The sequence below is a fragment of the Centruroides vittatus genome, unplaced genomic scaffold (assembly GCF_030686945.1).
Source record: "Centruroides vittatus isolate TY-2023 unplaced genomic scaffold, ASM3068694v2 contig_453, whole genome shotgun sequence".
In the NCBI taxonomy this organism is placed as follows: domain Eukaryota; kingdom Metazoa; phylum Arthropoda; class Arachnida; order Scorpiones; family Buthidae; genus Centruroides; species Centruroides vittatus.
The window spans coordinates 2,185,596-2,242,390 of record NW_027122249.1 but is presented as its reverse complement, the minus strand read 5'-3'; the positions used below and the strand labels follow the sequence as shown (position 1 = coordinate 2,242,390).

The 56,795-nt window shown below is 33.7% G+C and overlaps 4 protein-coding genes and 2 long non-coding RNA genes across 6 annotated transcripts; 1 reads left to right on the top strand and 5 right to left on the bottom strand.

Annotated features, from left to right (window-relative positions):
* Positions 1–5,170: 5,170 nt before the first annotated feature.
* Positions 5,171–6,262, bottom strand: LOC136977304 (uncharacterized). The gene is made up of 2 exons (XR_010881066.1): positions 6,139–6,262; positions 5,171–5,339 (listed from the first exon to the last, which is right to left on the bottom strand). It is a non-coding gene; the product is annotated as an uncharacterized lncRNA (long non-coding RNA).
* Positions 6,263–17,592: 11,330 nt separating this feature from the next.
* Positions 17,593–18,276, top strand: LOC136977317 (uncharacterized). The gene is made up of 2 exons (XR_010881070.1): positions 17,593–18,105; positions 18,200–18,276. It is a non-coding gene; the product is annotated as an uncharacterized lncRNA (long non-coding RNA).
* Positions 18,277–29,537: 11,261 nt separating this feature from the next.
* LOC136977338 (uncharacterized) lies at positions 29,538–29,879 on the bottom strand. Its single transcript, XM_067272804.1, has one exon. The coding sequence runs from the start codon at positions 29,877–29,879 to the stop codon at positions 29,538–29,540; it is 342 nt and encodes a 113-aa protein (XP_067128905.1).
* A 9,295-nt stretch (positions 29,880–39,174) lies between these two features.
* On the bottom strand, positions 39,175–40,579 carry LOC136977315 (uncharacterized). Its single transcript, XM_067272786.1, has 4 exons — positions 39,783–40,579; positions 39,617–39,685; positions 39,439–39,528; positions 39,175–39,333 (listed from the first exon to the last, which is right to left on the bottom strand). Exons 1-4 carry the CDS (start codon positions 40,293–40,295, stop codon positions 39,238–39,240), a joined length of 768 nt encoding a protein of 255 aa, XP_067128887.1. The 5' UTR covers positions 40,296–40,579; the 3' UTR covers positions 39,175–39,237.
* A 3,605-nt stretch (positions 40,580–44,184) lies between these two features.
* On the bottom strand, positions 44,185–44,865 carry LOC136977337 (uncharacterized). The gene has a single exon (XM_067272803.1). The coding sequence runs from the start codon at positions 44,863–44,865 to the stop codon at positions 44,185–44,187; it is 681 nt and encodes a 226-aa protein (XP_067128904.1).
* A 1,558-nt stretch (positions 44,866–46,423) lies between these two features.
* LOC136977336 (cholinesterase-like) lies at positions 46,424–47,875 on the bottom strand. Its single transcript, XM_067272802.1, has 3 exons — positions 47,429–47,875; positions 46,756–46,963; positions 46,424–46,707 (listed from the first exon to the last, which is right to left on the bottom strand). Exons 1-3 carry the CDS (start codon positions 47,873–47,875, stop codon positions 46,424–46,426), a joined length of 939 nt encoding a protein of 312 aa, XP_067128903.1.
* Positions 47,876–56,795: the final 8,920 nt, after the last annotated feature.

The following is a 56,795-nucleotide window of genomic DNA, read 5'->3' as shown; positions in this document are numbered from 1 at the left end:
TTAATGTCTGTCTGTTTTTATTAAGTTACGACAACGCAACACTTGGAGCGTCCAAGAGCTCTCTTTAAGGGTATGTGGCCCCTAATCAGGCGTTACAAACGTGGAGAAAACCCGAGAAAGTCCACCTGGCCAGCCCATCCTGGCTATGCGCGAACTCACGACCGAACTCCCAGTGTTCACGAAATAGAACCAGTTGGCAATTGGTAGGCCTTAATGTCTGTAAATAAAATGAATACGTATTGACTCAGTTTACGATTATGCCGATATAAGCAACGTCGAATACAATGAAAATACAGACACCTGGTCTGAATCGTATCAACAGTAATTATTTATTGACTTTTAGCAGAAATCTTTCATTACCCTTAATATATAAATTGATTTTTAGTAATAAAATAAACGTTTAACTGTTTTATGCATAAAATAATAAATCAAAGAAAGTTTCAAATAATAAAATATCTGAATTTAGTGTGGTCACACAAGTACATTTATTGAAAACGGATTAATTAAATTTGAATAATATTTCATATAAGAAGAGTTTAACGAAAAAGTGTTTAGTAACCGAGTGAAATAATACAGTAACTAAAAATGGTAAATGCTTGAATTTGTTTTTATTCTGTATGCATAAAAAAATCTTTTTTAGCACACCCATTGTGGATTCTCCACATACAATGGAGCAAATGGATAATGATGAACAAAGCACGACATATTCGAATTAACCTAGCCCTAAAAAGTCGACAACTTTAGCAACCTCTCCTGATCCGATTCCGGATCTTCATAGCAGTAGATTGCCACCTTAACCGCTCAGCAATCCTGACCGCAGAAAGATGGCGCAGTAACCGTTTGAAATTCTGTATTTTGATACTGCCATCAGATATATATTAAATTTCATATTCTAATTTTAAATTATGAATATCGTTAAACAAATTAAGGTAAAACTAACTACCTTATAGGGCTATAATGAAACTAATTTTAACATCGAATTATAAAGTTATTCGTCTAGAAGTAAATGATTAAGCTGTAATCTTTTAAGAAATTTAACATAATAAATAAACAAATTTTTATTATACTGTGGGAGCGCCGAGAGGTAGGACGGAGTCGTACCTCTTTTTTTCCGGCGAACAGGTCGGCAAGACCTACCCACTGTCGAGGATGGCTAAATTTTTTTTTAATATCCCGACTTGTCGGGATTGGGTAATTATTTGTCAGGTCGAGTGGAGGAAGCGTGTGGGCTCGTCGATAAGGTTAAGGCGATATTCGAATAAACGGAACCATGGTGAAAACAAACAACGATTTATTTAGACAGACAAAGAAAATACTGAGAATCGCTCTACTCTAGCGCGTCCGGTTCCTAACCGCGGGGGGAGAGAGAGAGTTTACAAATTTCGGGGTCATACTTCTTCCTAGGATGTATAGGCTGGAGTAATCGTATGGATAAGCAGGAGGATCGGTCGTTCTCCGGTCGTTGAAGTTGGCAGGAGGATCGGTCGTGGCGGCTCGTCGTCGGCGGGCTTCGGAGTCCTCGGGTTTCGGCCCTCGATTCTCGATTCGGATCAGACAGGACGTGCGTCTTATTCGGACCTTCAGCGACCCCGTTATCAGCCTTTTTCCCCCTTATATACTACACGTCACGTTATCTTGATCACCAATCGCGATAGATGGTGAATCGCTGATGATTCGATCTCCGTGACTAAGAGTTTGGATCCGGAGAGAAAGGAAGTGCTTTCCGGCGGCGGAAGGCTAAACATCCTTTTACTTTCGACCTTTTCTGGAATTTTCCACGAACAAAAAAAAAAAAATTTGGGCCGGGTTAAACCCGGTCCTCACAATACTAAGTTCTAAAAGAAAAGATTTTGTCTGGTGCAAGACTCTATCCTCCTTCAATACTGTGACAACGAAATCAATATTATAATCTCAAATAAACAAATTCACATATATTTATAATATCTCGTTGAACAGAATTAATGTTATAATTAAATATAGAGTATTTCATCTTATTTATAATTCCATTCATCTAACACGAAAAACATAATGCCAAACTGTGCATTCGAGATTTAGCGAGTTTTCTGTAAATGCAATGACAATAAAAGACAAGTGATTTGGTTATAATCAACAATAAATATCGTTGTGTCTTAATTTAAAATTAACAACGCTTTCCTTGATAAAATAGATATTAATTGTACAAACAAACCAGGAAGTTCGTAACATTTAATTAATGCCCATGAAACATCGTGAATTACTCGGAACATATGTGAAAATTGACCAATGAGGGACGACAGCAGTGTATTCAATTAATATAAATATGAACTAAATTGAGAGAATTTCAATTCAAACTGCTCATCTTTAGTCGAAACTTCAAGAGACAATTACAGATAAGAATGAAATTCTTTATCTTGATCGTCGCTTCCTTGATGATAATAGGTGAGAATTGTTTACATAGTACTTTTGAACGTTGATTTTATAATTGAAAAATAATCAATGAATCACCCCTCTTTGAATGATTGATGCAAGTTTAGACAATCTTTCAGAATTAAAGAAATATTTTATATTAAAGTAGATATTAATTGATAGTATAACAAATCTGTTTGGATAACATGTAAAATCTCTTAATATAATATAAGTAAAGATTATAGAAAACTGCTGCAAGAATAACAATAGCTTTAAATTTGAGATTCGAAGTCATTATTAACTTAGTTCTTGTATTAACGCTGAACGAAATATGAAGACGGGTGACATGTACTGTACACCATAACTAAAAGTGACAAAGAATCCACGAATGATTAATACGAAATTAAACTGCTTATTCACATAACAGAAATTATTTAAAATAAAAAATAATTAATGTTTCTTCTTTTACACAGGAGTTCAGAGCAAAGATGGTTATCCGATAAAGTCTACAGGATGTAAAATCAGTTGTTTATTGGATAATGATTATTGTAATAGGAAGTGCGTTGAAGTGAAGGGAAAGTCGGGTTACTGCTATTTTTGGGGTCTGTCTTGTTATTGCGAGGGACTTCCCGACGACGCCAAAATTTGGGAAAAAGCAACAAATACATGCAAAGTTTGAAATGATATCGTAATTGTTTTTCAGTGTGATGTAATTGTAGTCTTATAAAATAAAATTACATATCATTGCAGATATTAAATTCTACATTTTCTTTTTTAATCGCGGTAAATTAATTTCAATTTCAACATTAGGAAACATCTCTCTCACTGTCTTAAATTTAATTAATAAAACTTTGACTCTGATAGCATTCAAATGGCAATTCTTTAAAATTCGTTGATACCATTTAATAAGTAAAAGTAACTAAGTTATATGCACACAGATTCCAGTGTAGTTTGTTTGGAAATGCAACTACTCATCTACTTGACGATTGGATTTTTTTTGGACGTTTTATTTTTTTTTGGACGTTTACTGGACGTTTTATTGAATATAAATAATTATATTCGGAGGACTATGTTATATGTTTGATCGGATACAGCAATGTAATACACGGGAGATCTCCAAAGGAAATGGATCACGAAAGTATTTTCCGTGTAAAATGAACCGCGTTTAGATAATATATACCGTAAAAATTCAATATATACCATTGGTTAGGCGCGAACCCACGACCAACTGGCATTATGCAGTGGTTTTATTTGCTTGGCTACTGGTGGACTTTCGAAAGGTCAAATTCCGCATTCCATCATTTTGGCCATTCATAATTAAAGTAAAATCAATTCTTATATATTAAACGTTATTTTAGTACTACAGTAATATTAGTTTTATTCTGGTTTCTATATGCTGTCCGCTACATGAAGAGAAAGATTGCTCAAGTCGTGCCCCATAACAAAAGTCAAGTATACATTGTAACATTGTACGAATTAACAAGAAATGTTTATTCAAAATATTTGTGAACATTGTCGTTATTTATTATCATAAAGTTCGAAACGTCTGTACCTTTTTATATAAAATTTACAACAGTAATTAAACTGAAATCGGTACGACACAGAAAACCAGTTACCTAAGTGATACCGCCTTTAGCTCAAGTCGTACCCAAGAAGAATAATGTGATATTCTGGCCCCCCCTTTTATTTGTTGTTTCACTATCGTTCTCCCCACAACACCAGTAATTAGTAAGGAAAAAGGGAGATAGTATACAGCGACAAACGAGTCGATGAATATTACGTGGTTTTGAGTAAGCGTGCAGGTGTCTGCAGACACGTGCCATCTGCAGCAAAAAGAGGTGACAAAGGGTCATGCATTGATGTCCTTTTTGCGTCCGTTATTGCGTAGTTGAAGCTAACGGAGATCGAATTTATCGTTTTTGTCTATGAGATTTGACCCGAAGAGAGAATTTCGGCCGTCGATTATAGACTGTCTGTCGATTAAAACGATGTTAATGTAAACAACCGAGAGTAAGTCGGCGAAATTAAGAAATTATTGTCAAACCTTACGATAATTAATAGGAAAGAACTGTCAAATTCACAGGAATTTGTCATAATATTTCACCTTCAAGACACCAACGTCAACAATTCGACCAAAGAATATGTCTGTAACAATCCGTGACGGCTGGATATGGACCCGGCACAGCTGACAGGTGTCCATATTAATTTTCAACTATTTGACAGTTCTTGCCCCTCGAAATTAGTATAGAAAGGGCGCACACCCGATTTCCCGAGCGGCGTCCAAGCAACTGACAAGAACTGGTCAACCCCATCTACTTCCGTCCAACCATCGCCCCAAGCGAAGACAAGCAACGAGGTAAATTTAGCTTTAGTTACTTAAGATCTCTCTCTCTCTCTCTCTCTCTCTCCCTCAATTGACCGCGAGTTAACTTTATATATTCGGAAATTGAAAGGGGATTAGATCTCTGGAATGTCGCGGACGTCGACACCCCTCTTCCAACGTTTTGCCTTGTATCACTCGTTTATGTAACCACTTAGTTAATGTTGTTATTAAATTTATTTGATTAATTATGCGAGAGTGATTACTCGTGTATCGCCGACGCCTCATCGACTTATCCGCGACCTCCCACTCGATTTTTGCCCTCCTATACTGCCATCCACTGACCACATGAGCGGGACTCACCTCCCCGTTGTCGGATAACGGGTTAAGCCTTGATTCTTAACCCCCGATTCTCACAATAATATTAAACAAAACAACTAAAGCCCATATTTTATAAGTAATGTATTTAGATAGGAATATTTTTATTATGTCGCTGTCACATATTCAATTATTACAAAATCATAAACATATTTCTATATTTTTTCCTAAACTCCAACACATAGAACATTCAACCAGTGGCGTGCCGTCATTGGAAGCACCGCTTCCATCTTCCAATGACCTTTTCTTGTAGTTTCTAAAATATAAATTTTCATATTTTTACGTACTTTGAATTAATTAAAATTAATATTTCATTATAACTGCATTATGTATCTTATTACAAATTTAAACTACATGTGAAAAAACGATAAGATTGCTATTGTATATTCGAATACCAGTGGCGGAATGGAAGCGCTTACGAGACAGCTTCCACAGCGAGAATTACAGAATGGTGTAAAGCAGCTAGAGGGCATTTGCGCCTGCGCTTTACAGAGCACCAACCTCAGCCGGTTTAGCTGGTGGAAGCTACACGCGTGTAACGCTTCCAACGATTCTATCCCTTGCCACTGGGTAGGAAGCTATGGGCGCGTTTTTTTATGCAGCGAAAGTGTAGCGAAATGACATCACGAGCAGCGTTGGCCACGGTAACATCGACGATGACAATTATCTGTTAACTTTCGCACCTGGGAACATATCCTCTTTTAAGTCCCGGCCTGCTGTCCTGATTTCGCCGTGACAATATAACAACAAGCTACCAACTGTCGGCAGTCGTCGCCAGCTCTTGAACCGGGCCACTCGTTTTCCCTGTGTTTCAAATTTTGGATAAATCGTTTTAATAATCTTTACGGGTACATCATCCTCCTCTTCTGCAGCCGTACTATCAACTGTTGACCCCTGAACTAAGAACTATCATATAGAAGTTTCTTCTTTTCGACCGGCAAGTATCCAATCTTCAATTCCTTTACGAGGTATATATCACCCCGCTCGCTCAAATCTAAACTCTCTCTCTTGCAATCGTATCTGTATAGTTGTTCTAATATAATATGTATCATAACCTTTTTCCCCCTTTTTTCAACTAAACGGTTATTTGTTAGTTTAACAGTTAGTTTAAATAACGGTTAGTTTAAATAGAATCCGAGTGAGTCACTTCCAACCCACTGTCTCACAGTCTCCATCTCGAATCCGATCGTCCTCTCGCGTGATCTACTTTTAAAACAAACATCGCCGTCCCGGCTTCCGTTTCAAATGACACTGGGTGGTGTCAGCCCTGACGATGCATCAAAATAATGCCGACCCTCCGGTCACAAATTAAAATAATGTTCAATATATAAAAATTGATTCAACTTTAATCATGAATGGTCGAAATGATGCAATGCGCAATCTCATCTTCGGAAAGAAGCGGCCGAGCAAATGAAACTACTGTATAATGGCAGATAGTCGTGGGTTCGGCGCCTAACCAATGAGACATATTGAATTTTTACGGATTTTCTTAACGTGTCTATTAAATACGGTTCATTTTTCTACAGAAAATCCTTTCGAGGAGCATTTATATCCAACAAACATTGTCAAGTAGATGAGTACTCGCACCTCCAAACACGCTTTACTGAAATCTGTGTTCATATAACTTTATTATTTTTACTTATAACCTAGTATTAAACAATTTTAAGAAATTATCATTTGAATGTTATCAGAGTCAAAGTTTTATTAATTAAAACTAAGACAGTGAGTGAGATGTTCTGTAATGTTTAAATTGAAATTAATTTCTCGCGATTAAAAAAGAAAACGTACAGTACAATATAATTTTATATTTCGGTGATATGTAATTTTATTTTATAAGACTACAATTGCATCATGCTGAAAAACAATTACGACATCATTTCAAGCTCTGCATTTATTGGTTGCTCTGTCCCAAACTTTGGCCCAGTTGGGAAGTCCCTCGCAATACAAGCCAGTTTCCAAAAGTAGCAGTAACCCTTCTTTGCCTTCAAAAATTTAACGCAATGTATTTCACAAAATCTATTATTGATTACACAAGAGATTTTACATCCTTCATGTTCCATTGGATATCCATCCTTACTCTGTACTCCGGTGTAAAAGAAAAAATATTAATTATTTCTTATTTCAGATCATTCATGTAGGAATTTTTTGAAAAAGCACGCTAATTTCGTATAATTATACGTTGATTCTTCATCACTTTTGGTTATGATGTACTGTAACTGTTACCTCTCTTCCTATTTCGTTCAACGTTAATACACGAACTAAGTTAATGTCTTCGAATATCGAATTTAAAGCTATTCTTTATACTCGCACCATTTTTCTATTCTCGCACCATCTTGAATTATATTATGTCTGCATATTAAGAGATTTTACATCTTATCCATTCAGATTTGTTATACTATCAATCACTGACCTCCTTTGTATAAAATAAAATATTCCTATAACTCTTAAAGTTTGTCTAAACTTTAATCAATCGTTCAAGGAGGAGTGATTCACTGATGAATTTTCAATTATAAAATCAATGTGTAAAAGTACTATGTAAACAATTCTCACCTATTATCATCAGAGAAGCGAGGATCAAAATCAAAAATTTCATTCTTGTCTTCAATTGTCTCTTGAAATTTCGACTAAAGATGGGCAATTTGAATTGAAATTTTCTCGATTTTTTTCATAAATTTATAGAATCAATACAGTGCTCTCGTCCCTCATAGGTAAATTTTCATACATGTTCCGTCTAATTCACGATGTTTTATGGGCTTTATTAAGAGATGACGGCTTAATCACTTACTTCTAGACAAATTACTTTATAATTCGGTATTAAAATTAGCTCTAATATAGCCCGATAAAAAGTTAGTTCGTTTGGCCTTAATTAGTATAACGATCTTGATCATTCAATATTAGAATATAAAATTCAATATACCTCTGTTGACAGTATCAAAATATAAAATTTGAAACAGTTATTGCATCACCATTCTGTGGTTCGGATTGCTAAGCGTTTAATGCGGCAGTCTACTGCCAGGATCGGATCAGGAGAAGTTAAGAAACTTCCCGTCTTTTAGAGGTTGGTCTATTCGGTTATGTCGTGCTTGTCCGTCACTATTCATACTTTATTGCACACAATGGGCATGCTGAGAAAGTTCTGATAATGCCTACAAGTTAAAAACAAATTTAAAAATTTTCCATGTTTACAGTTGCTGCATTATTTAAATCAGTTACTAAATACTTTTTTCATTGAATTCTTTTTACATGGAATAATATTAAAATTTAATTAATCCGTTTTCAATAAGTGTAGTTTTATTATTTTATTATTTGAAACTTTCTTCGATTTATTACTTTATGCATAAAACAGTCAAATGTTTATTTTATTACTAAAAATCAATTTATATATTAAAGGTAATGAAAGATTTCTGCTAAACTTCAATAAATAATTACTGTAGATACGATTTTGAACCATATGTTTGGATTTTTATTGTATTCGATATTGCATATATCTGCATGATCATAAACTCAGTCGATACGTATTCATTTTATTAACAGACATTAAATATATTTCTCTGTAATAAATTAATTTTGTTGTTATATAAACTCTTTTGTAATTATGGCCATAGGAGGACGTATCTGTAAAGATAATTAAAATTATGTCTCCCATGATATAATAAAATGATTTATCCAAAATTATCCGAAAATCGAGGCGCAAGGGAAATGGAACGGCCTAGTCGAAAAACTAACGACGACCATCCTTAGGGACCGGGTGACGGCTTCTTATCTAGGGAAGAATTATGCAACGACTCCCTGATTCTCCGTTTGGTATCATTTTAAAATATTGAAATCTGGACAGCAGTTCGGAAGGTTGCGTGAAAGCGTCTTTATCGACGCTGACAACTTAACAAACTATTTGCTCCCAGGTTTGAAAGTTGATAGTTATTTGACAAAATTTTATTGTCACGATGTTGAATTGTTTATATTGAAGTCTGGATTCTCAGTCCTGAATGTATAATAATTTGCAAGAAGGAATTGCAACACATGGGCGATCTTCCAAGAGTAACGCGGCACCAGAGTGGACTAAAACCACAATTTTGATATTAGACGTGTGAAGAAAGCTCGGCAAACTTGACTGGTTACAACCCCTTTGATGAGACACGAATCTTTCACCAGTTATCAGTACTTGACGGTTTTATCCACTCGGCCAGTGACATACCAAAGTTTCCATTTTGAAACATATCTTCAGTCAAATTACTTCTGAAACTATACAGTAGCGAAACCATAGACTTCCATACATTGGGGCACTTTCCTTTTTTCGTCTCGGTTGCCCCTTTCCTAATTTTGGAGAGGGCCCCAAACAACATAAAATTTGTCACTACTAGACTATTACTCAAATATAAAGGAAACTAATGAATTGTGCTTGTCTATTGACCCGTGTAACTTTGCAAAGTTTGAAATGATATGTTGATCAAATACCCGTTCCTTGTTTTCGAAGCCAAGAAAACCCGTATGCAATCATTGCCACCTTGTGGGAACGCTAATTATAGTAGAGATTTGACTTCGTAGTAGAGTTTGAAGCTCCTTGTTGTAATATAGGGTGCCTCTTTTCATAGCTAGTGCATTTCATTTGCATCTCTTGCGGGCGTCACTGAGTGTAAGATTAGTAAGAGTATAAACTTTAAAATCTTGTGCGATTGAGCAATCCTCGTAATGAGCGAAACAGATTGAAACTTTTATTCGAGTTGCCAAAATAATGCCTATAGCAACGCTAAAATCAAAATACAGAAGACCATTCGAACAGAATCATTCATTGATTTTATAGTTACAAGTTTTCGAGAGTTCATTCATTCCACGGGAGGTTTATGTATTGATTCGCTAATTGTATTTGCATATGTACTGTTGTTACTTGAAACCCATATTAATTCATCCTCCACCGTTTGTAACCTTGAAAAATTACTTTTTTGGCTTTGCATATTCATAACGCTTATTCGTATCGAGCATATCTTCCTACGTTAAGCATGAAAATCTACAACTCTAATCGGAAAACATGTATAATCCAATTTGTGTCGTAGACTTCAGTGATATATTTCTTAAATACATTTTGGTTATTCATCTCTTGCCACTAAACTGCTTTTGCGCTGGTGGACGATTCATTTACAGTAGAGAATCGTTAATCCGAACCCCGGTTATCCGAATCGCCGGTTATACGAACGCTTTTCAGTCGGACTGTGTCGTGCTGAATCGAACGCTTTTAATACTAGATTTACTTCTAAAGTATAAGTTTTTATGATTTTATATTCTTCAATATATTTCTTTTGTTTGTACAAAATAAAGAAATAATTTTTAACGATACAATAGCCTCGATTATTATTATAAAAATTTTCGTTAGGCTTAAAATCGACGAAAATTCAACACGAAGCGACACGCAACGGAGAAAAATTTGAACATCGGACAGGTTAATATATTTTTTCGTACATAACCGGTTATCCGAACAAACCACTTATTTGAACAACCTCAGTCCCCAATTGATTTGGATGAACGACTCTACTGTACTTGTATTATTTTCACCAATTCAACGTATTCTCCACGTTTTGGTGAACATGTTACCATATATTAAAAATTTTACTAAATATGATTGAATTGTTAAAAAAAAGTACAGGTAATTTAAATTCTTTCTTCCTCGCATGAATGAACAGATCCTTTTCTTGTGCCTAAAATGACTTCGAACATAATCACAGTATGAGGAGTTATAACGGACTGAGTTTGATATGTTTGTGTCAATCCACTCTTGAAAATTTCTGTATCATGCCGGACTCGAACTAGAATCATGTTTCTCATTCACCTTTAAAAGATTGGATCGTATTGCTGCGATAAAGAAGGATAAGACTTAAAAGGGGATATTTTTTAATTCATTAAATAAAGTTAAATTAAATAGAATCTATAAAATTGTTAACACTGATTTTCCGGCATTGACAGCACCCTCGAATGTTTTCATCTACTGATCAAATATGTTTTTCTGTGTCATTATCAGTTGACTCCACGTTGTCAAATTTGTTTCTGATCTTCCAATAATTTAGCAACTTACTAATCCGACACTGTACCGGTTTCATATATGTTGAATTACCGAGATTGTATCGTATTTTATGAGTATAAAAGTATATACAATATAATAAACTAAGTTAATTATATATATTGATGCGCTTTTCATTCATGGTTAAAAGAGTAAGAGATGAGTAGTTCGATACGAAATTGAACGTGGTAATTTATACTTTCTTCTAGAAAGGATAGCACGACTCAAACAACTAGAACAGAACTAACAACTGGACGACCCGTTTCAATGTTTTCGAAACATCTTCAGACGTTGCGCAAAGATTTTTTTCCTTGGAAAAATTAGCTGAATCAATCTACTGTACTTTCAAGATGCCCCGTAACATGACAGTTAGCATGCACTTCAATGCTATTCTCCAGTAAAAATTTATAATGCACAGACACCCATGTTCCATCGTTATGAGTGGATTTAAAATTCGCGACTTGACAACTAATGAAAACATGACTTAAGCAACATTGTCTTCAAACTGTAATTTTAAAAGAACCTTGCCAGCAAATATATCACTTAATAATAGGTCTTATTTACCTCAATGTTATTACTATAGCTACTATTTAATGTAAATAATGTTTACTGTACAAACCTCTGTAATTATGCAATCGATATTACACTATATAACGGTGCATCTAAGTGACCAGCATTCCATTATGCAAACTAACAGCCAAAATCTATCGTTTTCTTACCTAACTTAGTTACTTTCTGGAAGCACTCTATTTCAATTAAAATATTTGTAATATTATTTACTTATTTTACGTATATTTTATATTAAAGCGGAGATATTACAGATGCGTTACAAAGGCTTGAGAATTTTAAATATAAATGCAAATTTCCCAGATTTTTCCATGCTTCAATTATATGGAAGTCTTCATATCTTCATCGTGCCACTGTTAGGAAAGCGTTGAATTCAATGGAAATGCTTTGTTGTAAATAAAATTAGCTATTCCCGTTAACTACGGGAATAATAATAGCTAATTTTATTTAATTTGTCAATGACACTATATTGTGTTCCACATTAATAGATTTTTAAAGAATTTTTACAATAAACACATCACTTGCACGTTTCCATTTATTAAAATTTAAAAACACTACTACATGGATATACAGAATGCAATATTTATAAACAATATTATTAATATACATGATAAATCCGTATAGAATTTTATAGGTGATAGTGACAATCCGTTTTAGACAGTTAATAATTGCAGTTGCGGGATCATCACAGAAGAAAATATAATCTAACTCTATTCTATCAAGCGGAGTTGTGCAGCAGAAGAATGATTTATACTATTGAAATGTTCATTCAGTGGTGCTAACTTCTTGGCCTTTGCAGTCAAGAAGTTAGCACAACTGTATTAGCTACAGGCAGAGCCGTAGCTATGCCTGTAACTATTAAAAGTGTATTTATATTATTTTTGTATAGCTTGAGAAGTGTGAAAGTAATATCTTATTAATAATTAAAACTGACAGTTATATGTGCTCCCATCTAGATAATTGTCTCGAATATTCTAAACTAGATTTCACATCTTTATCTCCTCTCACCACAGCATTGCTTATTAAATTAAGGCCTTATTTTATCAATTACTAGCTGACCCGGCCACGCGTTGTTGTGGCTCAAAATGTATCTATTATAAATGTATAACATTTCCTCCGTGGGGGAAATTTCAAAAAATCCGTTCTTAGTGTACATTCTCTTGACGGAACCTATTAAAACGCAATTAAAAACGCAAAAAACCGCATGCAAAATAGTATAAATAGAAGCCGAGTTCTTCACAGTAAGCCTTAATCCTGTCCCTCTCTCCGCTGGAAATATCGAAAAACCCTTTTTAGTGTATATTCTGTTGACATAGCCTATTAAAACGCAATTAAAAACGCAAAAAACCGCATGCTAAAATAGTATAAATAGAAGCCGAGTTCTTCACGGTAATCCATAATCCTGTCCATCTCCCCCCCCAGTGAAGGGAATTTCGACATGTATATTATATAAAAACACGTGCGTATTCGAATGCAACGTTGTGTCAAAATTTCAAAGGAATCGGTAGGAACAAACGAACGTTATATTTTATTTATATAGATAGATAGAAAATGATCTGCTTTAGTCCATTCTCACAGAAAAGCAGAATGCCTGACAGAAAAGCAAACTTAGGTCGTCGGAAGTTAGCGCCATCTGTTGGACATAAAAGCCTTAATCCATATATAAATATATTTTTGAAAGGGGGGAAATGGTGTAGGGGTATGAAAAATAGATAGTTGCCGATTCTCAGACCTACTGAATATGCATATAAAATTTGGTAAAAATCGGTAAAGCCGTTTCAGAGGAGTAAGGTAACTAACATTGTGACATGAGAATTTTATATATAAGATTTAAATGAAAAATATTTTTAAATACTAACGATTTTAGAACGTCTCGAATTTTAGACTGCGCACATAGTGAAATTGTGAGTTCGAAGCGTAAAATGAGCTTCTGAACAAACAATATAATTTCAGATTAGCAATAATCTGTTCAAATTCGCAACTGTTATAATTAAATCAAACATCTATGTTAAGTAACGACAGCTAAAAATACCCAAATGCTTTTTGTTAAACTTAATATAACCTTTACTCATTAATTATGGTATCCGAGAAGTGTGTAGAAACAATAAAAGATAGAAAAAATTGCGTTTTAAAATCGTCATAAACATTAGGAGAAATGTGAGTCCTAAGATCGGCTATTTCTGTTTGGATGATTAGATTCTGTTTACGTTTTACCTCTCCCGCGATCCAAGTTGCAATTTTGTTACATTAGTAACAAAATTGCAACTTGGATCGCGGGAGAGGCATTTGAAAAGCGAGGATAAGGGAGGGCAACCGATCAAAGTGAAAGATCGAAAGCGAAATATTATTTAATCCTAGTCATCAAGGACACGACAAGCTTTCTCGCTCCGTAAGCATGGACACACTATCTCTCCTTAAGAGTCAATATGCTTAACCTGTGTCAAGACACGCAGCAGATTAAACAGCGACATCGCTGGCTTATTTGTGTGGTCATTCTTCTTCCTGTGTCGCCTTTTTCGCCCAGTGTTGCCGCCTTCTTTTAAAGAATCCTCGAAGTTAACCAGATAAGACCAACAAGTCACCACTGCCCTAGTACTGCCCATCCGTAATATCAAGACTAAAACTCTAAATTGAGAGAACTTTGAGACATTTTCCTGTTGCTAGGATTTTTGATACCTGATGTAAGCAATTTTTAATTAATAAACGGTTTTGTAAAAGGCACTTAGTATTCTCTGCTTCCTACATCCCTATCCACATCCGCGTGTGCCCCTAAGTCAACCCTGACTGAAACCTAAAGGATTCCTCCCCCCGTAAATCGGCCTACTCACATTATTTTATAAAGTATAAAATTATTATCAGAAGTTTCATCTTTGGATATTTTATTTCTTATGAACGATTCAATTAAAATAAATACGATGATATTTATTTTAAGCTGAAGTCACCACATCTGGCATAAAATACAATTAGTCCACATAAAGTGTAATTGTTTGTTCATAAAATAAAGCTGATAACAGATACCTGTAATAATATACAAAGTAAATGATTTTTACTAATAAAATAATCATTTCGTTGTTTTTATTCATTCAACTGTTTCAAGTAAAAACTAGTAAACCTAAGAAACTTTTTACTCGAGTGTAATCGGTTTCTCAGAATAAATTAATTGTAATTTAATAATAATCTACGTTTAAATAGTTAAAATAAAAATAAGCAAATAAGTTGCATTGTATTATACAAAAATAAATAATAGTGATTATTCTTTAATTGAGATAAAATAATTCCATTTTTCCATAAATCCATTGCTATTGTATAAATGTGTAATTAAGTAAGCATTGTCTAATATCTAAATAGTGACAGATTTCCCTTAGTGTTTCCGGATGTCTCCTTACTCTTTGTAGATCCTTCTTGCAAATTACATTGAGGAGCTTTCAAACTTTGCGTCACATGCAAACAATCTTGTTAAGCTGAAAAGTCATATAAATAATTAGAAGAGATTTTAAAAAGCATCAAAATGAATTTATTACCAAAAGATGTATTTAATGTCTGTCAGTAAAATAAATATGTATCGATTGAGTTTACGATTATTTCGATACAATCAATGTCGAATACAATAAAGATCCCTACATCTGGACCAAGTCGTATCGACAGTAATTATTTATTGACGTTTAGCAAAAATCTTTTATTGCCCTTAATATATAAATTGATTTTTAGTAATAAAATAAACGTTTAACTGTTTTATCCATAAAGTAATAAATCGAAGAAAGTTTCAAATAATAAAATGATATTTCTGAATTTAGCGTGGTCACACAAGTACGCTTATTGAAAATAAATTATTCAATTTTTAATAACATTCAACGAGAAAAGTATTCAGTAAACGAGTTAAATAATACAGTAACTGTATAAATGGTAAATGTTTAAATTTGCTTTCATCCTGTAGGCATAAAAAAGTTTTTTTACCATACACATTGCGAGTTTGCCACATACAATGGAGCGAATGAATAGAGATGAACGGAGCACAACATATTCGCATGGACAAAGCCCTAAAAAGTCGGGGAGTTTTTCAATCTGTCCTGATCTGATCCCCGATCTTCATAGAAGTAGACTGCCACCTTAAACGCTCGGAAATCAGAATGGTGATGCAGTCACTGTTTCAAATTCTGTATTTTGAAACTGCCAACAGAGGAATATCGAATTTTATATTCTTATCGGGCTATATTAGGGCTAATTTTAATACTGAATTATAAAGTTATTCGTCTAGAAGTAAGTGATTAATCCGTCATCTCTTAATAAAATTAACATAATAAATAAATAAATGTTTAATTTACAAACTTCTGAAAGAAAAGATTCCGTCTGGAGCGAGACTCTATCCCGCAATACTGTGACAACTAAACCAATATTACAATTTCAAATAAACTAATTCACATATATTTATCATATCTCGTTGAACAGAATTAATGCAATAAGTAAGTATAGAGTATTTCATATTATTTATGATTTCATCCATCTAACACGAATAAAATAATGCCACACCATGCATTCGAGTTTTAGCAAGTTTACTATAAATGCAATGACAATAAAAGATAAGTGATTTGAATACAATAAATAATAAATATCGTTGTCTTAATTTAAAATTAAAAACTCTTTCCTTGCTAAAAGAGATATTAATTGCACAAACAAACCAGGAAGTTCGTAACATTTAATTAATGCCCATAAAACATCGTGAATTACTCGGAACATATGTGAAAATTGAACAATGAGGGACGACAGCAGTGTATTCAATTAATATAAATATGAACTAAATTCAGATAATTTCAATTCAAACTGCTCATCTTTAGTCGAAATTTCAAGAGACAATTGCAGACAAGAATGAAATTCTTTATCTTGATCGTCGCTTCCCTGATGATAATAGGTGAGAATTGTTTACATAGTACTTTTGCACGTTGATTTTATAATTGAAAATTGATCAATGAACCACTTCTCTTTGAATGACTGATGCAAGTTTAGACAATCTTTCAGAATTAAAGAAATATTTTATACTAAAATGAATATTAATTGATAGTATAACAAATCTGATTAGATAATATGTAAAATCTCTTAATATGTAAACGTAATACAAGCCAAGGTTATAGAAAAATGCTGCGAGAATGAAGAATAGCTTCAAATTCGAGATTCGAAGATATTTTTAAGTTAGTTCGTGTATTAACGCTGCACGAAGTAGGAAGACGGGTGACAGGTACACCATAACTAAAAGTGATGAAAATCAACGAATAATTGATACGAAATTAGCTTCCTATTCACATAAATCCAACAGAAATTATCTGAAATAAAAGATAATTAATGTTTTTTTTTTCTTTTACACAGGAGTTCAGAGCAAAGACGGATATCCGATAGATTTTACAGGATGTAAAATCACTTGTTTATTCAGTAATGATTATTGTAAAAGGAAGTGCGTTGAAGTGAAGGGAAAGTAGGGTTACTGCTATTTTTGGGCTCTGTCTTGTTATTGCGAAGGACTTCCCGACAACTCCAAAATTTGGGAAAAAGCAACAAATAAATGCAGAGTTTGAAATGATGTTGTAATTGTTTTTCAGTGTGGTGTAATTGTAGTCTTATAAAATTAAATTGCATATCACTGCAGACATTAAATTCAATTGTACATTTTCTTTTTTGATCTCGGGAAATTAATTTCAATTTCAACATTAGGAAACACCTCACACACTGTCTTAGATTTCATTAATAAAACTTTGACTCTGATAGCATTTAAATGGCAATTCTTTAAAATTCTTTGATACTAGTTAATAAGTAAAAATAAGATAGTTGTTATGTATATAAATCCAGGTGTATTTAATAATATATTATTGTTAACTTAATTTATGCCGAAATTTCAAATGTAATATTGATGTATGCCGATATATATGTAAATTAGTTAATCGGATAGCCGTGTCGGGATGACAGTTTAAAGAATGTGTCTGGAAGAATTGTAACACTCAATGTAATTTTATACTGTGTTTTACCTTATTTAATTTAATTTTATAACTTGTTACTTTCAAACGCTGTTATTAGGCGTAACCTTTGTAAAACCAATCCTTGTTTCATTTACCCTGCAAAAAATATTTTATCTATATGCTAGTGCTTGGGATTTTGAGGTATGTTCCTTTTGTTTGTGTATGATGCGTGTTGGTTCTCGTATTAAGTGCAACAAATTGTGCATACGTTGATGTATCTTAAATGATGTTTTAGTGTGCATATAAAGTTGTTCACTAATTTTTTAAAATTAAAGGAAACCAACCGTGTTACTATGACTGTCGTACGAGAACTGTATTTATAGAAACCGCAATAATTGTCATACACGTTTTTGTCGCCTGCCAGTCCGTTAAGTGTTGTTCGCAGGTGTGTGTTTTAAACTGAAGTATGTTTTACTAGTTGCGAAATAATTTTTATGTTCGGTTTATAGTTAAATTTGTAGTTTCTTATGTTGCTTTATACCTTTTTTTCATGTTTAGTTAGCTGAAGAGGGGCGAAAGCACGAAATGCATATGTAAATAGCGTACTAACTAAATAAATATGGAAAACTTGCCCAGTGTTGATTAAGCGTCACTTCATTGTGCCAGTATACCAAGTAAAAATAACTAAGTTATATGCACACAGATTCCAGTGTAGTCTGTTTGAAAATGCGACTACTAATCTACTTGATGACAAGTTTTATTGGATATAAATAATTACATTCCGAGGACTGTATTTTATGTTTGATCGGATACAGCAACATAATACATGGGAGATCTGCAAAGGGGATGCCTCACGAACAGATTATCTGTGAAAAAGTGAGTCGTATTTAGGTTTAAAAAACCCGTAAAAATTCAATATATCCAATTGGTTAGGCGCCGAACCCACGACCGTCTGCAATTATGCAGTGGTTTTATTTGCCCGACCATTGTTGTTCCTTTAACATTTAATATTTCCTAGCTACAGTCATAATTTTTTTCAGAAATTGGAAGCCAACATCAAGGAAGAAAATGAAACCTTTTTTAAAGGAAACCAGAAATTTAGTTCCGGTCGATCCTTTGGGCTCATAATTAAAAAAACCAGAAATCATACATTCTTCCTCAGAAGAACAGGGTATGATTTTATGAAGAGTTATTTAAATAATTGTATTTTATCTGTTAAAATGGTAGTTTGAAAATGTATATATCTTATTTTTTAATAAAATATTTTAAAAAACAAACCAATGGCGTCATCTGACCAATATTTTGATAAAACAATAGACACTATAGCAGATATAAAACTGGCAATATCTAGAAGCAATTACAATAATAATTACAATAAATGCAAAAGAAGAACTAAAGATAAAAATTGCGGATGATTTTAAAAAATTTAATACAAAAAAGGATACATAATGGATCGTAAGGCTAACCAGCATATAGGTAAATATAATAGATTAAGAAAATTCCTTCAAAAATCTAATTTATGTACTATTAAAGCAGATAAATCACAACAAGTCATAATATTGAATTTACAAAATCTAGATGAGAAAAAACAAGAAATCATAAGGGAAGGAAACTTTGAAGAAATAAAACAGGATCCAACAAACGATATACAAAAATTATTGAAGGAAACTCTGAAAAAAATTATTAAAAGAAGGTGCTATTTCGATATCCGAAAGTAAAGAATTATTTCCAGGAGAAAATGTGAGTGCGCCTAAATTGAATGTTTGTATTAAGACACACAAGCAAAACAAATGCAGACCTATAGTAGGTTTTACATATATAATTTGGAAATTTTTTTAAAGAAATCTTTACAGGCTATATCGTACTCGGAATTCAGTGTAAAAAATGCTGACAGTTTAATTTCAAAATTAGAAGCAGGAAGAGTCTTGCCGGAATATAGATTAATGAGTTTGGATATCGTATCGATGTATCCTTCAATCAAAAAAGAAATGATCAGAGTTTATGTGAGTACAATATCCCTACATATTTAATAGAATTAGTGACTTTTGCATTAGATAATAATTTCTTTACAGTCAATGGAAGGTATTCCGCCAAAGAGACGGAATTTCTATGGGTTCAGTTATAGGCTTAAAATCGGCAGAAATAGTTATGATAAACATAGATAAAATCTTGTCATGATTAGGAGGAATAGTATTCCTTGTACGGTATGTAGACGACATAATTATTATATACAATTGTAAAGTAACATCCTCTGAGGAAATAGAGAAACCCAATGAAATTAATGAATATATCACGTTTACTTATGAGAAAAAAATATTTGGTGAACTTAATTACTTAGATATAACAATAGTCAAGTTTAAAGATCATTTAGAGTATAATAAGTATGAAAAGCCTTGTAATGCAAATGAAGTTATAAACTTTAAATCTTATTGCCCAATTAGCCAAAAAAGGAATATTTATCTGATGGAAATACGTAAGATCCTTTCTAGAACAACTAGATTTAATAAAAGGGAAGAAGAAATTACAAAGGTGAACAAGAAGTACTTGTTAAACGGTTACCCAAGAAGATTGTTAAAGAACTGGTACGACAAATATTTAGAGAACAGATATCAAGTAAAGAAAAAGCAAGAAATCAATACGTATGTCTCTTTTCCGTACATTAAGGGTATTTTTGAAAAATATCAAAAAGTTTTTGTGAAAATACAATTAAATTGGCTCCGTTCCAAAAAAAATAGGTTATTTGGACTGATAAGGACTGAACCTTATAAGGATAAAGAACTACTGGAAGGAGTGATCTGTAGACTTCAGTATACAAGTGGAATACCGAATTATTATGTTGGAGAAACGAAGAGGAAACTGAAAGTGAGGATGTCGGAACATCTGGCTGCAGTGCGGTTTAAAGTTGATACATCTCCAGTGTTTTAAATGTAAAACACTGGAGATGTATCACGCGAATAATTGCCATGTTGATATTAATAATATAAAAATCTTAAATAGAAAAAAAATGTAGTAAAAAGAAAATTCAAAGAACATTTCGCAATTGTTATGCAAAATAACGTTATGAATTTAAATAACGGCGTGATACCCGCGGAATGCTGGGAAGACTTGATCATACATAATAGTCGTAAACGCGATGGTACTTGTGTTAATGATGGTTATTTGGACTGATTATGTGTCTTCTACTGATGGATAACCTGTATTACATTCTGTTTGTAAGAAACCCTATTGAGGAGGCCGATAAAGGCGAAATGCATTTAGGGTTAAGTATGGTGTAAAATAATTAAAAAATTATTTTTTTCTCTCAACGTAACCTGTTTGTCCTTTTGCTTTTTTATACCAGTCCACGCTCCGTTTTGAGTAAATGGATTAGTGACTTGGAATTTTTTAGCCTCCAGAAGTCAGAGAGGATAAGAGAATTATTTTTCCGTGTGCTAGTTAATAGTACAACTGGGTATAGATCTTATCTTTTTTCATAAATACTATTTCCAGGTATAGGCTTATCGGGATGCGCAACCTGACTCTCGATAATGCCTGGTGGTATGTCTGTGGGTTTTTCGGTGGGCTATATCTCGCGAAGGGTTACATATAGAGGTATCGTTCCTTTAATCTTTCACTTCTATATGCAGAGTTTACAGCTCAGTTATAATCTCTATAGTATTATTCATATCTGTAATCTTACCCTTTTAAAACATTAATGATATATTCTAAAAATTTAAATTTTTTTAGTCTTTCTTCACATCTTTCTTCTTCTTGACTCTTGTCATTTCCTGTATTCCACAACAACGTTCACTACCCATCTTCCCTTCATAAAATCAAGAAACTCAATCCTGTTGCTGGTGTCTATTTGAATCTCTCTACAACTTTGTTTTAACTTAAATTCTTAGTTTCAATGATATGAGATACCTTTGTATTTCCTACAAAACTTATCTTTATCGATTTTAGTTTAATTAGTTTTGTTAATTTCATATAAAAAGGTACAGATATTTCGAACTTTATCATAATAAATAACAACAATGTTCACAAAAGTTTTGAATAAAACAAATAATGCTTGCTTGTTCAATAGATCCTACAATTTACACTTGATTTTTCTTATGGCGCAAAACTTGAGCAATCTTCCCTTTCATATAGCAGATAGCATATAGAAGCCACAATAAAACAAAGACTATTGTAGAATTTGTGAGAATCCGGACTTCAACATAAATAATTTAACGTGGTAACATCGACGTTCTCAATTCTCTCTCAACTTTCACACCTGGGAGTATATCTTCTAAGTCCCGGCCAGCTGTCCTGATTTCGCCGTGACAATATAACAACAAGCTACCAACTGTCGGCAGTCGTCGCCAGCTCTTGAACTGGGCCACTCGTTTTCCGTGCCTCAAATTTTGGATACATTTGGATACATCGTTTTAATTATCTCTACGGGTACATCATCCTTCTCTCCTGCAGCCATACTATCAACTGTTGACCCCTGAACTAAGAACTATCGTATAAAACTTTCTTCTTTTCGACCGGCAAGTATCCAATCTTCAATTCCTCTACGAGGTATTTATCACCCCGCGCGCTCAAATCTAAACTCTCTGTCTTGCAATCGTATCTGTATAGTTGTTCTAATATAATATGTATCATATCCTTTTTTCCCTTTTTTCAAATAAACGGTTATTTGTTAGTTTAACTAGAATCCGAGTGAGTCACTTCCAACCCACTGTCTCGCGGTCTCCATGTCGAATCCGATCGTCCTCTCGCGTGATCTACTTTTAAAACAAACATCGCCGTCGCGGCTTCCGTTTCAAATGACACTCGGTGGTGTCAGCCCTAACGATGCACTAAAGTGATGCCGACCCTCCGGTCACAAATTAAAATAATGTTCAATATATAAAAATTGATTCAACTTTAATCATGAATGGTCGAAATGATGCAATGCGCAATCTCATCTTCGGAAAGAAGCGGCCGAGCAAATGAAACCACTGCATAATGGCAGATAATCGTGGGTTCGGCGCTTAACCAATGGAATATATTGAATTTTTACTGATTTTCTTAATGTGTCTATTAAATACGGTTCACTTTTCTACAAAAAATCCTTTCGAGGAGCATTCCCTTTGCTAATCCTCCGTGTCTTACGTTGTTATATTCGATCAAGCAAATAACATAGTACTACAAATATAATTATTTATGTGGGTGCCGGGAGGTGGACGGAGTCACACCTCCTTTTTTCTCGGCTAACAGGTCAGTGAGACCTGCCCACGTCAAGATGGCGGTTCGGATTCGTTACGCGTCACGCGTTACGCGAGTGGAAGAAGTAGATGGGTCCGACGAGTAGAGCGCGGCGGCAATACTCGAATAAAGGACATTAACAACGTATAATAACAACAACAACGATTTATTAATGCTAACGCTACAGTTACAATAGAGGCGAGCTACTGTCTCCTAAGTTCGGATACGCGGAGGAAGAGTTTACATGAATTTGGGTCATACCTCGTGATCCGGGTCGGTCTTTCCTCTAGGTCAAAGTATTCCTTTGTTCGCCGTCGGGTTTCCTCAGGACTTCGGGCGCGCACACACTGTCTAAGTGACATTACGTAACCGGCCCCCTTTCCTCTCTCGTCCGTCCTTCTATCGTCTCGGTCACGTTTCTCGGTTTCACCAACCAGCATTATTCGAATGTTGTTCCTCATGATTTATGTTTTCTCCGTGGGAACCAAACAATAAAATATTTTATTATTAGCGTTTTGGTTCCGGCGGGTTTGAATTTTCACATTTATATCCAACAAACATCGTCAAGTAGATGAGTACTCGCACCTCCAAACACGCTTTACTGAAATCTGTGTTCATATAACTTTATTATTTTTACTTATAACCTAGTATTAAACAATTTTAAGAAATTATCATTTGAATGTTATCAGAGTCAAAGTTTTATTAATTAAAACTAAGACAGTGAGTGAGATGTTCCGTAATGTTTAAATTGAAATTAATTTCTCGCGAATAAAAAAGAAAACGTACAGTACAATATAATTTTATATTTCGGTGATATGTAATTTTATTTTATAAGACTACAATTGCATCATGCTGAAAAACAATTACGACATCATTTCAAGCTCTGCATTTATTGGTTGCTCTGTCCCAAACTTTGGCCCAGTTGGGAAGTCCCTCGCAATAACAAGCCAGTTTCCAAAAGTAGCAGTAACCCGCCTTTCCCTTCCGAAACTCAACGCATTCTATTTCACAAGCTCTATTATTGATTACACAAGGAATTTTACATCCGTCGTTATACATCGGATATCCATCCTTACTCTGGACTTCTGTGTAAAAGAAAAAATATTAATTATTTCTTATTTCAGATCATTCATGTAGGAATTTTTTGAAAAAGCACGCTAATTTCGTATAATTATACGTTGATTCTTCATCACTTTTAGTAATGAAAACGAAATAAAAAGAAGGGTGTACCTGTCACCCCTTTTCCTATTTCGTTCAGTGTTAATACGCGAACTAAATTAATAATATCTTCGAATCTCGAATTTAAAGCCATTCTTTATTCTCGCACCATTTTTCTATAATCTTGAATTGTATTGTGTGTACATATTAAGAGATTTTACATCTTATCCAATCAGATTTATTATACTATCAATCACTAACTTCCTTTGTATAAAATAAAATATTCCTATAATTCTTAAAGTCTGTCTAAACTTAAATCAATCGTTCAAAAAGGGGTGATTCATTGATTAATTTTCAATTATAAAATCAATGTGCAAAAGTACTATGTAAACAATTCTCACCTATTATCATCAGAGAAGCGAGGATCAAAATCAAAAATTTCATTCTTGTCTTCAATTGTCTCTTGAAATTTCGACTAAAGATGAGCAGTTTGAATTGAAATTCTCTCGATTTTGTTCATATTTATATAGAATCAATACAGTGCTCTCGTTCCTCATTGGTCAATTTTCCTATATGCTCCGTGTAATTCACGAGTTTTATGGGCGTTATTAAGAGATGACGGCTTAATCACTTACTTCTAGACAAATTACTTTATAATTCGGTATTAAAATTAGCTTTAATATAGCCCGATAAAAGGGTAGTTCGTTTGGCTTTAATTAGTATAACGATCTTGATCATTTAATATTAAAATATAAAATTCAATATACCTCTGTTGACAGTATTAAAATAGAAAATTTGAAACAGTTATTGCATTACCATTCTGTGGTTCGGATTGCTGAGCGTTTAATGCGGCAGTGTACTGCCAGGATCGGATCAGGAGAGGTTAAGAAACTTCCCGTCTTTTAGAGGTTGGTCTATTCGGTTATGTCGTGCCTGTCCGTCACTATTCATACTTTATTGCACACAATGGGCATGCTGAGAAAGTTCTGATAATGCCTACAAGTTAAAAACAAATTTAAAAATTTTCCATGTTTACAGTTGCTGCATTATTTAAATCAGTTACTAAATACTTTTTTCATTGAATTCTTTTTACATGGAATATTATTAAAATTTAATTAATCCGTTTTCAATAAGTGTACTTATGTGACTACACTAAATTCAGAAATATTATTTTATTATTTGAAACTTTCTTCGATTTATTACTTTGTGCATAAAACAGTCAAATGTTTATTTTATTACTAAAAATCAATTTATATATTAAAGGTAATGAAAGATTTCTGCTAAACTTCAATAAATAATTACTGTAGATACGATTTTCAACCATATGTTTGGATTTTTATTGTATTCGACATTGCATATATCTGCATGATCATAAACTCAGTCGATACGTATTCATTTTATTGACAGACATTAAACATATTTTTCTGTAATAAATTCATTTTGTTGTTATATAAACTCTTTTGTAATTATGGCCGTAGGAGGACGTATCTGTAAAGATAATTAAAATTATGTCTCCCATGATATAATAAAATGATTTATCCAAAATTATCCGAAAATCGAGGCGCAAGGGAAATGGAATGGCCTAGTCGAGAAACTAGCGACGACCATCCTTAGGGACCGGGTGACGGCTTCTTATCTAGGGAAGAATTATGCAACGACTCCCTGATTCTCCGTTTGGTATCATTTTAAAATATTGAAATCTGGACAGCAGTTCGGAAGGTTGCGTGAAAGCGTCTTTATCGACGCTGACAACTTAACAAACGATTTGCTCCCAGGTTTGAAAGTTGATAGTTATTTAACAAAATTTTATTGTCACAATGTTGAATTGTTTATATTAAAGTCTGGATTCTCAGTCCTGAATGTATAATAATTTGCAAGAAGGAATTGCAACACATGGGCGATCTACCAAGAGTAACGCGGCACCAGAGTGGACTAAAACCACAATTTTGATATTAGACGTGTGAATAAAGCTCGGCAAACTTTACTGGTTACAGCCCCTTTGATGAGACACGAACCTTTCACCAGCTATCAGTACTTGACGGTTTTATCCACTCGGCCAGTGACATACCAAAGTTTTCATTTTGAAACTTATCTCCATTCAAATTACTTTTGAAACTATACAGTAGCGAAACCATAGACTTCCATACATTGGGGCACTTTCCTTTTTTCGTCTCGGTTGCCTTTTTTTTTAATTTTGGAAATGGCCTCAAACAACATAAAATTTGTCTTTACTAGACTATTATTTATATACTAGCAGGTAGGCCCGGCGTTGCTCGGGCAAAAGTAACGATAGCGAAGATTATGATTATTACGTTATAGTCACAAAAGAAAAAGAGTAATTTCATCAATGAAGTAGTATTTCTAAAGAAAGGTCGAATTTGAAAATCGAATGTTCTAATATTGTTCGATTTTCATCGAATGTTCTAAAGAAGAAAGGTCGAAAACACCGAACTCTGTTTAAATTTGAAAATCGAATGTGTTATAACATATTACTCTTTTCCTTTTTTCCTTTTTTTCCAGAGTCCGTAAATCTTGCACGTCGCTTTCTCTTGTTCTCCATTGTTACTTAACACTTTGGTACTTAAATCTGGTATCCTAACTGTGCACCAAATTTCAACTTTCAATTCCTAACCGTTTTAACGAATATTAAGAGTATCTGTTTTCACCCCTTTATTGCATTAGATGCACTTTAAGTGCAAGTAGTTCCTCTTCTCCTCCCTTTTCCTCTTCTTAAAAGGTTTCCAGATGAGCATTGTGTACTAGTCTCAACAGTCGTATTGGGTAACTCTGGATTAACTGATGAATGATGTCTATCTGATAATTGCTGCGTGTCTGAAGATTACTGTATGTCTTGAGATTGCTGCATATTATGCTTGACTGGATCTGGTGTGTTGACCACAAAGATAGTATTATCAAGCACTCTACTGAGTATGAGGGATGTGTGTATGGCTGCCTGTTTCTGAAGAATGCTGATGTCAATGTTGGATTCTAATTGATCTATGTATTTCTTTATGGTTTTTGCTACTATTCCTGTTGCTCCTATTACTATTGGGATGACAGTTGTCTGTGTATTCCATAGACGGCTAACTTCAGATTTCAAAAGATGATATTTACTTAATTTTTCAATTTCTTTAGCACCAATGTTGTAATCTGATGGTACAGTTATATCTATTAAGAATGTTTTATTGCGATTTTTATCAACATAAATTAAATCCGGTTATTGTGAGATACAGTGACATCAGTTTGTACAGGCATTTCCCATAAGATCTTGGCCGTACAATTTTCTTTAACTTGTGGCTGGATTAATGTTTCCTTCCACCATTGGTTAGGAACTTCTATTTTATGTTTTCGGGCACGGCACCAGTAGACGTACTGGACGAAGTTATTATGACGTTTTACATAACAAGTCCCCGCCAATTGTTCGCATCCTGATATAATGTGCTGCGTGGTCTCGTCTTTGGTCGTACAAAGGCAACATTTTCCATCCAGTGGCTCCTTTAATATGTCACGTTGATATTGTCGTGTCATTACAGCTTGGTCCTGAATAGCAAATATTAATGATTCAACTCTTGGGGCTATTTGTTGCTTTTTAATCCATTCAAATGCAAGCTCTCTGTCTATATTGCCCTGATCCAATATCCTTTTTGGAAATTGACCATGTAATTGTTTGCTTCTCCATACATCATTATGCCGTTTTATTATTGATTTTTTAATTTCTTCATCTGTATGTGTATTTCCTCGTGGTAGATGTAATTCACCTTTTACCTCTTCTGCTTCTTTTATTATTGTGTATTTATCTTCGCCTATATCATGCTTTACTATTACTTCAATCAGATGATCACTTTCCTCGTTTCGGTATTGGTTGTATTTAACTACTTGTGCTTTATACATGTACTCTATATTTAATAGTCCTCTTCCTCCCTGCTTTACTGGCAAATACAACCTTTCTACTTCTGCTTTTTGCTCATGTGCTTTTTTTACTGCTAGTAGCTTTCGTGTTTTAACATCTATTTTCTTTAGGTCACTATTTTTATAGTTGATTATACTGAATGAGTAAAGTAAGACCGGGATAGCATACGTATTTATACCCTTTATTAGACAACGTGAGTTAAAGTGTGTGTTTAAAAGTTCTTTAATCCTTCTAAAATATTCTTTTGTTATCTGTTCCCTAATAATACTATGGTCTATTTTTCCTGATTCATGCACTCCTAAATATTTGTATCTGTCACCTATTGCAAGTTGGTCGAAAAAGTTTTTCCATTCAGTAGTATATGTCCTTCTCCTACTGCACTGCTTCTGCATCCTGCAGTTATATGTATTACTTTGCATTTATTCAGTCCAAACGCCATCCCTATATCACTTGTAAAAATCTCGACGCTTTCCAATAATACTTTTAGGTTATTTCTACTATTTGCATAAACCTTAAGGTCATCTATATATAAAAGATGATTAACCCAGATACTATCTTTCAGTTTATAGCCTTTCCTTTCATACTTATTTAGTATGAATGAAAGCGGGTTTATAGCCAAGCAGAACAACAGTGGAGAGAGAGCCACGTGCAGTCATGATCACTCTCCATGTAGGCATAGTCATTTGGAAGAATCTTTTAACAACAGATGGGCATTTATAGATATCAAGAATTTTAAGGAACCATTCGTGCAATACACTATCGTAGGCTTTTTGGTAGTCTATCCACGCCATACTCAGATTTCTTTGAGATTGGTGTGCATCCTCCAATGTTGCTTTATTGACCATTAAGTGATCTTTACAACCCCTGGCTCTACGGCGACACCCTCTTTGTTCCTCTACTATTATGCCATTCTCATGGCAGTGGCCATAAAGTACATTAGCTAGTATGGCGGTAAGTAATTTCTACATACTTGGCAGACACGCTATAGGCCTCCAGTTTTCTGGATCTTCGGAGTTTTCATTTTTGGGTATTAGTATGACTTTTCCTGTAGTGAACCAATCTTCTAACATCTCTTTTGCTGAGATTATATGTGTAAATAATACGGCAAAGTATTTGTGAACGCTAGTCAAATACTTAATGTAGTAACTTTGAATTTTGTCTATTCCCGGTGATTTCCAGTTCATTAATTTTCGTACAGCAAAGTTTTACTTGATCTTCTGTAATCTCTTCTACTTCTACTTCATTAATTTCACTTGAAGCTTTTTCTATTTCTTTAACCCATTTATTATTATTTTTATTTTTGCACGATTTACATCGGAGTAAAAAATACCTCGTCCCGTAACCCACAGAAAAGAAGGTATCTGTTTCCACCCTTTTATTGTATTAGATGCACTTTAAGTACAAGTAGTTCCTCTTCTCCCCCCTTTTCCTCTTCTTAAAAGGTTTCCAGATGACCTTTGTGTACTAGTCTCAACAGTCGTATTGGGTAACTTTGGATTAACTGATGAATGATGTCTATCTGATAATTGCTGCGTGTCTGAAGATTGCTGTATGTCTTGAGATTGCTGCATATTATGCTTGACTGGATCTGGTGTGTTGACCACAAAGATAGTATTATCAAGCACTACTGAGTATGAGAAATGTGTGTATAGCTGCCTGTTTCTGAAGAATGCTGATGTCAATGTTGGATTCTAATTGATCTATGTATTTCTTTATGGTTTTTGCTACTATTCCTGTTGCTCCTATTACTATTGGGATGACAGTTGTCTGTGTATTCCATAGACGGCTAACTTCAGATTTCAAAAGATGAAATTTACTTAATTTTTCAATTTCTTTAGCACCAATGTTGTAATCTGATGGTACAGTTATATCTATTAAGAATGTTTTATTGCGATTTTTATCAACATAAATTAAATCCGGTCTATTGTGAGATAGAGTGACATCAGTTTGTATAGGCATTTCCCTTATTATTATTATGTTGGGTTAAGTGAGATATACTCGGTTAACACCGGGGGCTGTGCACTATGCCGGACCAAAGTCAAGGCATAGTAACCAAAACAGAAATTAAAGAAGTGTATCAGTGTGTGTGTCTGTATTCAGGAATTTTCTCACAATATGACATGTATTCAATATAGTGGCCTTCTGTAGTGTGATGTATGTGTTTCTATTCAATTGTAATGTGCCCAGGCTTTTGTGTAGTGTGTGTGATATGACACCTGTAGCGGAGAGAACAACAGGTACAATAAGCACCCTATCCATCCTCCACAGATGCCTTATTTCCTGGGCGAGTTCTGTGTACTTGCTAATTTTTTCAGTGCATGCGTTTTGTATATTGTGAGTGTTTGGAATGGATATGTCTATAATGTATGTAATTTTATTGTGTTTGTCAATGAGTGTGATGTCTAGTCTGTTGTGGTAAATTGTTTTATCTGTTATTATGGCTCTGTCGTAGTACATTTTGTGCATGTTGTTTTCCAATACTGTCTGCGGAATGTATTTGTAGTATGGTTTGTGGATGTCTACTAATTTGTGTTTCTTTGCAAGCTCTTGGTGTATTATATTTGCTACTTGATTATGTCTGTGTAAATAATCTGTCTGTGCCAAGAGCTTGCAACCAGAGGTGATGTGTTGTATAGTTTCTGGCAAAATGTGACATTTTCTGCATGTGTCATTTGTGAGTGTTGTATCTTTGAGTATGTGTTTTCTGTAGTTTTTAGTATTTATGACCTGCCTGTATGGCGATTATGAATCCTTCCGTCTCCCCAAAGAGGCATCCCCGAGCTAACCAGCTGTTTGACGCAGTTTTGTCAACAAAATCCTGGGCCAAATCATAAGGATGCCTGCCATGGAGTGCCTTTCGAGCCCACGATTGCTTAATGGTGTCTATGCTTTTTATATGTTGTGTTGTGTCCATATGATGTGAGTGTAAGTTTAATGGTGTGTTATTCGAGTCTGCTAGAGTTACTGCTTTATGTAATTGTGATGTTTCTTGTTTTTTGTAGAAAAACTCTCGCAGTGACTGTATTTGTTTGTAGTGAAGGTTAACTATGTCAATCAGGCCACGTCCGCCAACTTTACGTGGAAGGGTTAATCTTTCTGTGGCGGATTTAGAATGATGTTGTTTATGCTTAGTAAGTGTTGTTCTAGTTTTCCTTTGGAGTTGCTCAAGATCTGTGTGAGTCCAATGTATAACTCCAAAAGAATATGTAAGTACTGGAATAACATATATGTTTATTGCTTTAACTGTATGTTTTGCATTTAACTGTGTTCTGAGAATAGCATTTAACCTACTTTGGTATTCTTTAATTAATCTTTGCTTTATTTGTGTATGTTCTGTTAGTTTGGCCTGTTGGAATCCTAAATACTTGTAGAACTTGCCCTTTTCCATGGATTCAATAACGTCTCCATTTCCAAGTGCAAAATCTTCTTTCTTCAGGATTCCTTTTTCTATGTGAAGTGTTTTGCATTTATCTAGGCCAAATTCCATTTGTATGTCCTTGGTGTATGAATGTGTGATTTGTAGGAGTTGATGAAGTTGTTTTTGTGTGGATGCATAAAGTTTTATGTCATCCATGTACATGAGATGTGACAGTGTAAACTGTGTTTTTATTATTATGTTGGGTTAAGTTAGATATACTCGGTTAACACCGGTGGCTAAGTACTATGCCGGACCAAAGTCAAGGCATAGTAACCAAAACAGAAATTAAAGAAGTGTATCAGTGTGTGTGTCTGTATTCAGGAATTTTCTCACAATATGACATGTATTCAATATAGTGGCCTTCTGTAGAGTGATGTATGTGTTTCTATTCAATTCTAATGTGCCCAGGCTTTTGTGTAGTGTGTGTGGTATGACACCTGTAGAGGAGAGAACTACAGGTACAATAAGCACCCTATCCATCCTCCACAGATGCCTTATTTCCTGGGCGAGTTCTGTGTACTTGCTAATTTTTTCAGTGCATGCGTTTTGTATATTGTGAGTGTTTGGAATGGATATGTCTATAATGTATGTGATTTTATTGTGTTTGTCAATGAGTGTGATGTCTGGTCTGTTGTGGTAAATTGTTTTATCTGTGATTATGGCTCTGTCGTAGTACATTTTGTGCGTGTCGTTTTCCAATACTGTCTGTGGAATGTATTTGTAGTATGGTTCGTGGATGTCTGCTAATTTGTGTTTCTTTGCAAGCTCTTGGTGTATTATATTTGCTACTTGGTTATGTCTGTGTAAATAATCTGTCTGTGCCAAGAGCTTGCAACCAGAGGTGATGTGTTGTATAGTTTCTGGCATGATGTGACATTTTCTGCATGTGTCATTTGTGAGTGTTGCATCTTTGAGTATGTGTTTTCTGTAGTTTTTAGTATTTATGACCTGATCCTGTATGGCAATCATGAATCCTTCCGTCTCCCCAAAGAGGCATCCCCGAGCTAACCAGCTGTTTGACGCAGTTTTGTCAACAAAATCCTGGGCCAGATCGTAAGGATGCCTGCCATGGAGTGCCTTTCGAGCCCACGATTGCTTAATGGTGTCTATGCTTTTTATATGTTGTGTTGTGTCCATATGATGTGAGTGTAAGTTTAATGGTGTGTTATTCGAGTCTGCTAGAGTTACTGCTTTATGTAATTGTGATGTTTCTTGTTTTTTGTAGAAAAACTCTCGCAGTGACTGTATTTGTTTGTAGTGAAGATTAACTATGTCAATCAGGCCACGTCCGCCATCTTTACGTGGAAGGGTTAATCTTTCTGTGGCGGATTTAGGATGATGTTGTTTATGCTTAGTAAGTGTTGTTCTTGTTTTCCTTTGGAGTTGCTCAAGATCTGTGTGAGTCCAATGTATAACTCCAAAAGAATATGTGAGTACTGGGATGACATATGTGTTTATTGCTTTAACTGTGTGTTTTGCATTTAATTGTGTTCTGAGAATAGCATTTAACCTACTTTGGTATTCTTTAATTAATCTTTGCTTTATTTGTGTATGTTCTGTTAGTTTGGCCTGTTGGAATCCTAAATACTTGTAGAACTCGCCCTCTTCCATGGATTCAATAATGTCTCCATTTCCAAGTGCAAAATCTTCTTTCTTCAGGATTCCTTTTTCTATGTGAACTGTTTTGCATTTATCTAGGCCAAATTCCATTTGTATGTCCTTGGTGTATGAATGTGTGATTTGTAGGAGTTGATGAAGTTGTTTTTGTGTGGATGCATAAAGTTTTATGTCATCCATGTACATGAGATGTGACAGTGTAAACTGTGTTGTTTTTTTGTGTCTGATATTGTAACCATATTGCGTGTTGTTTAACATGTTGGATAATGGGTTCAGGGCTAAGCAGAACCAGAGAGGACTCAAGGAATCTCCTTGAAAAATTCCTCGCCTAATAAAAATTTGGTTTGTTTGTATGGAAGTGTTATTAACCCTGAGATGTAGTGTTGTTCTCCAGTGCTGCATAGTGTTTTGAAAGAATGCAATGAGTGATGGATGTATTTTGTACATGTGTAGGATATGTAGCAGCCAACTGTGTGGAACACTGTCGAATGCTTTTCTGTAGTCTATATATGCCATGTGTATGTTTCTGTGTTGTCTGTGTGCTTGCCGTAGAATGACTGAATCTATGAGTAACTGTTCTTTGCATCCCCTGTGGTTTCTACGACAACCTTTTTGTTGTTCTGTTAGAATGTCGTGTTCTTCAACATGTTTGTATATTTTGTTTGCAATACAGGATGTCAATAATTTGTAGAGTGTTGGAAGACATGTAATTGGTCTGTATTGTGTGGGGTCTGTGGTATTGTTGTTTTTAGGTTTCATGTAGGTGATGCCCTGAGTAAGAAAATTTGGCATGTCTTGTGGATTGATGATGATGATGTGTGTTAGGTGTTTAGCTAGTTCCTGGTGCAGTGATGTAAACTTTTTGTACCAGAAATTGTGAATGTTGTCTACACCAGGTGTCTTCCAGTTGTGTGTTCTGTTAACAGTGTATTGGAAATCATGTATGTTTATTTCAACACAGGGCATAGTTGGTATGTTGTGCAAGTTTCTGTTCTCCTCCTCGATCCAGCCTGCATCAGCATTGTGCATGACAGCACTGGACCAAAGAGAAGACCAATATGTTGTGAGTTCTTCTTCTGTTGGTGTGCCACTGTGCTGTGTATCAGTGTTTGCTTTGTTATTAATTTGTCTGTAAAAGAGTTTTTCATTGTTTGTAAATAATTTATTTTGTTGTTTTCGTAGTGTACATGTTTTGTATCGATTGAGTCTACGTGCTTTGGCAGCAAGTTTTTGTTTTAGTGTATCAATGTATTCTGTAATGTGTGTGTTGTGATGTTCATGTTTTGTGCGTGTTTTTATTTTCTTGAAAATGTTTTTGAGCTGTTTCCTTAATTTGGGTGTTATGTTGTTTTTAGTGTATTGTGTTAGCCTGCCTAATTGCTGTCTAATGTCATTTATTTGTGTTTCTATTCTTCTCTGCCAGGCAGGCTTGTGATAGAATTGTGTTTTCTGTGTATTTGTCTGTGATTGTACTTTCAGTCCATGGTGTGTCACTACTGTGACTGCCCCAGCATAAACTAATGTATGAATGTCTGCGAGTGTAGAAATTGAATGAATGTAGTGTGGTAGTAAGTGAGTGTTTACATAATTTAGTGTTTTTCCTACTTCCTTTGACGTGTTGATTTTTGGTATTCGTGGTCGTTGTGTGGGATCTGTACCTGTATATTTAGTGAGTGTTTCCTGAAATATAAGTGAGAGCGTATTAACTAAATCCAAGTCTATGTTATCAGTGATGGATGAGGAAGTGTCTGTAGTATCATTAGTGGTAATTGTTGTATGTGTGTTATTATCAATGCTTGTTGCTGGATTATCCTGACAGGTTACATGATCTTCATTAATGTTAGATGTTTCTGTCTGTTGATGTATTTGATCAGCAACCTGTTGTTTGATAAGTTCAAGTGTTGTTTGTGCAATAAGGTTGTTGTGTATAATTGTTCTTTTTTGATCAACAACCCTTTGTTCCGTGACAGTGAGGTGAGGATATTGTTGTGTGAATTTATGGTGTAGTTGTTGTCTGTATGCTGTCATGTTTGTTTCAAGTTTTGTGATTGTGTAGTAAGTACGGATGATAAACTCGTTCATTTCTACTGTCCATTTCATCCGTTGGCGTGGTTTTCCAGCCTTTGTGGTCTGTGGATGCATTGCCACAGAAACACCAAGGCTGGGTTGGTTCCTCACATCTGTTGAGGGCATTGCAGTAGCCATGCTTGGGCCGGTGCTGCTTTCGCCACCGGTAACCAGGGGAGACTGTGGCCTATTTTTCGAACGTGAGCCTCTGCCTAACTCACGAACGCGGACCTTGTTAACCCGGGCGACGTCCGAGCCGGTATCACACTTTGATCTAGTTATCACCATAATAAATATCTCCACAGAATGTGGGTGTGGTCACTCTTAGCTTCATTTCTCCCGATAGACCTTACTGGCATGGGTGTCCCTACCAGGAGCTTATGCTCCAGCCTGCATTGCCCTATGGATCAGTAAAATTACTGGGCTCTCCCACCACGACCAGGTGGTGACCATGGGAGAGTTATTATTATTATTATTATTATTATTATCATCATCATCATCATCATCATCATCATCATCATCATCATCAACTCGTTTCGATTATATATATAGATAAAGGAAACTAATGAATTATGCTTGTTTATTGACCCATGTAATTTGTAATATGTTGCTCCTTGTTTTCCCAGTCTTTGTTTTCGTAGCCAAGCAAGCCCGAATGCAACCATTGCCACCTTGTGGGAACGCTAATTATAGTAGAGATTTGACTTCGTAGTAGAGTTTGAAGCTCCTTGTTGTAATATAGGGTGCCCCTTTTCATAGCCGAGTGCGTTTCATTTGCATCTCTGGCGGGCGTCACTGAGTGTAAGATTAGTAAGAGTATAAACTTTAAAATCTTGTGCGATTGAACAATCCTCGTAATGAGCGAAACAGATTAAAACTTTTATTCGAGTTGCCAAAATAATGCCTGTAGCAACGCTAAAATCAAAATACAGAAGAACCATTCCAACAGAATCATTCGTTGATTTCATAGTTACAAGTTTTCGAGAGTTCATTCATTCCACTGGATGTTTATGTTTTGATTCGCTAATTGTATTTGCATATATACCGTTGTTACTTGAAATCCGTATTAATTCATCCTTCACCGTTTGTAACGTTGAAAAATTACTTTTTTGACTTTGCATATTCATAACGCTTATTCGTATCGAGCATCTCTTCCTACGTTAAGCATGAAAATCTACAACTCTAATAGGAAAACATGTATAATCCAATTTGTGTCGTAGACTTCAGTGATATATTTCTTAAATACATTTTGGTTATTCATCTCTTGCCACTAAACTGCTTTTGCGTTAGTGGGCGATTAATTTACTGTAGAGTATTTTCACAAATTTAACGTATTCTCCACGTTTTGGTAAGCATGTTACCATATATTAAAAATTTTACTAAATATGGTTGAATTGTTAAGAAAAGTACAGGTAATTTAAATTCTTTCTGCTTCGCATGAATGAAGAGATCCTTTTCTTGTGCCTAAAATGACTTCGAACATAATCACAGTATGACGAGTTATAACGGACTGAGTTTGATATGTTCGTGTCAATCCATTCTTCAAAATTTCTGTACCAAGCCAGACTCGAACTCGAATCACGTTTTTCATTCACCTTTAAAAGATTGGATCGTATTGCTGCGATAAAGAAGGATAAGACTTAAAAGGGGATATTTTTTAATTCATTAAATAAAGTTAAATTAAATAGAATCTATAAAATTGTTAACACTGATTTTCCGGCATTGACAGCACCCTCGAATGTTTTCATCTACTGATCAAATATGTTTTTCTGTGTCATTATCAGTTGACTCCACGTTGTGAATTTTGTTTGTGATCTTCCAATAATTTAGCAACTTACTAATCCGACACTGTACCGGTTTCATATATGTTGACTTACCGAGATTGTATCGTATTTTATGAGTATAAAAGTATATACAATATAATAAACTAAGTTAATTATATATATTGATGCGCTTTTCATTCATGGTTAAAAGAGTAAGAGATAAGTAATTCGATGCGAAATTAAACATGGTAATTTATACTTTCTTCTAGAAAGGATAGCACGACTCAAACAACTAGAACAGAACTAACAACTGGACGACCCGTTTCAATGTTTTCGAAACATCTTCAGACGTTGCGCAAAGATTTTTTTCCTTGGAAAAATTAGCTGAAGCCAATCTACTGTACTGTACTTTCAAGATGCCCCGTAACGTGATAGTTAGCATGCACTTCAACGCTATTCTCCAGTAAAAATTTATAATGCACAGACACCCATGTTCCATCGTTATGAGTGGGTTTAAAATTCGCGACTTGACAACTAATGAAAACATGACTTAAGCAACATTGTCTTCAAACTGTAATTTTAAAAGAACCTTGCCAGCAAATATATCACTTAATAATAGGTCTTATTTACCTCAATGTTATTACTATAGCTACTATTTAATGTAAATAATGTTTACTGTACAAACCTCTGTAATTATGCAATCGATATTACACTATATAACGGTGCATCTAAGTGACCAGCATTCCATTATACAAACTAACAGCCAAAATCTATCGTTTTCTTACCTAACTTAGTTACTTTCTGGAAGCACTCTATTTCAATTAAAATATTTGTAATATTATTTACTTATTTTACGTATATTTTATATTAAAGCGGAGATATTACAGATGCGTTACAAAGGCTTGAGAATTTTAAATATAAATGCAAATTTCCCAGATTTTTCCATGCTTCAATTATATGGAAGTCTTCATATCTTCATCGTGCCACTGTTAGGAAAGCGTTGAATTCAATGGAAATGCTTTGTTGCAAATAAAATTAGCTATTCCCGTTAACTACGGGAATAATAATAGCTAATTTTATTTAATTTGTCAATGACACTATATTGTGTTCCACATTAATAGATTTTTAAAGAGTTTTTACAATAAACACATCACTTGCACGTTTCCATTTATTAAAATTTAAAAACACTACTACATGGATATACAGAATGCAATATTTATAAACAATATTATTAATATACATGATAAATCCGTATAGAATTTTATAGGTGATAGTGACAATCCGTTTTAGACAGTTAATAATTGCAGTTGCGGGATCATCACAGAAGAAAATATAATCTAACTCTATTCTATCAAGCGGAGTTGTGCAGCAGAAGAATGATTTATACTATTGAAATGTTCATTCAGTGGTGCTAACTTCTTGGCCTTTGCAGTCAAGAAGTTAGCACAACTCTATTAGCTACAGGCAGAGCCGTAGCTATGCCTGTAACTATTAAAAGTGTATTTATATTATTTTTGTATAGCTTGAGAAGTGTGAAAGTAATATCTTATTAATAATTAAAACTGACAGTTATATGTGCTCCCATCTAGATAATTGTCTCGAATATTCTAAACTAGATTTCACATCTTTATCTCCTCTCACCACAGCATTGCTTATTAAATTAAGGCCTTATTTTATCAACTATATCTGACCAACCTCCCGGACTTTTATGCTATTCTAATATAGTCAATGTTTCAAATAACGTATTCCATCCCTATATCCACAGGAATTATAAGATTCTAAAAGAGCGTTATACTTTTAATTAAGCTGTAAATATAGTTTCAATTAATTTTACAAATGTTAATGAATATAACTTAATAACGTAATTGTCATGTATTCAACTATTTACACAGGAACAGGAATTCTCTTCAGAACATGAATAGCCAAGTAATAGAACTAGCAGTGACCAAGAAAATAGTACTTGCAGTGACTAAGGAAAGCCGAGGTAATGTAGAGTAAAAGCATTTGATTTTCAGTTTTTTTCATTTATAAAATAATATTTTTCTGCAAAATTAAATATTCAGTGAACAAGTTTCAATATAGTCAATTCCTCTCTAAAGATTAATTAATTGCCTCTTTTACATAGTCCAACGTGCATTCTGGGAACAAACCATATTAACTATTTTCTTTTGTAAATTCATTGCAAAATACATGTAACTCTTTCAAAATGTGTGTTTGGTGGATATAAACATGAAGTATTGATTTATTATAAAATATTTTTAAAAAATTAATTTGAAATATGTAAAGAAGAATAAGTTTCCGATGGTCCCGTTTTTTTTATAAACTTCGGAAATCATTGTATTTTTGAACGACATTCTCTTATACTGTAACTCTGCTGTAGCATGGCTTGCGATACTCGAGTGTTCCTCGAGTTCTATTGAAATCAAAAATGGCTGACGAAACCATGTTTCATTCAAATAGAAAATTGTTCGTACACTTGTTTGCATGCATCTATCTCATGTTTTACATTTAACAGACTTGTGAAGCAAGAATACATCGTGTGACAAATCTGAAAATAAAATAATTAAAATACGAAAAGAACAAATTACAAGAATAACGAAAAAGTATTCAATTGATGAAGACCAAATACTTTACAATTTTTAAATATTTCTACCTTGGGGATGCTTTCCTTTGTGACTGTAAAAACATTGGCAACGGTAATCCCTATAGGAAAGTTACCTAATCTCTTTCTATAGGAAATAATCTGTAACATAAATACGTAGTTGTATACATTAGAATATGAAATTCAATGTCAAAATAATACTAAATCGACTCTTAAGAAAACAGCGTACCTTCATCTTGTTGGAGAGTTTCGCTTCATAGAAGAAGAGGAGCTCGAGAATGGGACGGATTCGTTGCATCTGTAATTAAAACACAGTTATAGATCTTAGTAGTTATTATATGCATTACGAACTCGTTACATGAATTAGTTGAGATTACAGCGTATAAAAGACTTACAGTTTTTGGTAATTTCGCCGTGGCTAAAGTAAGCGTGACGAAAACGAGCATACTGAACAGCAGGTATACCACATTAGCGCATTTCATCAGTATGTTTCCACTTCCTAACACTCCATTGTACAAGCAGAGTGACGTCATCGTCAGTTGAAACAAATAATAACCGGCAGTTAAGAAGTTAACAACATCGTCGAAGGCGAAAAGGACGTAGCAGAATTCCTCGTGTCGCTCTACGACGTATCGAAAATCGTTTCTTTCACCATTACAAATTCGTTCTTCCAATTGATGAGAAAACAAGGACAATTCGTGCTCCAATGTGATTCCAATATCAGACAATATGAGAATTATATAAATGATAATTTGCACTCCGTAAAATATTTCATAACTAGTCAAAAAGAAATGAAATACAACCATAGGAACGGTTTCTTTGTTTGCAATAAACGAATAAGCAATCGAGTGAACAATAACCGTAAACACCACAAAGATTAGCGAAGAAGTGCAAAGCCAATTGGACATTTTATATTGAATGAAAGCCGGTCGCAGTCTTCTGTGTTCGAAATGCTTGCAGTATTTAGTGACAATACGGTGTAAGAGACTTCGATTGAGAATATCTTGAAAGCCGTAATATAAGAGAATAACAGACAAGGTAAAGGAGAGTATTACCAGACAATGAAAGATGAAATCGTCTTTAAATAGAAGAGAAATATTTCCAGTGTACCGATTTCTTGTTTCCCCTGTCAGAAAGATGTAAATTAGAATGTTGACGTTACTCGCTATCAGTATACTTTGTACGAACACACGATAAATTTTTGAGACAAATGTACTTTTTGAATCCGGATTTGTTCTAAAGCCAAAAATTTCCAGCATTCGTAGGTTACTTTGTACTCGGCACGACAGACAACAGCAGTTTTCGTGTTGCTCTTGAGGCTGCATGTTAATCTGTATTAATCGCAAAACAATTTTACATACTTTTATGTATAAATATAGATACTTGAACAAATATAAGTATGCTTCTTGAAATCTCTAAAGGGAGACTTTTGAAATAAAACGAAAGCTATTAGTGATTTGCGCAAATCGCTTGTTGTTTCTATGTGATACGATAATAAATCTCATTGGATGGCTAATCTCGTGATTTTACGTTATAAATTCTGACGTTACATTCAGAGAGACACGTGTAATGTCTCCCTAACATGAGTGCTTTTAGTCATTTTCTCTAGATTAAAATTCTTTGTGTACACGACATCAGCGACGTTTTCTATTTATGCAAACATGAATCTAGACTAATGCATATTAAAGATGTTTACCAAATTAGTGATCGATTGATTCACTCTTCCAATAATGGTGCATACATTAATGAAACAATTTTAAAATCTCATTCTGTAGATGTTTGTTGCCTATATTTAATCTCCAATAAAAATTTCTGAAATTATATCCTTTTTGAGTCATTTTCTATCCTCAAAAGTTTGTAACTGCTTTTCTGAAAAGTATATATATATTTGCAGAAGTAATGCTTTATCAATTTCTATTTAGTCTCGTTCATTTAGCGTTATTTATCTTCTTTTCTTATTTTATCATTACTTTAATATTTGTACTTTTTCCTAGCACTACCCAGCCCACTTATGTGTCGTACATGACACATAACTGCATTTGATTCATGGTGTAGAGCAACGTAATACATGGGCGAGTTGCCTCTTGGGAAGACTTTTATGGGTAAATGACCCCTATTTAGATGTAGAAATTCAGGTATTTAGGTCAGACACGTAAATAGTTCGAAAAACCCCCACGCGGCCATCCGTTGACAAGCAGTGATCCCCAACCAGTTGGTCGTGGGTTCGTCTCTCACAAACAGGCCAGTGTTCATTATTCACTCGACCATTAGTTTTAAAGAAATTCCTCTCTTGACAATATTAATGACTCCTTCCATTAATGTAATCGCGAAGCTGAAGTATAAGATTTTTGAAATATGAGTTTTAAAACTCATATTTCAAAAGTTTTATACTTTAGCTTCGCGATTACATTAATGGAAGGATATATTAATGTTTGTCTAATTAACAATCGATTGAATTCCTCGTGCAGTAATGGTTGTAGACATTAAAGAAACAATTTTAAAATCTCATTTTATAAATGTTTGTTATCTTATATTTTGTTTCGAATTAAAATTTCTGAAATAGATTCATTTTCCTTGAACTTTTTGCACGTGTTTCGCTGAAAATTACATAAGGCATTTACAGTTAATGTGTGTCTGGTTCCTTCTTCTAAGAGTTTTTAATTATATCTTAACAATGTCTCATATTGTACATAAATTCATATAATTTTCATAGAAACTGACCCTTATTTGAATATTGTTAGTATGTAATCTCGAGAGGACATTTGACCTCTATTTGCTATTCAAGTGAAGAAAACCCAGAAAACCTCACAACGGGCTGAACGCGTGGGGTTTTTCTGGTTTACTTCAGTTGTGGAAAAAACTGCTGCACACGGGGCGCGAGTTTGCCCAGTGTTTAGTAGTGTTATCCACTCGGCCATTCAAGAGTCTTTAATTAATAAAGAATTAAAAGTATATAAGATCAGTAAGAATTGTTTCGGATACGAAACATACAGAGGGGAAAGGAAATTATTCATTATAATACAACAGAGGCTTCTAAATGTCTATTCTTCAAAGAATACACAAGAACTCACATACACGTGGCTTGACCTTCCAATTATTTTACCTGTTCTAGTCGCTTGCATCACCAATAAACAAAAAAGTATAATCACAGTCTCTCATTAAAACGTCACTTGTACAACAAAAATTCATAAGAAAAATTTTCATGTTGAAGTTTTCGGCACCAGAAGCAAAACGATAGCTTCTAACAAGAGAAAATTGGGTTTATCTTCACGAAAACTAATGTAATTTTGCATAATATACATAAACTATTTACTACTCTTTGTTCTACATAATAGAATTATACATGGTACAATTAGTTTGATCTAGTGCTTTAATAGATGATTCTCATTCAAATAGACAAATGCTTATTTTCTTGTCGCGTGGCTTTATTTGATTTTTAACATTCAACAAACTAGAACTAGTGTACAATGTCTAAAAAATGAGAGAAAGAAAATAACACATCTAAGGTATTTAAACATACAAACGAAAGATTGTTCTCGAAAATTAACTCAATGAAATTTTTTAAATATTCCTATTTTGGGGTGCTTTTCTTGATAATCGTAAAAATTCCTTCAACAGTAAGTCTTATAAGATATTTTCATCGCCTTTTCACATAACAAATCATTTGAAATCAGCGACGAGTTCCAAGTGCCTCAATGTACGGGCGCCCATCTGAAATACAATGTCACATCATTAATGTAACTCAAACTCGAGTTGTAAAAATTAAACAGGAAAAAATTGTGAGTTTGTGAATATCGATGAATAAATATTTGAAATGTAAGAATCCAATCGATTGTTTTGAAAATTAACTTCAACTTGTCTGCAAGTTCTTCACAAAAAACAACCTGGGAATCGATGCATCTGTGCAGAAAAATCATTAAAACCATCATTTCAAATTATTTGTAATGCACTCAATTGCGGAAAATTAACATTAATGTTTATATTAACTATAAATAATTGAACAAGACGATATTCGTTTTTAATTAGTTCAGTAAACACAAGACTGCGAACAAATTCAAAATTTCATTTCTTAAAGTACTAGTTAAAATAATTAATTACAAATTTTAAATAGTAAATTCATAATTTCACTTGTTTAACATTAATTCTTCTGAAATGTCCATTCAATATAGACGATTTTTCAAACATTAATAAATACTCTAGTTTAAGCGGACAGTGTAAAGAATTTTGTTTTGACTTGGTACATGAAAGCTACATGTATTCTCGGCGTATTTGGGGAGATGGTTCAAAAATGGAATCACCAGCCGTAGTTTTATGCAAAAACGCCTAATATGTATATGCTTCGACTACACATTAAATGAGAATTATGGACGAGTGTATAATCAGTACACACTGCAATGTAGGCTATTTAAGGTAGAATCTTTGCCTATTGTATTATGTAACATTCATTAAAATATATAAACATTTTTCATAATAAATTTACATACATGAGCTTTTCATCCTCTTCAATCTGCAATTCATCAAGGAATTTTCCGGTTTTATCAGGGGTATTGTTTTCGTTTCTGAAAAGTAAAACACTCGAAGTTTTCTTGTTCGAAATTAACGGATAGTAGAATTACGTAGGATATTTCTTATAGAATTTAGTTTTATCTGTAAATCAGTGGAATGTAAAATAAGTCTCCAAAGGACCAGAAATTATTTAATATAATTTATTAAAATATTTCATAAACAATTTAGAATAATCTTTCGTTGACTGCAACTTTAAAAAGTTTCTGTTTTTACTGTAGAAACTGTTAATCTTTATTTTGAAGAAACCTTTTTTTTCTTCTTGGAGACTTCTTGTTCACTAGCCTTTGATGGAGATTCCGGAGCTTCCTTTTTCACAGCTTTTGAAGTACCAGTGACGTTTTCCTTCGCAGTCTTAGGCGAAGACTTTGGTAATTGTTTCCCTTGTGTTTCACTCTTACTCTCTTCTCTTTTAGTCTCTGTTTTAGATGAAAAGTCACTGCTTTCCATTTTTTCCGGATTCAAGAGGAATTCTTTCATACGTTTTAGAATGTCTTGATATATTTTGACGTTTATTTTATACGCTGTTTCCGATTGTTTCCACGAATTCACCGTGTCTATAGCACATTGTTTAATACTAACGATGGTGCCGCATGCCCTTTTCTTTTGCAAATAATGTAAGTAGACAAAAAGAAGTTTTTCCTCACTTTTCCCATCGTATATGGACACTTTCAACAAGAATCGATTAGCGTTGTCATCCACGTATCTCAGTTTATAGGATTCTTTCGTGAAGTTCCAGTTTTGGGGCATTTTGTCTCTTTGGATCTTCTTTATGGGTTCGACCCATTCCTCTCCCACGCCTACGCAGTGCAGTGCGTTGGAAAGCAAATAGTGATGCAGCATGACGACCAGAGCATCTTCTTGGCTGCTTAATTGATCTTTAACGTTACTGTGAAACGATTGTAGATGCTCCATTATAAATTATGTAAACAATCGGATCTTTCCTTTGTTAATGTGCTAATAATCATCCTCTTTCGATTCTTACGATTATGTTTTTACATTCACATGCATATTTACAATAAATAGCCTACAAATAGTATATTATGTGTTGTGCATAAACTTTTAACAATGCACCATTGTACCACTTTTTGGTAGCAAATTACACTATTGGTGAATATTTCTCAGCAAGCATATCCACCATGGGTGCAACACTGTTAAACAAAACGTAACTATCTTAGGCTTTCGTTTTTAATAAAATTGCTTAAAAACAATGATTTACAATGCGTTAACTTTCAAATCAACAAGTTATTGTATATTATTTAATGATACATAATTTCATCGTTAAAAACACGAACTGATTAATGAAAACGTCAATAGTGAACCGAAAGTAATACTTCTTTACACAAGGAATTTATTATCCATATTGAAGATTAAAATGAAATATAATTCCCATATTATATAATACTTAAATTTTTATTGTTAGAAAGAAATCCGTCTCTTCGGTCTTCTATAGTAGTAATGTAATTAAAGAAGTATTGTGAAGCTATTTAAAACAATATTAACTTTCTCCAACGAATTTATAATTAATCTGTAGACAATTCTAAACCTAAGAGCAATTTTTCGCAATTTCACTCATATGGATTACTATATAATAAACACGAGATACATAGTTTCTCGTATATTTTTACCGTAATTCATAAAATACAATATCACATTTCATTTCATTCAATTACATAAAGAAATTAAAAATATACGTTATTCAAAATTATTTCTCTCCATTAATTAATTATAATCGCGGAAATTCTCAAAAAATTGCATTTTTCTATTGTTGCATTTCTAAGATGAAAGTTTCCTAGAGTTAAAGAAAGGCAGTTTCGTTTTTCCTGGTCGAATGTCTTCCATTCAAATTCCATTCCGTTGTACGAAGGTTTCCTGAAACAAAAACAAAATAAGGATAAGCACTTATATTTTAAAAAGCAGTAGACATTGATAGAGTAAATTAGTTTCTTTTCTTTCAATGAAGAATAAAGAACAGAAAGTCAGACTTCAGTAATTTTTTTCAGAGCATCAATCAAATAAACTGAAAGATCACAAGAATAAATATTAAAAACTAAACTTCATCCTTTGCATTTTCAGTTTAAGTTATTGTTTCATATTCTTAAAGTGTCATAATGTATTCTGAAATATTCCTTGCTGAAAAATTTATAGCAGAACAATCGAAAATTGAGGGACTTGGTAAAAAACTGGATATCCCACATTACGACGTTTTCGATAAAAAGGTGGATTTGCTTCGATTTATCAACACTAATACGAGACGTATTAATTTGGAACAACAAGTAGGGCATTCACCTGAATCGTGAAACTTATTTAGAAGTCGTATCAATGGTGCACAAATCCAATTTGTTAATAAAAATTAATTATATACTTGACATTTTATTAAAATTTAAAAGTAACACATTAGCAGAATTATTAATAAGAGAAGTGACTTACCCTGTTTTGGCAAAAAGAAGTCCACAATTCAATTATTCTTCTGCTAAATCGCACTTCTTCTTACAAAAGGCATTCCAAACACGAAGTAGACATCTTCGAAATGAATTACTCCTGCCCATTCCTTCGCTTCCGATTGGAATCGAGTGTGATTGAAAGTATAATGGAAGACCTTCCTGTTGTATCGCGACAGTTTCTCAGCCAGATGCAATATAGGACAAAACAATGTTCCATTTCCCAGAGCTTTGATAAACTGCTGAAGGATGGTGGAGGAATCTGCTTCGGACACGTTTCCTAAATATTCCTCAAAAAGGCGATCGAGACGTTCACCTAAACGGTGAAATTACGAACGGTGAAACAGTGAATCATAGAAATTACCTAAAAAGTTTTTTACTTCCGATTTTGACAGGGTGGGATTCTCTTCATTCCATATTTCTGGCTTATAACCGGCTGCAAGAGTTAAACCTTCATCCTTAGTTTCTCCTATGAAAACATCCACATCGTGAAATTTGCCGATATCAATATTATAAAATGGATTCTCTGGAAGATATAGAAGTCCTTTTTGTGGAACAAAACTTGCAATTCTCTGTTCGTTTAGTATATATTTCTTTCAGATTGCTGCTATATCAAAAGGATTTACATTCCTCATGCAGTTTAACGTGTCAATCCCTGTACAACCTAATTCCTCAGCGAACTTCGATATCAATTCGAAGTTTACTCTAGGATCTGCCGTATAAGTTTTCAGATAATTACTTCCACTTTGTAGGATTGCTTGTTTAAATAACCCCTTCGTCATTGGTGAGATCAAATGATCCGCAACTGAGATGGAACCTGCACTTTCACCAAATATCGTTATCAAGTCCTTATCACCACCGAAATTCTCTATATTCCGATGAACTCATTTGAACCCCATTACTTAATCCAGCATTCCCATATTTCCACGCGCGCATTTCTGTTCAAAATTTGCATAACCAAATGTGCCAACACGATAATTGAATGAGACAATAATAACGTTTCCTATGGATGCTAACACCGAGCCATCATAAATAACCTGATTTGAGCTGCTGGCAATAAATCCTCTTCCGTAAATCCAAACCATGGTAGCAAATGGTTCCCGATCCCGTTTAGAAGCAGGAACCCACACATTGATGTAAAGACAATCTTCGCTTATGTCTTTTCGATCAAGTTTCAACCACTCATTTTCAAAGAATAAATCTTGCACGCAAGCAAGCGGTTTCCGTGTTGCATTATACACAGAATTCCAAGCTCTCACGTGTCGCGGTTCCTGAAATCTTAAATTTCCAACTGGAGGAGTTACGTATGGTATGCCTAAGTAAGCATGAACATATTCATCTCCAACTTTTACTTCTTTGCCCGAAACTTTTCCTAAGATGGAAGAATTGTGTGCTTGTTGCATGCATTGAGATATAATGCAAATTTCCAACGCAATCTTTAATAGTATCGACGACTTCATCTGTAATTCTAAAATATAAGTCATTTTAAATTATACTTTTTGTTTTAATCAATAGTGAAATGAGAACTTCTTAACAGAGAAAAATTGAAGAGAAAATAATTTCTAATGATTTTTAATTAAATAATATAATTTATTTACCTGAAAAATGCAGTAGAATAATCTTAAAACATAATAGTAAAAATTGCTGAGGAGGTATATGAAAGAACGAGTTAAGGAAAAGGACAAGAAAATAAAATGGTGGAACTACAGTTGCAGGAAAAATTATGGCGTTGAAAACATTTATGAAATTTAAATTAGAAAGAAAGAAGAAGCAGAAAAACAGGGTAGAAAAGGAGATAATAAAGGAGATAATAATAAAAAAATGAATTCAAAAAAGAAAATGGAAGCAAGAAAGTGACTTACGCAGTTCAGTTAAGAACATATAGTGATAATAAATAAGTATATACAAAAGACAAAGTGATCATTAAGGAAGAGATAATGAAAATGTAGTTGACATTTCAAAAATTTACTAAACACAAATAGAACAAAAGATACAGTACATATAAAAACTCACCATAACAAATACTTCAACAGAAAGGCGGAAGATCATCTGATGTTGATGAATTCCGGTGAAACTAGACTTTCACGAGTAAATATCTTCAATTTCATATTGAAGAACAAAACAATACCTCAAGATTAGACCAATTCTAATAATACTAATATATTATATAAAAACAACTGAAGAAGAAAATGCCAAAATTGCAGTGGAATCACTTTGCTACGTCATTGTGTAAAATTATTTGAAAGAATTTTACAAGTTAAGATAGGAGTAGGTTAAAAAATACAAAATCTTTATAAATAGAAGAACAAGTATTCGAACTGTTATTATAAAAGGTTGAACTTTATTCTTCAACCTTTTATAATGACAGTTAACAGAAACACAATGGGAAAATATTTACAAAATACTATAAATCAATATTTAAAAAAAAATATGTATTAAAAGGTAAGGTCAGAAAAGAATGAAGAAATGGTCGTTAGCCTTGAGGAACAGCGGAACAATGATAGAAGACGTGAAATGACTTAAACGATTTTGTGGGTGATCGAGCAGTAGAACGTGACCGATAACTAACGAGATAAGATCAAAGCCATGCTTTACAATATGCGTTCAGAGAGTTTGGGGATCAAGTCGTCAGCTCTACATAGAAAAGAATTGTACAACAGTTACGTCATCCCCATTCTTAGTTACGAAACATGGACGGTGAAAAGAAACAGAAGCACAATATAATCATCATGAAATGAAACTCTTGTGGAGTATGCCAAGAAGAGGGTAACAAAATAAGAAAAGAAACAGTCAGCATCGATTAGATAGATAGAGTATTACTTAAACTTACACTAATACGGCTAAAACCCAAGCTATAAAAAAATCACGGAAAACTTTTCGTACTGGCAAAAGATCTTTGAGACGTCTTTAATAAGAGATGAAGAAAACGGGAGAAGAAAGCTGTTAGCATATTGTCGATTAACAGAAGAAAATAAAGGAAAATGGCTGGCAACTATAACAATATGTCGACACAAGGATTAGAAAATAATGTTGCCGATAAATTTCTTTCTAATTTATAATATCTCATAAACAGGAATCGAACCACGAATCTACTAATTCGTGATATTTTCAAGCGGTTTGTGGTTCGATTCTTTTTTGTGAGAATTCGAACCATCTTTCTATCATGTTATTAGGTGGAAGATGATTACCAATATATCATATACTTTTAGACGAGTACATTTTACATCAGTAAACATTAATATCGTTCTATATTCTAGAACAGCGGTTCCCAACCAGTGGTCCGTGGACCACCAGTGGTCTATGGTCCGCGAAAGATTTAAAACTTTTATTTATTTTAAATTATTATTTCCATATTGATACAAACTGAATTTAATTTTTACTAAAAATGTTATGTTTTCTATTATAATGGTACTGTTAAAGCAAAAGTCTTGAGTTTAACGATTACTTATATTAAAAGTTTTGATTAAAGTTTATTTTTCTTAAACCTTGTGGTCCCTGCTAACAACAATGAAATCAAAGTGGTCCCTGGTCAAAAAAAGGTTGGGAACCGCTGTTCTAGAATGAAGATGATCTCTCTTCATTCTAGAATATAGAAGATAATAATGTTTACTGATGCTCGTAAATCGATTTCTCATTTTGTGTAGACAGTACAAAGAAATTAGCAATTTTCAAATTATTTTGCCCAATATTAAAACTGAACATAATATATGTTCACGTAGTTTACAATATTTCATTTTCTCACACTTCTTCTTCCGGATATGCTCTAAACACTAAAATACAGGTTTATAAGCAAGTTTATCAAGTTTTATAGCAATTTATGCGTAGATATTTTGTTATGACAGCATTTAAAAGCTGTTATTCCACATTCCGGTATTTGATATACTGTATTGTTATGATTATAATATCATAAACCAAATCGCGGTTTACGACGTAGAGTATACGAGAAATCGAAGACTCACTTTACGACGATTTTCCCACAACTAACTCTGTTACGTTAATAAATAGAAAATCCATTAATTTACAACAAGAAAAACATGTTTTAAACTAATAAAACTATTTAATTTAATAAACTGTGTTAGAGTTACTAATTTAATTACCTTTACAATTATAATCTAGTTATTTTCATTATATAACAATATAATAGCGAGGTTGAGGCCGAAGTTTTAAACGCGAAAACGTGTACTGTGTCACGAGACAATGCGCTGCCAGGCATTAAACCGGTGATGTAATGAGATGAAGAGTGACGAAATATTTTAGGAAACGATCAAATACATAGACAATTTTTTAAACTCTTTTTAAGCTTCGATTCACAGATATTAACTGATTTTAAGTGTGACAAACCTTTACTTTTGTGTGGAAATATTATATATTCGTGTCAACAAAACATGTATATGTTATATACAACTGCCAGTACCGAGCTGATAATTAATAACCCTTTAATTTCAGTACACAAGTCTAAAGACTATCGATTCGTACTCCCCCTCAGAAAAAAGATAGCCCTCGGGAATATAACATGCCTTTATCTATTATTTTAAAAATTATATACTTATAGTGTGTCGTAACACTTTGTACTTGTTTCTTTTCTCTGCTTTGATTTTACTTTCCCGGCTGTTATATATAACAGAGGGAAGTATGGCAATCGGTCGAAAAATGACTCCCCACCCCAAGATTTTTACATTTTTGGACTCAAGACAGACACCTTGAAACGTTGAGAAATGCAAAAATATTCAGGGTTTTTTCTGTATGTATGGATGTTAATATGTGTGTGTGTATGAGAGGGCACGATTTTGTTAATCCTCTTTGGAGCTTAATAATTCTTGTGCTTTTTGTCGAAAATTTCTGAAATTTTGCAGGGTGGTTTGTTTATTAGAGGGTGAATGCAATTGAATTTTGATGATTACAGGTCGGAAGGGTGAGGAGATATTGGGGATTGTGTATATCTCGAGTAGGGTCGGACGTAATGACGATTTTACTCGTTATTAGCATTTACAATTTTTTATATAACCCCTCCCTGCCCTCAAACTTAAGCTTTTTTGTCATTTTATAATAGTTAAAAATATAAAAAGTTTTTTTAATAACAGAGGCGGGATGTTGCCGGGAAAGTAAATAAACTCGTTGCTTCGTTGCTGAATTCGTTATGTTATACGTTCTTGGCCTGTTGCAGGGAAGGTCATCACAACCCGAATTATTTTCGAATTAAAAAAATTGTTTTATTTATTCCTGAAGCAGTTTTCTTGTAGTTTATGGCAATGAAGCGTATTGTAGATTCATCTGTTTTAGATGCTGGAGAATATCCTATAACTAATCCTGAGGTAGTCACCTGGCTTCTCACAGAAATCAGGTGACTAAAGTCGTCCTAACTGTAGTAATTTAATATTTGTTATCACTAGATGGAAGCACATTCCAGCTTTTAGTAATCTATTCTATGCTTCCACCAAGCGAGAGGAAAATCAATTTTCTATAAGTATTAGATATTAATGGTGCGGTTATTTTATATATTGTTTAAGTATCAATTTCCTTTAAAAAAATTTTCTTTTTTCAAAAAAAAAATTAATTGATTTAACTTCACAGTTAGTTTAACCGTTGTTATTTTGTCTGTACCGCATTTTATCAGAGACAAAGACTATTGGGTTTTATTCTCATCATTTTTTATTCCACTATGCATTTTGGGTGAAATCTTTTCCGTCTAGTTTGCGCCCCTCATCAGGTGTTACCGCAAAGTGGACGAAAAAGATTGCACCCGAAATGCATAGTGGAATAAAGAATGATGAGAATAAAACCCAATAGTCTTTGTCTCTGATAAAATGCGGTACAGACAAAATAACAACGGTTAAACTAACTGTGAAGTTAAATCAATTAATTTTTTTTGAAAAAAGAAAATTTTTTAAAAGGAAATTGATACTTAAACAATATGAAAAAACAATTGTTTTCTATTTAATTAGGGGTTTATTTACTCTAAAGTTTAAAACTTTATTAACAAAATTGTAACCTAAATATAAATAAATTAATGTTATTTTTACTCTTCTATTCATTTAAATATTCTAATTAAATTTTGTAAACACAAAGCATCCTTATTTCTGCTTTAAATACATAATTTCACTTAGAACTCCTGCTGAGAAATTTTCTAAATAATTTTATATAAAAGTTCTTTCTTCTGGAAAAATAATAATAATTTACTAGTAAGAAGTATTATTAATCTTATTTTGTTATTAATGTATAGTTCCTATGAGACCCGCTCTGTCCCAGAATAATGATAGAACAGTAGATGTAAGATGACAGCGTTTTCTGCAGTCAATATTTGTTGTACTCCAAAACCTCTGTTAAGCGGACAGAGGCTTCCCTTCAGCGTGTGGCTTGCCTTGAATATCATTTTAAAAATTCCATGCTTATTTTCGGTGTCATCTTTTCGTGGAATAGCTTCGGGTCATTAATATGATGTGGAATTATTTACCTGTTGTATTATCTAAACACTTATTGCAAGTAACCATTTTCCATCAAGAACTTTAACAACGAAACTTTTATTATCCGCAATTTATCAGGATATTTCCTAGATTTTCGTTTCTGAACAGAAAAATCTTGAAATTTTCATGTTCGACATTAACGAATAATTATATAATGTCTATTATATTGCAATTGCAATTTTTCATCCACCAGTGCCTGGGTGGAAGGGAGAAGATACGTTCTCCGAATGAGAAATGTCATAGCAGAATTCACAAAGTATGAAGGTTAGAAAGCTGCAGCGAGAACAATGTGCAGTGCTTTGTTGTTTCTATGATGTACAGAAATATAAGATCGGGAGATCTGTATATTTGTAGATCCAAGAAGGAGATACTGGTATTTTGTTCGTCCTCTACAGTGAAATTGATCGAAGGGTATACAGAAGCTAACACTTGAATAAATTTATCTAATTCAACTGTTTAGCCATCGCATGCATGTAGTATGTCGTCAACATAGCGTAAATACATAATGGGATAGCGGATGGTCAAAGGGGCACTGAAAATACGATATTCTACATTCCTCATGATGAGCTCTGCCAAAATAGGCGACAGTAGGAAACCCATAGGTACTCCCTGGGTTTGTTTATATACTTTTTGAAGTTAAATTGAAAATAATTGTTTTCTGTAATGAGAAAAAGAGCCTCACGCAAATGTAAAACATACGATGTTGGGTAACCAGAATTAGGCAGCAGACTATTTGCAAGCATGTCGGCTTCGAAATGAGACACTGACGGATACAAGGAAATTACATCGACTTTATAATAGAATGACGAATGTCATTTCTTATAGAATTTTGTTTATTTCTGTAAATAATTAGAGTACAAAATAAGTTCTTAGAAAAACGAGAAATTACCTAATATAATTTAAAATTAAAATTATCTTTTGTTCATTGCAACTTTAAAAAAAATTTTGTTTTTTTTTTACTGTCGAAACTGTTTATCTTTATTTTTTAGAAACCTTTTTATTCTTCTTGGAAACTTTCTGTTCATTTTCCTTTGATGAAGGTTCCGGCGCTTCCTTATTCGGTGCCTTTGATGAAGTATTTGTGACGTTTTTCTTCGCAATCTTACTCGAAGGCTCCGGTGATTGTTTCTCCTGTGTTTTACTCATAATTTCTTGTATTTTAGTTGCTGTTTTAGATAAAAATTCAGCGCTTTCTTCGTTTTTCTCCGACTTAACTCCACTTTCCATTTTTTCCGGATTTAAGAGAAATTCCTTCATACGTTTCAGAACGCATTCATATACAACGACGCCTTTTGTATACGCTGTTTCTGAACGTTTCCACCACGTCTCAGTGTCCGTGGCACAATGTTTAATACTAACGATGGTGCCGCATGCCCTATTATTTTGCAAATCACGTAAATAGACAAAAAGAAGATTCCCTTCGTTTTTCCTTTCGTATCTGGACACTTTCAACAAAAATCGATTAGCATAATCATCCTCGTATCTCAGTTTATACGATTCTTGACTGGAGTTCCAGTTGTGGGGTATTTTGTCTCCTTGGAAGTTCTCGATGGGTTTAGCCCATTCCTCTCCCACGCCTATGAAACGCATTCCATTGGAAAGCAAATAATGATGCAGCATGACGGCTACCAGAGCATCTTGATGGCTACTTAATTCATTTTTCACTTTACTGTAAAACGAATGTAGATGCTCCATTGTATTTAAACAATCAAGTTCTTTTGTTGATGTACCAATAATGATCCTTTTTTGATTCTTACAATTATATTTGTGCATTTACATGCGTATTTACAATAAATAACCTAAAATTATATATTTTGTCTTCTTCATACACTTTTAACTCAAAAGGAATAACGTATTCTTTATTCTGTTCGCATTATCTTAGCATCATGGATATTCCTATTGGTCTATTGCACCAGCCCACTCTTATAATGCTTAATGATATCACTAATTAATTTCGTCAGAAGTTGTGTCAACGTTTTGACGTTTTCTGAATGGTTCAATGCTACTTTCAGACACTGCTTAAACGAAATTCCTGATTAATAAATTATTTGGTTGCAATTTGAAAAAATACAGACATATAAATTCCCACTGTTTTCATTCCTTAATCTGAGGAACGGAGATAAAATTCGACAACAGATTTAGAAAGCTTAGGTGCAGTAGATCCCGATTAACTATATATGAATTTCCGATGTATAAGGAAAGTGACGTTATTTCAATTCAAAATGTCCCCCTGATAGGAGGTCAATAAATGCCGGGCACGACTCTATTGCTAAGAGAAAAAGTATAATGTACTGGAGAAAGACTACTGATTTGAGGTGAAGAGCATATTTTTTAAATTAAATAAATTAAAAACTGCAGACCAGCATTGTGAGGATATCATAATAAAATAATTGCTTGTTAAAAATTGGGTTACGAGAATGAAATTTTTCTCGTCATTTGCATGCATTTTTATTGATTGCTTAGGTAAACGTATTTTATATATTTTGATGAAAAATATATATTTAGTTACAGAATATTTGTTTTCCCTAATAAAAATTAGTAAGAACGTTAATTGTAATTGGTTGCCAGATATAGTTTTAAAAATAGCCAAATAGACACTGGTCAATCAATAATTCTAAATGGTCGTGAAGTAACTACATGAAATTTATATTTTGCACCTTCTGACAGAGGTTAAAGCGTTGTATTTTCAATATTCACCGATTACACCAACAATTTACCAATACAAATTAATTTAAATACCATTACGCTATGCCAATGCGATAATTTACAATTAATTAATTCAATTTTTTTCTAATATCTTGTTGAACTGCACGAATGTAATAAGTACATTTTACATTTTACATTTGCCAAAGGATTAGAAGGCCTCCACCAATAGGTATAGTTTTGGAAAAAGAAATATGAAGAGTTATAGAAGTTAGAAGAATGAAGAAAAGAAAAGAATGACAGGAAAGTGTGAAATATGAGACTACAGTGTGCCACCCGAGAGCCAATTGTATAACATCAATGAATACAAATTACAAACATATAGTTGTGTACAGAATAACTGCCTCTACAACTTGAGGTATTAGGAGCCCCATAACGGCTAACTTGCCTTGGTGCTCAACACACAAAACGCGTATGAACAGCTCCTTTGGGGGGAAAACAGACAAAGCCCTCCGTGGCTTAGGAGGTTACATAATAAAATAAAACAAAACAAATGTAATAAGTACAATGTAAACGACAAAATTTGTAATGAAACTTGTATATAAGGGACAATGATGCTATTAAATTTTGGTAGTTAATGGTCGAGGTGGTGGGGAGATAGGGGTTGTCACGTGTCATATCTTCAGAGAAGCCAGACTTAATAAAGAGTAAAGACTGGTTATTAGCATTTACGATGTTTATAAAACTCATCTCTATCCTCAAAATTAACCTTTTTGCCATTTAATAATATAAAAACTTTCTGTATTTTTAATTAACAAAATCTCATAACAGATAGCGCCACACACAATTTTAGTTATTTATTATGATTAATTATATAAAAGGTTTTTTTTACATAAAATCTCATAACATCCGGAAAAGTTACGCAACTCGTTGATAGAATTTTAAACCGATAAGCTGTCGTGCAACCACCAAATCCAACACAAATTCAATAGAATTTACATAAATTAATCATTAGAATTGCATGAAATTACGAAAAATTTATTTAACGTATAACAGTGAGCACCTCTGGCAAATAAAAAACCGGAACGTAACTAATTATTTTATTTTAATAATATTTTAAAAGAAATGTACACAGTATAGTTAAAGAATTTTGTAAACTGAAACTACTATTCACTATCGCATAGGTCACTCATTTAGTAATGATTTGGGTCTTCACCTTCTCGACGTTCACAGGCAGTGCTTCAGATGTCAACGCCTTCTCTTGAGATGAAGAGCATATATTTTAAATTAAATAAATTAA

Coding starts and splice junctions, on each gene's coding strand:
- LOC136977336 (XM_067272802.1), bottom strand. CDS start 47,875: ATGACTTATATTTTAGAATTACAGATGAAGTCGTCGATACTATTAAAG. Junction 46,964..47,428: donor TTGCCAGCAGCTCAAATCAG/GTTATTTATGAT, acceptor CTAAACGAACAG/AGAATTGCAAGTTTTGTTCC. Junction 46,708..46,755: donor GGAAGTAAAAAACTTTTTAG/GTAATTTCTATG, acceptor TTCACCGTTTAG/GTGAACGTCTCGATCGCCTT.
- LOC136977315 (XM_067272786.1), bottom strand. CDS start 40,295: ATGTCCAATTGGCTTTGCACTTCTTCGCTAATCTTTGTGGTGTTTACG. Junction 39,529..39,616: donor AACTCTCCAACAAGATGAAG/GTACGCTGTTTT, acceptor TTTATGTTACAG/ATTATTTCCTATAGAAAGAG. Junction 39,334..39,438: donor CAAAGGAAAGCATCCCCAAG/GTAGAAATATTT, acceptor TTTTATTTTCAG/ATTTGTCACACGATGTATTC.
- LOC136977338 (XM_067272804.1), bottom strand. CDS start 29,879: ATGCCTATACAAACTGATGTCACTCTATCTCACAATAGACCGGATTTA.
- LOC136977337 (XM_067272803.1), bottom strand. CDS start 44,865: ATGGAGCATCTACAATCGTTTCACAGTAACGTTAAAGATCAATTAAGC.